This window comes from Chiloscyllium punctatum, chromosome 11, assembly GCF_047496795.1.
Source record: "Chiloscyllium punctatum isolate Juve2018m chromosome 11, sChiPun1.3, whole genome shotgun sequence".
Classification (NCBI taxonomy): domain Eukaryota; kingdom Metazoa; phylum Chordata; class Chondrichthyes; order Orectolobiformes; family Hemiscylliidae; genus Chiloscyllium; species Chiloscyllium punctatum.
In genome coordinates, this window is record NC_092749.1 from 34,754,066 (window position 1) to 34,819,286 (window position 65,221).

At 39.5% G+C, this 65,221-nt stretch overlaps 1 protein-coding gene and 1 long non-coding RNA gene across 2 annotated transcripts; one reads left to right on the forward strand and one right to left on the reverse strand.

Moving 5' to 3' along the window:
- Window positions 1-9,870: 9,870 nt before the first annotated feature.
- LOC140482885 (uncharacterized) lies at window positions 9,871-48,289 on the reverse strand. Its single transcript, XR_011961803.1, has 4 exons — window positions 48,185-48,289; window positions 40,168-40,258; window positions 28,077-28,150; window positions 9,871-10,612 (listed from the first exon to the last, which is right to left on the reverse strand). It is a non-coding gene; the product is annotated as an uncharacterized lncRNA (long non-coding RNA).
- A 6,223-nt stretch (window positions 48,290-54,512) lies between these two features.
- On the forward strand, window positions 54,513-60,691 carry calm2b (calmodulin 2b, (phosphorylase kinase, delta)). Its single transcript, XM_072580609.1, has 6 exons — window positions 54,513-54,663; window positions 56,575-56,605; window positions 57,556-57,699; window positions 57,781-57,887; window positions 58,698-58,833; window positions 60,032-60,691. Exons 1-6 carry the CDS (start codon window positions 54,661-54,663, stop codon window positions 60,058-60,060), a joined length of 450 nt encoding a protein of 149 aa, XP_072436710.1. The 5' UTR covers window positions 54,513-54,660; the 3' UTR covers window positions 60,061-60,691.
- Window positions 60,692-65,221: the final 4,530 nt, after the last annotated feature.

Sequence of the window (65,221 nt, forward strand, 5' to 3'; positions counted from 1 at the left end):
ATTCAGATGCAACCGGTCTTTTTATACAGGTCACTTCTACCCTAGAAGAGATTCCAATGATCCAAAAATGTGAATCCCTGCTGCTTGCGCCAGCTCCTCAGCCACACATTCATCTGCTCTATCCTGCTATTCCCACTCTCACCAGCACGTAGCACCAGGAGCAATCCAGCTGTGACTTTTTAACCTCCTGCCTTATTTTCCATATGCTGTCTTTAGAATCTCGTTCCTTTCTCTTTCTATGTTGTTGTTACCAAAATGTACAAGGATCTCCTGCTGGTCACGCTCCCCTTTGAGATTATTCTGCACCCTGTCCAAGACATTCTTGACACTGGCAAACACCATTCTGATGTTTTGCTGCTGGCAACAGAAATGTCTAGCTGGGCCCCTGACTAGAGAGTCCCCTATCAAAATCGATTCCTGGATCCTGACATAGCCTTCATTACAGTAGAACTAGTCTTGGTACCAGAAATCTGGCTGCCAGTGTTACATTCCAACATGTTGTACTTTGCCTAATTAACTAAGTAGCCTACTGCACTTACCGCTTCCCCTTTACCTATACTGCTTATTACCTCCTCAAAGAATTTTAATGCATTTGTCAGCCATGATTTTCCTTTCATGAAGCCATGCTAACTATGCTTGATCATATTATGCATTTCCAAATGCTCGGTTATTACATTGTTTCTAATTGACTCTAACATTTTCCCAATAACAGACATTAAGCTAACTACTTATAGTTAACTTTTTTTTATCTTCTTCCTTTTTAAATGATAGCGCTGTATTGGCAGTCTTTCAATCCTCTTGGACTTCTCAAAAATCTAGGGTGAGGAACTCACGTTGTATCTGCCAAATGCCTGTCCAACATCGACAAGGCAAAAGCCAAGAGGAGTGTGATGGAATACTCTTCACTTACTTAGATGAGAGCAGTTACTACAGTACTCAAGAAACTCAATACCATCCATTACTAAACAGTTCACTTCACTGGTAGTCCATCTAACACGTTTAATATTCATTCAACCCGCTACTTGCTCGTGGTGGCAGCAGTGCATGCAATCTCCAAGCACTGCCAGCGTCCTTCAATAACATCTTTCAACTCATGGCCTTGAAGACCAAAAGCAGCAGATGTCTGAGAACAGCAGACCATATAAGCCATGTACTATCCTGACTTGGAACAATATCAGCATTCTTTCACTCTCACTCACCTTTGTAATGGCAAACAATATTGACACATGGGTACATCAAAGATGATGTCAGAGTTCAAAAGTTTTTTTGAGGGTGGTCTCTGAGATTTCCCAGGGATAATTTTTTGATTATTAGGTTAGATTATGAGCTCCTTTGATCTAAAGATTTATGTTAGAAACCAAATTGTTCTCAAAGCAGGCATTTGCAAACTCATTCTAAGCATCCATCAAAGGATACAAGAAATCATAGACTTGCTGCTGGGCAGCGAGTCAAAGATCCAGCAATAATTAAACAGTTTTCCTTCATCCACCATCTTCTCCTGCCCACATATCCACCTGCTGCCCTTCTCCAGACAATTATATAATAGAAATCTCAAGGTCTTGAGGGTCAGGGCTGTTCTGCATCAACCGGATTCCAATGTTTTCCATGTATTGAAACTACTTTAAAAATATTCACACATTGACAATCAACAAAAACTTGCACACAGGCACATCTACACATTTAAAGAAAAATCTAAAGTTAAAAAAATGCACTTCCTCCACATTGTATTCATCCCCATACTTACGTTTTTTTCTATTTTAAACTTTACTTCCAAAACAATTTTTTGCCTTAATGGAAAATAAGAAGAAAATGGTCTGAAAAGGATTTACCATTTTTTCTTTTTGTTTGGTTATTGCCCTTCAGTAGTTTCTAAATTTGAATGCCAGCTTCAGGAGAAGGGTTTTAAAAGGCAATATAAAGATTTTCTATAGAATTAGTTGGAACATCATAGATTTCAATCAATAAACTAATCAGTAAATGTGAAAGATGAGAAAGATTGCCTTATATTCAAAATCTCCCCCTCTCTCTCTCTCTCTCGCATCCTAAGTTGCCTCCTCACCCTCAATTCCCTTCTATCTCTCTGTCTGTCATTCAGTTGCTTATGCTTTCACTGACACTTTACCTGGACAGGATTTACCATAGTTTTTGGCCCTTTTCTCTCTCTCTCTCCTGTTAATTCCATGCTGATACCCCATCTCCTCCAATCACAGGTTCTCCCCCCACCCCTGCGTTTGCTACTCCTCCAAGCTTCTGCCTGTAGAGGGGAAGCAGGAGAAGGAGAGTTGGAGCGTATGTTTGGAGCAGGTGGAGCAATACCATTAGAACTGATCTGTAATTAGAACAACAGATTCTGCCTCACAAGTTTGTTTGCTGCTCCTCCATTTTATTTGAATGTTGTTTTCTTGCTATTGCACCTTCAGTGCATCAGAATCATTGCGGGAGAACATTCTTAAGAATGGGCACAACACACTTAAGAAAGATTAGATTAAATTACTTACAGTGTGGAAACAGGCCCTTCAGCCCAACAAGTCCACACCGACCCGCCGAAGCACGACCCACCCATTCCCCTACATTTACCCCTTTACCTAACACTATGGGCAATTTAGCACAGCCAATTCACCTGACCTGTACATCTTTGGACTGTGGGAGGAAACCAGAGCACCCAGAGGAATCCCAGGCAGACACGGGGAGAATGTGCAAACTCCACACAGTCAGTCGCCTGAGTCGGGAATTGAACCCGGGTCTCTGGCACTGTGAGGCAGCAGTGCTAACCACTGTGCCACCATGCCACCCATTCCTGAACCCTGTATTTACTTTTCCTGGTACCATCACAGCAAACTTTCTACCTGCCCATGTTTATTTGGAGCTCTAGACTGGTCAACGGATCAATATCCACATGTTGAATCAGGCTGCTAAAGACTTTCAGACATTTACAAGTATTTTATTGTAAATCTGTAGTTTAGCACAAACATCAGTTTCCACCTTCTTCTACTAACCTTTTTCCTATCCAGGATGCCCACTTCCCACTGAGAAAGAATCCAGCTCTTTTTTTTGTTTTAAGTCCACCTGTTCAGCTGTGTTATGACACATCTTTGGTGCAGGTGGTACTTGAACCGAGACTTTTTGGCCCAAAGGTACTCTTATACCAACCTCAAGAACCCAGTTTTTAAAAAATTTTGGAAGACCTACCATCAAATCACTCAATTAACTAATTAACAAATAACACTTATTGCCCACCAGGGACAGTGACAAAGAATCTGGCTTGTGCTTTTTTATTCTAAACATTCATCAACAAATTACCTAATTAATTCATCACAAATAAAAAAAACACTGGTCACTTGGGGAAGTATCACGATAACAAAAAAACAAAAAGTGAAGGAAACAAGGGAGAGGACTAAATCAACATGGAATTGGTAGAGATATTATGCATCCCAATACCCTGGTGCTTTCCTCCATCTAACGTTCTTTAGGATATTGGTAAAGAACCCAGTTTCTTTTACGCTTTTTTCACACAATGCCACAGGGGTAGAATTACAATAATAAAAAAAACTCACAAAAGATGGGGGAAATGAAGGAGGGAACTGAATCGAACCATTGGTGGAGGGGGAGATAATGCACTCCAGACCCCACTGTGCTCACCTACGTTTAAAAGCTTGAGGGTATTGATGAACACTGCTTGCTCCCTCTCCAAGCATAGCCATTGAAGAGAGGTAGGCAGTTGGGAAATACCATCCTCTCCACAGTCTGCTTTTTAAAAATATGTCATCACCAAATCACCCATGATACCAATTAAAATACCAAGTTACAAGCATGGCTCACTAGGGGCAATGCAACAAAAACAAAAGGGAAGGGTAGGAAAAGAGGGAAGGACTAAATGAAAAAGGAGTTGGAGAAGGAAATAGTGCATCCATGCCCTCATGGTGTTCACCTTTCTCCAAAAGCCTCAAGGGTACTTGTGCACACCACATCTCTGACTCTAAGGACACTGGCACAAACATAGTCATGGAAGTGAGGCAGACAGTCAAGAACTATGGTTCCCCTACCTACTGTCTGCGATCAGGTGGTGTCTCCTTTAGTCATCTCAGGTGCAAGCACACAAGGAGGTCCACCAATGAAAAACCCACTTCTTTCTCTTATAGAATGTGGATATTGCAGGCAGGGCTAGCATTAATCACATATCCCTAATTTCCCCTGCACCTGGGTGTTTTGCTAGGGGATTTTCAGAGGGCAGTTAAAAGTCAACCACATCACTATGGGGAGTACCCAGTTCTTAAGTTCAAAGAACATCACCAGTTCACAGTCAACTGTGGAGCTATTTGACCCTTCAAAAAATCTACATATTGAACTCCGATATAGACCATCTCCAACAAGAGAGAAACTGACCATCTCCATTGATATTTCATGACACTACCATTGCTGAATTCTTCTTAACACCCATCACCATTGATAAGATATGGAACTGAAAACAGCCATATAAATGTTGTGGCTATAAAGGCTGGTCAAAGGTTGGCAATTCTACAGAAAGTAATTCACTTCCAACTATTTAACCATTTCCAACATCCAAAAGGCACAAGTCAGGAGTGTGATAGAATACTCTCCACTTGCCTGGATTAGAGCAGCTCCAATCACATTTAAGAAGTTCAACACTGCCCAGGATAGCACAGACTGCTAAATTAGCATTATATTTACTACCTGCAGTGTTCACTTCTTCAATAAAAAAAGTATCCTGCAAAATCCATAGATTACTTCATAAATGATTTCGACAGATGAGTGGATCGATGTGACTATTGGGGTCTTAGTCAGAATTCAGAAGACTGAATTATTGTAGGCATTGCTGATGTAATCTTTGTTAGATTAATTACAGTCCAAAGAAGACCTGACTCTAGAGAAAGCATTTCAGATGGTGAATAAAGCAGAGTTCTAGCAGAAACATGGATCAATCCTAAATGAAGAAGATCAAACTTGGTGCAGGTGATCTTCGGAATCATAGAACATAGAACATAGAACATTACAGCGCAGTACAGGCCCTTCGGCCCTCAATGATGCGTCGCCTTGTTATACTAATCTGAAACCCATCCCACCTACACTATTTCATGTACGTCCATATGCCTGTCCAATGACGACTTAAATGCACTTAAACTTAAAAGACCAAAGAATCACCCAGACCAAGAGGTAAATGAGGTAGAAGACAAACCCATGTGATTTGGGAAGGATTTAAACTAGTTTGGCAGGGGGGTGGAAATCAGAGCCACATGTCTGAGAGGGGGTCAGTTGCAGATGGGGCAGTGACAGGATGTATTAGAACATAGAACATAGAACAGCACAGTACAGGCCCTTTGGCCCTTTGGCCCTCAATATTGCGCCGCCCTGTCATCCTAATCTAAAGCCCATCCCACCTACACTATTCCATATATGTCCATATGCCTGTCCAATGACGACTTAAATGCATTTAAACTTGGCAAACCTACTACTGTTGCAGGCAAAGCATTCCATACCCTTACTACTCTCTGAGTAAAGAAACTACCTCTGACATTTGTCTTATACCTATCTCCCCTCACTTTATAGTTGTGTCCCCTCATGCTTGCCGTCCCCATACTTGGAAAAAGGCTCTCTCTGTCCACCCTATCTAACCCTCTGATTATCTTGTATGTCTCTATTAGGTCACCTCTCAACCTTCTTCTCTCTAACGAGAACAGCCTCAAGGCCCTCAGCCTTTCCTCGTAAGACATTCCTTCCATACCAGGTAACATCCTAGTAAATCTTCTCTGTACCCTTTCCAAAGCTTCCACATCCTTCTTATGATGCAGTGACCAGAACTGTACACAATACTCCAACTGTGGCTGTACCAGAGCTTTGTACAGCTGCAGCATAACCTTCTGGTTCCAGAACTCAATCCCTCTATTAATAAAGGCCAAAACACTGTATGCCTTCTTAACAATCCTGTCAATCTGGGTGGCAACTTTCAGGGATCTGTGTACATGGACACCGAGATCTCTTTGCTCATCTGCACTCCCAAGAATCTTACCATTAGCCCAGTACTTTGCATTCCGATTACTCCGTCCAAAGTGTATCACCTCACACTTGTCCACATTAAACTCCATTTGCCACCTCTCAGCCCAGCTCTGCATCCTATCTATGTCTCTCTGCAACCCACTACATCCTTTGTCACTATCCACAACTCCACCGACCTTAGTGTCGTCTGCAAATTTACTAACCCACCCTTCTAAGCCCTCTTCCAGGTCATTTATAAAAATGACAAACAGCAGTGGACCCAACACCGACCCTTGCGGTACGCCGTTAGTAACTGGACACCAAGATGAACATGTTCCATCAACTACAACCCTCTGTTTTCTTTCAGCAAGCCAATTACTTATCCAAACTGCTATGTCTCCCACAATCCCATTCCTCCACATTTTGTATAATAGCCTACCGCAGGGAACTTATCGAACGCCTTGCTGAAATCCATATACACCACATCAACCGGTTTACTCTCATCTACATATTCTCATACAATTCTCAAAGTTCACAAACCCCAAAGGACACACGTGATAAGCCAGAGCAGCAGGCAGGACAGACACCAGTTACTAAATGTCATGTTAATACCATGGAGCTAAGGAATCTCACAGACACAACAGGATCAAGGAACAGCAGTCGAAAACTTTGTAGGAATCTGTTCATTCGTGGCAGAGCATAAGCAAAAAGCAGAATACCCAGAGGTTAGAAATTGTGTTATATCACCATGGGATGGGATATTGTGATTATACTGGTGTGGTATGGTGAAAACGTATCAACACTGAAGATAGTTCAGATTCTAAGTGCCAACGAACTTCAAGAAGAAAGGCAAACAAAGAGGCAGCAACTGAATAATACACCATACATTAGGCAACAGAAGCATCCACAACTAAATTGAGTCAGATTGCAGTACAGCAAAGTGAAAAACTAGTCATTGCTAATCCAAGTCACACCAGTAGATACTGAGATAACTAAGAAGGAACAATTTCAAGTTGAATATCTAATCTCCCTACCTTTCAAAGAAGAATTCCAAACAGTTATAATGAATAACATGTCAAGTAAGAAGGAATTTTCAGCTAGCACAATTGAGGAAATGAACAAGTGATTTTACTTATAATTCAATCACTGAGCATGAATGAGAAAGTCTAAAGTAATCAACAAATTTAAGTAAAAATGTACCTACTTCAGCACCAATCTACAGGTGGGACACTACTTAAAGATTAGGTTAAAACAATTTTGTGGAAAACACCAAATAGAAAAGACAAGCAACGTCTAAAGGTTAAGGATATTATGAAGAAAACATGCCTGCACAATAGGCACAATGTCCTCTGTAAAAGAAATACAAAATATTAAAGTTCCTCTAGTTCAGAAGAGATCCTTAGACATCACACCATCAAGAAGTCAATCCAAGAAAACTATGAGTTAATTATCACTCTTCCTAGTTCCGGCGGGGGGGGAGTGGGGTGGTGGCAGGGTGGAGCGGCGGGGGGAAATGCAGAAACTTCTGGATAATCTGAATTTGTAATGTCAAAAACTTGTGGGACATTCGGCAGTGGCAAATGTAATAGATGTGTAACTTTTATTAGAGTCATAGAGATGTACAACATGGAAACAGACCCTTCAGTTCAAACCATCCATGCCAACCAGATATCCCAACCCAATCTAGTCCCACCTGCCAGCACTCGACCCATATCCCTCCAAACCCTTCCTATTCAAATACCCATCCAAATGCCTCTTAAATGTTGCAATTGTACCAGCCTCCACTGCTTCCTCTGGCAGATACATGAATTCAAAACAGCAAAGGCTGTAACTGTGCAGGTTCTCTCTCTCGCTCTCTCTCTCTCTCTCTCTCCTGCACTGTCCTCACCATATGCTTCTTCTCCCTTTTAAAATTGCAGCTGTTTTGACTTTTTTTTCAAACTTCCAAAACATAGAAAAAATGTTTGGGTGAGATGTTGTTTATAGGCTAGAAGAAACTGAAGTAGTTGACATTTGATTAAGTACAACAAACACCATCCATTGTGATGATGTCTTAAGGTGCATATGTACAATTTTATGGGAGATAGACGTAAGGCTAGGTCCACCAATAATCTTTGTCGTAATGCAGAAACTGTTCTTATAATTTATAAGTAGTTGTAGAAAAGCAATAAACTCCATTTTAGTTACTTTTTCTCATTAGACCAGGAGGTGGCTCTCTTTGCATACTCTACATTTTGTAAGTCCCTAAAGAACTCACAAGCCTACAAATATGGAGCACAACAGACACATCAACCTGTGAGAATGACACTCTGTCTATCACCCTAAATATACATTCCGTCTGCCACTGATGCACAGCAGCAACAATGTATACAATCTACAAGACAGATTGCTGCAACCCACCCAGGCGTGTATAAAAATTATCTGGGCTTGCATGCAGGAGAGAAAAAGAAAGATATCTGTGAAACTGTATTGGTTATGTTCTCATATGGGATTATATTTTGAAGATTGTGGCTGATACAAAATTTAGCAACATAATACATTATTTTATTATTCTTTCACAGGAAGAGGTGTTACTAGCCAGACTAAAATTTATTGCCTTTCTTATGGTCTAAATGTTGTAGCACATCCACAGTGCTGTTTGACAGGGTATTACAGGATTTCGATCCACCGAAAGTGCAAAAATAGCAACATGATACCAAATGGTGTGTGGCTTGAAGTGGATCTTGCAGGTGGTGGTGCTCCCATCCATTCATTGTATTCCAACACACTAAATTTGACGAACGACAAAGATCATTTGTGGGTCATGACCCCAAATGCTGACGTTAGAGTTTTGCCCATACCGTTTCCTTGAATTTTTGCAATAACACCCTACCTTTGGATCCCTATTTAAGGGTGGGATGGTGGTGGGGGGAGAAATAAGGCATTGATTCTGTTAAGGGAAAGATTTCTAATTAATGGCACATAACATAGTTCAGAGTGGCTCACTAGCGCTTTGATATTTGATACTGCTGCCCCAGAAATGCAGAAGAGACATGTTGAGTCTTCTCCTTGGTCTCTCACTTTACCAGGAGGTATAATGGGTGGATCAGACAGACTGCAGTGACATTACTATTGCCATGGATGAGAGGATGTGATAACCTCTCAAACCAAGCAAGCAAGGAAGGATGGAAATGAATGAGAAAGTGAGAAACAGAAGTGTGCTCTCTCCAATGAAATATTTACCAAGAGGGTGTAGGACTTTAGGAGGGCATGACAAATGAATAGCTTAAAAATTTCAGCCACCGAACTCTATACTGATAGCATTGGCCTCACATACCCATGACTCACAGTCAACCTCCACAAATATTATCCCCTGTCCTTTTCAATTCAAACCATTCCAAAAGAGCTCTTACATTATGCTTCTCTGCTTTTCATCCTTGCTAGAAGAGCACACACCTTGAAAAAAATGCAAACGTCCCTGGGGTTACCTTCTAGTAACAGGGACAATGTTTGACATTGACAATGTTGCTCTGGAAAGGAAATCTTGTTCTTGGAAGCTACAGCTTTTAGCAGCAACCTAATCTCTGAAAGCAGATTTAATCCCTTGAGGGAGGAAACATTAAAATATTGTTTACATCCAAAAAACTTGGCTGATGAACACAGTAAGGACTTCTGACAGTGAGTTCATAAAATTTTGAATTATCTTTTCAATGACAAAGTTGACCACAGTGAGTTAAGATAGTAGTTAAACACAGGCTTAAAGACGATTAAAAAAATCAGAAGTGAAAATTGTTACTGCAATTCAAGGTATCAAAGCCCTAACAATGAAGTTCATGAAATCTTTATTATTTTTATTTATGATTTATTATATATATTTATGATTTGATGACAAATTTGAAGTTTTATTCAACAGCTAAGCAGTTTTATTGATTTGATTCATTCAAATACATACAAATAAGAGAAAGAAAGAATGCAAATCTGATCAAGTGGTGTCAAATTCAGAGCACAAATACTTCAGACACGGAAATAGTCAACAATAATATAACAATGTTACAAAGATCAATGATACAGTCAAAATATCATTGAATGGAATTAACTGAAGCCATTCGCAGAAAGTTCATATCCACATCTTTGGAAAATTTTCTGCTGTCAGGATATCTTGTTTCGTCTCTATGAAGACACCCAAGTGATAAAGGAAAAACATAATTTACATTAAAGATAACAATTAAAATTGAAAAACTTTAATAATTTTCAGTTTTAGTACTACAAAAACCTTTCCATCAATACAGATTCAAAAATAACTTTAATTAACAAAGAATACAAGCAACAAAGTGATTGTACGACAAAGAGATCAAAAGCTTAACAATCATTATGCAAATCAAAAAGTTAATGAACAGCTTCAACTCCCTTTCAACAATTAAATAAAGCAACAAAATCCGCCTATACCAATCTTTCCACCTGGAAAATTTAAGCTTCTCAAATTCATCTGATAGATGAATACATATTGGCAAATGTAGAAAGTACAATTCCTAAGATTTTGAACATTCTCATCCCAATGTATGCATTCACGCCTTGGAACAGAACCTTGAAGAATACTCCAACGCTGGAAGGGAACATGCTTCTTCACACGAAGATCAGAGACCTAGGAAAACATATATTACCATTCCAAAGCAGATATTAATCAGTAACCTAATATTGATTTAACAGAAGTTCCTTATACAAAGGATTTTTTTAAACTAGATTTTAGCTAGATACTGGTGCCAGTGTTACAGTTATCTTGGATAATACTCCATGGTTAGTCAAAATGAACATTTTATCATGTAATCTAAAGCTGCATGCAGCTGGTGGTACCATAACTATAATTAAATGGATTTGCATATCAGACTGACTTTCAAAGTTCACACAAAGCATACATTGTTAGTAACAACCAATCTTCCCAATTGAATAAGAACATTTGCTTTGTCTCAAGCACCTACATAGACTACACAAGCACACTGGAAAAGCATCGAACAGCACAATTATCCCAAATTGTTAATGAAATTCAGCAGATTTGACAGCATCTGTGGAGGGAAGACCATAAGACCATAAGATATATGCGCTGAATTTGGCCATTTGGCCCATTGAGTCTGCTCTGCCATTCGATCATGGCTGATATGTTTCTTAACATCATTTTCCTGCCTTCTTTCCATAGCCCCTAATTCTCAGACTAATCAAGAACCTATGTAAATACATTCAATGAGTTGGCCTCTACAGCCTGCTGTGGAAATTAGTTCCACATATTAACCACCCTCTGGCTAAATAAATTCCTCTTCATTGCAGTTTTGAACGGTTGTCCATTCTGTCTAAGACTCTGCCCCGGGTCCTCCTCACTCATACCAGTAGAAACATCTTCTCCACATCCGCTCTATCTACATCTCTCGGTATTCTGAAAATTTCAGTCAGACCCTTCTGTCCAATTCATCCATGCCGACCAGATATCCAACCCAATCTAGTCCCCCCTGCCAGCAACCGGCCCATATCACTCCAAACCCTTCCTATTCATATACTCATCCAGATGCCTTTTAAATGTTGCAATCATGCTGGCCTTCACCACTTCCTCTGGCAGCTGATTCCACACACATCGTCACTCTCTGCGTGAAAACTTTGCCTCTTAGGACTGACTCTTTTATGTCTTTCCCCTCTCACCCTAACCCTATGTCCTCTAGTTCTGGACTCCCCACTCCAGGGAAGAGACTTTGTCTATTTATCCTATCCATACCCTTCATGATAGTTACCCCTTAGCCTCCGATTCTCCAGGGAAAATAGCCCTAGACTATTCAACCTCTCCCTATAGCTCAATTCCTCCAACCCTGGCAACATTCTTGTAAATCTTTTCTGAACCATAGTCAACATGGCTTTGTGTGTGGGAAATCATGTCTCACAAGCTTGATTGAATTTTTTGAAGAATTAACAAAGAGGATTGACGAGGGCAGAGCAGTGGACGTGATCTATATAGACTTCAGTAAGGCGTTCGACAAGGTTCCCCATGGGAGACTGATTAACAAGGTTAGATCTCACGGAATACAGGAAGAACTAGCCATTTAGATACAGAACCAGCTCAAAGGTAGAAGACAGAAGGTGGTGGTGGAGGGTTGTTTTTCAGACTGGAGGCCTGTGACCAGAGGAGTGCCACAAGGATTGCTGCTGGGTCCACTACTTTTCATCATTTATATAAATGATTTGGATGTGAGCGTAAGAGATATAGTTAGTAAGTTTGCAGACAACACCAAAATTGGAGGTGCAGTGGACAATGAAGAAGATTACCTCAGATTACAATGGGATCTAGATTAGATGGGCCAATGGGCTGAGAAGTGGATGAAGGAGTTTAATTCAGATAATTGCAAGGTGCTGCATTTTGGGAAAGCAAATCTTAGTAGGACCTTTACACTTAATGGTTAGGTCTGAGGGAGTGTTGCTGAACAAAGAGACTTTGGAGTGCAGGTTCATAGCTCCTTGAAAGTGGTGCCATGGGTAGATGGGATAATGAAGAAGGTGTTTGGTATGCCTTCCTTTATTGGCCAGAGTACTGAGTACAGGAGTTGGGAGGTCACATTGCGGCTATACAGGACACTGGTTAGGCCACTTTTGGAATATTGCGTGCAATTCTGGTCTCCTACCTATCGGAAAGATGTTGTGAAACTTCTTCAAAAGTTCCTCATATGCTAAGCCTTTTATTTATGGGATCATTCTTGTGAACCTCCTCTGGACCCACTCCAGGGCAAGTATATCCTTCCTGACATATGGGACCCAAAATTGTTCATAATATTCTAAGTATGGTCTGGCCTTATAATGCCTCAGAACAACATCTTTGCTTTGAATTTCTAGTCCTCTTGAAATAAATGCCAAAATTTGCCTTCCTAATTACCAACTCAACCTGCGAGTTAACCTTAAGACAACCCTGGACTAGGTCTCCCAAGTCCCTTTGTGTATGAGGAACTTTTGAGGACTCTGAGTCTATACTTGATGAAGTTTAGAATGATGGGGAGATCTAATTGAAACTTACAGAATACTGAAAAGACCTGGATAGAGTGGATGTTGGGAAGATATTTCCATTAGCAGGACAGATGAGAACCTGAGAGCACAGCCTTAGAGTAAAGGGAAGGCCCTTTAGAATGGAGATGAGGAGGAACGTCTTCAGCAGAGAGTGGTGAACTTGTGGAATTCATTGGCACAGAAGGCTGTGGAGGCCAGGTCATTCTGCATATTAAGACAGAGATAGGTTCTTGATTGTTAAGGGGATCAAAGGTTACAGCTGGAAGGCATGAGAAGGGGGCCATGATTGAATGGTGGAGCAGACTACATGGGCCAAATAGTTTAATTTCTGTTCCTAAGTCTTATAGTCTTAAGATCTTATGGATCGCTACTCCCTAACCATGCAAAGCTTACTGATCAAGCAAAGTACTAAGAAAGCAAAGTTAATGATTTGATTCCAGTGACCCTTCTTCAGAATTGATAATAACAAGGAAAAGGTGGAATATATGCTGATGATTGGGGCTGGAGGGAATGATCCCAGCGGGACAGAAAGAAAATTAGGCAGCGAAAGAAATGGTTGCTAATCCAGGGAAAGAGAAAAGATTATGATGGGGACTATGAGTACGTAAAGCAGCCCATGGCATGTCAGGGCCTGGGGTGTGGGGTTAGATGAAGAACTTGGAAGGACGTGTTTAGGATTTAACATTATTGAATTCAATATTGAGTTCTGAAAGCTGCAGGGTCCCTAAGTGGAAATTGTGATGCTGTTCTTCCAGGTTGCGTTGATCCTCAGTGAAGCATACAGCAGCCCGAGACTGAAATGTTGATTGCTTTATTTAACCTAATGAAATAAATAAACTGCGAAAGCTGGAAATTCCTTATAAAATCATTTTAATTGCTGATACCAAACCAGGATGTCTCTTTACACCTAGTAAGATCCTTCACCCAGTAACAGAAAATGTAAAAAGACAATTGGAGGACATGATCAATATGGTCATTATTTCCACAGTGACTCAACCTGCAGAATGGCGGTTAAATCATAGGTGCCAGGCCCAATGGCTCCATATGGATATGTGCGGATCTCATAAAGCAGTTATGAGAGAAATTCATCCTATGGCTACAGTTGGTGCCACTTTGTCTAAAATTTCCATGCATAGAATATTTGCAAATTGATATGAATGGTGGGCTTACACAAGTCCCGCTAAATGATATGTGTCAAATACTCAGCACCTCCACTACACCTTTCAGTCAACACTATTTCAATAGACTACCCTTTGGTTTTGCTTCTGCACCATAGATTTTCCAATGTATCGTTTCCAACATTTTTAGTTACTACAAGCATCATATGCCACATGGATGATACCCTCATAATGTTGAAACTACCCAGCTCCACAATAGAAAATTAAATGATGGTATTTACAGGCAGCAGGCCTTATGATGAATGACAAATTTGAATTTCCTAGGGATGTCATCTGTTTTCTAGATAACATCATCAGAAGGATTGAATACAATCTGATTCTCAGAAAACCGAGGCAATCAAAAACTTCCCAACACTAAAGTCAGTGCATGATCTGCAATGGTTTCTGTGTATGGTGAATCAATCAAACAAGCTTTTACCACACCACTTATTTCTGAATCCTTGGAAAATTTCTTGCAGAAGTCACAAACACAGTATTGGGATGCAGAGCAACAGATGGTCCTTCAGAAGATTCAAGACATGCTGACCTCCACTGATATCTTTGCCCACTACAATCATAGAAATATAGAATATAGAAGTGGGAATAGGCCATTCAGACCTTTGAGCTTGCTTAGATATTTATTATGATCTCAACATCATGTTCCCTTTGCTCGCAACATAAGTCATTTCCACTGAGCCATGTGTCTAGCTATTGAGGCATGTTGGTCTAAGAAGGAGAAGGTGGATGCAGGATGACCAAGGCTGAGCAGCAGCAGGCCTTCATGGATGATAAGGATCACTCAGTTCAGGGAAATATTGCAGCCACATGGCCCATCACAATATGTGGGATCTGCAAGAAGCCCAGAGATTTTCAGCCCCAACTCTATTTCCTGCAGATGAGTGAGATGCAGCACTGATGCAGACTCTATATGTCCCAAGACACTGTGATGGAATTATGCCAACTGCTAGAGTAAGACCTGAGGGCTTCAGGAATAGGAGGCCATCTTTCCCAGGTGGCTGTGAGAGGTAACAGTTGCATTCAACTCTTACATGACTAACTCCTTCCAAGGAATGATGGCTGACCTGTGTGGGATCTGTCTATAATGCTCCCATAAATGCATCAGGCAGTGACAATACCATCTGTACAAGGTCACAACTGTTCATTTTGAGCCCCCATAATAGAAGTCAGTGCTGCAGCCCAGGCAGTAGGATTTGGAAACATAGCTGCTTCCCTGATGTGCAGGATGCCATGATTGCACACACATGATGCTGAGACTGCTGTATCACAATGCTGAAGAGCTCATCACAGAATTTCATGAGTGTTTCCTGGAGGTCCTTGTCCATTACTCTGGCAATGACAACAGCTCCTAGATCCTGGAACACTCTCTTTACCTAGCGTGTTTGAGGATCTTGGAGCCTTACAGCCTGGTTACTGGCGACAAGGGTAATGGGTTCAGTAACTCAGTTCTGAAGAAGGCTCACTGAACTTGAAACACTGTCTTTGCTTTCCCTACTTAGTTGCTGTCAGATCTGCTAAATTTCTCCAGCAACTTTTTGTTCCATGAAAGCTATTATTGATTTGATTCTTGAATTATATTAAACTCTACCAGCAGTCTTTCACTATCAACATAGCACGTATTCTTTTTTGTACCTGCAGAGAATACTTTTGCTTACTTATGTTTTTGGCATTTGAATAAAACAGCCATAGTTATTTATGAAGAATTGTATTCTTTGGAATGTGTTCTTGACAATGCTTGTGAAGACATCTCATTCCTTGTTGTTCCTCACTTGTTCCTTGGATAATTTTCTAGCTCATATCATCAAATAGCCAGTTAAATGCTTGGAAGTGGGTCCCAGCCCAAAATGCATGAAAACATTCTAGTATGAACTAACAGGGAACAATGCTTTAAGGAGAGAAGGGTATCAGATAATATTCAAAAAAATTGGAATATTTTTGTTATATATCCCAATTAGTTACAGCTAAATACAGACCCTTCAATTTTAATATAATTCTTTGATGCGATTGGACAGATCGATGGATGACAGTTAGGAAAAAGACATTTCACATGGTTATTTTTATCATCTTTTCAGGTTTTAGCATCCACTTATTGCCACTATACACTTGATGCCATTGTCACTACCAACGGTTTGTGTTTTTGTAGTTTTCAATATGTAAGTCTGCATAACATATCTCAAAGAGAGTTGGGTTTGCATTACAACAGATGTCTCAAAATGTATTGACAAGACTAATTACTTACATGGCAAATGGTATCACAGACATATGACATTGCATGCACATAGCTGTGACGAAGCTGCTCCTTTAACAAGGTTATGCTGTCCTTGGCTTTTTTTCCCCAGAGATGTCGTAAATGACAGGCTCCGAAAAGTCTGGGGTTGAAGGGTTTTAGGGCCAAGTCGATAATAGCTAACAGATACTGCCTCAGGCTTTCAAGTTTTAAAAAGAAACTTGTACAATGAAAGAGGTGTGGCCAGTTATCCCAGTTTAGCTTTTCTCTGGTTTGGTTTGTTTTAGCAGAGTGTGAAAGAAGGCTGCTGGACCCACAGAAGGCATGTCCAGGCTGGTACTCTCTCACTAACTTCTATACTGTAAGACCCAGTGTTTGGTTTTACCGTTTGAACCAAGGGGGTTTATGGGGATTATTGCAATTGTTTGGAACAATATCATTAAGTTGGGATGATCTGTTGGGTTTTTGGAGAGGTTGGATTGTTCAGTATTCTGTTTTCTGTTGTTTGTGTTTCATTCAGTACTCTTGTAAATAAATTCTATTTTGTTTAAAACTAAATGGTTTGTCCAGCTGATTGTCTCCTGGAGTATATGCTTTACACCTGCTTAAACTGCTAGCAAAGTTAGGGTCTTCTTGAAATGTTTGAAGGGTCTGGACTGTCCATAACAGATTGGGGGCTCTTTGCAAGATTTGTTCAGTAGTTCCAAATTGGGATTAGAGTTGTCAGAGTCAAGTGCATCGAGCGGTAGGTGCTAGTGTCTGTTGATCCATGTGTTGATTTTGGTTGGTTTAAACATTGCTTGGGATAGCAATGGCTCTTTTAGTCAGCAAGAGTTTTCTGGGGGTGGAAGAAGTGACCTTGGGGGTTTTACGAAAGGTAATTATGGTCAAGCTGCTGGAATTAACAGACAAGCTGGCGTTGGAGCTGTCTCCTTCTGTGAGGGAAGGAGAGATAATTACAACAATAGCGCAGCATTTAAAAGACATTTCACGTGGTTATTTTTATCATCTTTTCAGCTTTTAGCATCCACTTATTGCCACTATACACCTGATGCCATTGTCATTGCCAATGGTTTGTGTTTTTGTGGTTTTCAATATGTAAGTCTGCATAACATATCTCAAAGAGAGTTGGGTTTGCATTACAACAGATGTCTTAAAATGTATTGACAAGACTAATTACTTACATGGCAAATGGTATCACAGACATATGACATTACATCATCAGAAACTTTAGAGACGGCTAAAATTCAATTGAAAATGAAGCAGCTTGAGTTAGAGGTAAAAGACAAGGAGTTACGATTAAAAGCAGAAGAGAAAGAAAAACAGGGACAGTTTGAACTTTGGAATTTGGCACTTAGACAGGAGGTCAAAAATTTACTTTCTGGAGTAGGGAGAATTCATGAGGAAGAGCAAAGAGTTAAAATGGCAAGATTAGCAGCTGAAATGGCTAATGATTATGAGTTGGTCCAGAAATCAAAGTTTGGCTTCCAGAATCAATTTCAATCCACGAGGGATAGAAATTGGGGAAAAGAGAAATCTTCATGTGGGAAGGGAAAGGTTGATCTCGGTGAAGGTCATAAGGATAACTTACCACAGGGGAAAAAGGAAACCCTTGAAGGGGACAGAGAAGTTAAAAAGCTCCGGTGTTTTCACTGCAGTAAAGTAGGCCACATGAAATCACAGTGTTGGTGGGTTAGGAGAAGCACTGGGAAGCCAGATGCAGAAAAACAGAATAAGCCAGTGAATATTGTTGGAGTGGTAATGGAAAGCACTGAGGAGGCTAGAAAGCTGCACCAGAATGTACAACCTGGTCAGAGGTTGGTTACGGAGGAAGTGCCAGATCTTGTTAAACCATATACCTGTGAAGATATAATTTATTCACATAGATCAGGAATGGCAGGTAAAGAGGTTATAATATTAAAACAAGGATCCTGTCAGTCTGTGATGCTGAAAAATGAGAAGATATACACTTCTGAAGGACTATTGCCAGAAAAGGTACTAGTAACAGGAATTCATGTTGAGACAAAAAGTGCTCAGTTGTGTAAAATGAGGTTAGTGTGTCTAGTGAGGAGTAGAGAATTCATGATAGGAGTACTGGACAAACTCTCAGCTCCAGGAATATGATTTGCCCTCGCTCATGATATAGTTGACTCACTGGTAGGAGTGATGCCTACTGTGATTGAAAAGCCAGTTGAAACTCAGGCAGCTGAACTATTGCAGGACACATATCCTGGAATTTTTCCTGACTGTGTGATAACGAGATCACAAAGTCATCAGTTGAAACAGGTGAGATCAAACAGTACAGGTAGGGAAGTTGAAGTGTAATTAGCAGAGACCCTGTTTGACCCTTCTTGACCAAATGTTTGGCACAAATCAGAAAAAGATAGTTGATAATCATTATCTCAGATACATTAACTGAGTTACAGAAAAAGATGAAAACTTAAAGCAATTGTACAAAAGGCATACACAGAAAACAAATCCGAATGCATCCCTGAATATTATTATCTTAAAAATAATGTTTTAATGAGGAAATGGAGACCATCACATATTTGGGCAGATGAGAAATGGGCAGAAGTTCATCAAATTGTATTGCCAGTGGGGTATAGAAAGGAAGTGTTGCAAGTGGCTCATGACCTACCAATTGGGGGTCATTTAGGAGTGAGGAAAACACAAGCTAAATTATAAAAAACATTTTTACTGGCTTGGACTGCACAAGTATGTAGTTGACTTTTGCAGGGCAAGTCATACATGTCAGGTAACTGGAAAACCACAGGCAGTAATAAAACCTGTACCTTTAATACCTATTCCTGTATTTGAGGAACCTTTTACAAGAGTCTTAATTGATTGTATAGGTCCCCTATGTCAAATAAAAAGTAGGAATCATCATTTGTTAACAATAACGGATGTATCAACTATATTTCCAGAGGCCATTCCATTATGCAATATCACGCTAAAAGAATTGTAGAGGAATTACTCAATTTTTTCACAAGATACAGACTACCAACAGAGATACAATCAGATAAAGGGTCAAACGTCACATCAAAGTGGTTCAAGGAACTTATGGACAGCTAAGGAATAAAACAATTCAAATCTACTGCATTCCATCCAGAGTCGCAGGGAGCATTAGAATGGTGGTATCAGACATGAAAGATCATGTTCAGGACATATAGTCAAGACTATCTGGATGGTTGAGATAAGTAATTCCACTTGTGCTTTTTGCGATCAGAGATGCACCAAATGATTGACCAAGTTCAGTGCATTTGAATTAGTTTTTGGGCATGAAGTGAGAGGACCATTCAAACTGATTACGAAGACTAGGTAAGTCAGAATTATTAGTGTTATTTCCAGTGGTAGGTGAACCTTTAAAAGCAAGGTTTAGTGGACCTTATCAAGTTGAAAGGAATTTAAATGAGGTGAACTACTTGATAGGGACTTCAGACAGAAAGACATCTCACAGAGTGTGTTATGTGAACATGCTCAAAAGGTATTTTGACAGGGAGGAAAAGCAAGAGGAGAATATGTTATTGATTACAACACAGAGGAAAGAAGCAAGTTCAGAGGATTCTGAATTGGACATTGATTTTACCTTTTGTGCCAAGGGGTGTTTATGGGGCTTGTTGCAAGTATTTGGAACAGCATCATTAAATTAGGATGATCTGTGGGTTTTTGGAGAGGTTAAATTATTTGGTATTCTGTTTTCTGTTGTTTGTGTTTCATTCAGTGATCTTGTAAATAAATTCTGTTTTGTTCAAAACTAAGTGGTTTGACCAGCTGATTCTCTCCCTGACTATCCACATTACACCTTCTTAAAACAACCAGCAAAGTTAGGGTCGGGGCTACCTTCTTGAAATGTTTGAGGGGTCTGACCTGGTCCATAACATAGCTGACTGACTAAAGATACTACACTGACTCCATTACACAGACAGCGTGACTACAGACGAGGCAGGTAGCTTTAACCAGGAGGTCACATATTGTGATGCCATGTAACTTAAGGGTACAGTGCCTGCACGGTCTGGAATCCAAGGCAAAATACAATACTCTTCAAACCATACTCTTCCCTTTCTTATGATAATTCACGTTTTAAGTCTCACTTAAAACAATCAGGAAGCAACCTTTTTTGTTGTTTCAATAGTGCAATTTTATAACTAACCACTAGGAGGTACATAAGCACCATATGGGATAAATTGTATTTCAGTTCCCTCTCTTTTCCTGAGGAAAAGTATCTGTATCCCTGTTGGAGCAAAAACAAAATTAGGAAATTGCAATATAGAAAATTATATTTTGATAAGTTGTGTTTTTCAATGTTTTAGAACATTGAATTGTGGCTCTGACATCTCATGTCAATGTTCAACTCTTAGACATGTACTAAATTATGAGCATGTACATATCAAACTATGCGGGAATTATAAAAATAGCAATTATTTTAGTATAAGAAATATACAGCTACTGCAGAAAAGTAAAAATATAATTTCCTGCATTCATGCACTGTGACAATCACTGAAATTAAATAATGGAATTATGCAAACATTTAAACTGAAAATGAACCACTTGACATTCAATTTTACCTTCATTTTTGCTGACATTCCCCCCAAATCATGATTCAGAAATTTTTTTTTACCATTTTTAACCTCAGTGGAAGAAGAAGAACTCCTTCAACAAATTGTCTGAAATTACAGGTTGAGATAAATATGCTAAAGGTAACAGATGCTAAGACTTTTTAAAAATAGCAGAAGTACTGAGGAGCACTAAATATGGACAATTAAAGGAACGTACACTGAAATATATAATCTCACCACTTAAAAGTGTTCATGTTTAAATAATTGAAATCAGGCAAATAGTGCGAAATAATACTATCATCATCACCACTTACAGTGAGTTAAGCGTGACACGTGTTTTGCCTCCAGCAAGATATATATTGTTACTTGATGCAGCAAAAGTGATGTCATCCCTTGAAACATAACAAGCTGGGTGTGGACAATATTACATTGAAAGATCTAACATATGTTTATTATAGCTGACTATAACAAACAGACACTACATTCATAGGCACGTTTGTGTGTGGGCTAACATTAATCCATGAAGTTGTACAGAACAACTACAAAGTTGTTCTGTGGTCTTTGTGCCCATATGCCAAGTGCTATGACATAGTGAGCATGTCATGAGCAGGTGTCTTGACATACTGACTAAGACACAACACAGCAAAGTATACAGGCTATTTCAGACAGAACAGGTGATCAGTAAACAGTATATCTTGTTGGTCTTTGAAATCGAATTGTTGTTGGGTTACTGATTTTTACGGTTGTCCTAAACTCAAAATAATGTAAATCAATTTTAAATTATAAACTTATACTAGGAAAGAGGTAACTTATTAAAGGATTCAAGCTTGCCTCATCCTTGACTGATTTCAAATTCATATAAAACATTGAAGGAACAAAATACAAGGATAAATATTTCCCACAAAATTTGATGGGAATAATTGCAAGGCAAAAATCAAAATATTGCATCAGACAAGGAGTAGGACAGTTAGCAATATCAGTGGAAATATAAATAAGTATTTAAAACTCATAACGATATGTCAAAGTAGTTTATGTGACTAAAAATATAGTGAGCAAATTGCTTTAGCATCAACATATTACTGTGATGATTGGGCCACCATTCCATAATAATGGGAAGGTAGAGATGTAGGAATGCAATCTGTGAAATGTTACCGAGTTTAAAGTTGGCCTACTGCTAACCAATGTCAAATGAAAAAAATATGTACTGACTTCTGGATTTCTGTTGTTTTACATTCTAAAAACAACTTAATAGAAATGTACAAGATGACGAAAGGCATAGATACAGTGGATAGCCAGAAATCTTTTCCAGGGCAGAAATGGCTATCATGAGGGGGCATAATTTTAAGGCAATTGGAGGAAGGTAGAGGGGAGATGTCAGAGATAGGTCCCTTACACAGAGAGTGGTGGGTACGTGGAATATACTGCCAGCAATAGTAGTAGAGTCAGATACATTAGGGTCATTTAAGTGACTCTTGGATAGGCACATGGAAGATAGTAAAATGAAGGATATGTAGGTTAGTTTGATCTTAGAGTTGGATAAAAGATCGGCACAACGTCGAGAGCTGAAGGGTACTGTACTGTACTATTCTATGTTTTATGTTCTATGTAAACCATTCAATGTATAAAATGTCAAATGCAACACGTTTCATTGATAGAGCCCATAAAAATAGAAAATATCTTATACTTTCTGCATTACACTGAAGGGAAAAATGCAATACAGCTTTTCAAGAGACATTAGATGGGGTAATTAAAAGTTCTGTTAAAAATTGACTTTGAAAAGATTTTTATGGGTGAGAGAAATGTAGAGAGGTAAAAGTTTTATGGAGGCAGTTTCAAATGGAAGAACTGAAATGATTTACAGTTTCACCAAGTGTATGCTGAAAGGGAAAAAAATATAGAAAAAGTCAGCATAAAATGATTAAGCAACAGAGAAGGAGTGAAAAATTACAGATGTAAAACAGAGAGGTTGGAGGAGAGTTTGAGAATTTTAAATATAACAAATGCTGGTGCATGAGGCTTAAGTTCTAATGCATTTGTTAACTGGGTGCAGACCAACCCATTGCTAATATTATGCATTTTATGTCAGAGAGTAAGTATAGAGAATACTGTTTTCTATCACGTAGTAGCAAGTGAATACAAACAAGTACTTTAGAAACCTCATGAGCAGCACCGTTTACTGATTACAATCCATTCTCCTTATTAGACAAATACTTCTAAATTTGGTAGGGAAGTAGTTCTTTCTATCACCATATACTTCACTTACTGAATAGGCATTCAAGTCCTTGTTAGTGATGAGGGTAGGAATGGTCTAGTAAAGGACAAGAATGTCTTGGTTTCCAAGGAAATACAAATAGTACTTCTGTAAACCTATACTCAGCAAATATACTTACTTAGTTACAAATATAATCAGTCTCCCCCCAACACCACATCCCATTCTTTTGAACTTTCTCATGTTAACCATGTACTATTAATAACCATTTTCAGCTAAGTGGCTTGTTTTACATTCCTGAGTATAATGAACAATCAATAAGCAGATTAATTACCAATTACAATGCTTTTCTGTGGTTTATGAACTTTGTATTACAACTTGTTTTTCCCAGATATCAGTTTATGGATCTCATACACACTATTTGCATAATGATATTTTTTTTTTCTTCAATTATATTATTACTTAATTAGATTGATGCACAAAAACATCAACTTATTCAAAAGGTTGAGTTGGAGCTCAGAAGAAATGTTTTGGAGTATCAGCTTACTTCCTATAACTGTAATGCTGTCATCAGGCTTAATTAGTTATTGATACTAGTATAAAAAAAATCACACTTGAGACCGTGCTATTATATGATACTTTTAATTCATCACTCAAGTCATCATAAACATTTAACCAATAGTCCCTTATAGTTCAAAATGCTCTCTGCTCACAACAGATGCGGAAGGACACAATCTAGAACACATTTGTACTACTGTTGATCTCAGTGGATTTAAGTACACAAAAAAAAACAGTTGGGGGATTGTGTGAGACTTCACATATCAATAAACCTTATGAAAATTTACTGCCAGCATTTTACCATTTAAACAAACATGTATATTGTAGCCCTTACTGTTTAAGTCGCAGTATTATTGCAAATGCCAGATTGAGATCACAAACTATAAATGGCAAACCAGAGTTATATTGCTAACAATGACAGACTTAGATGAGAACACAAATCTAATGTATTACTTCCTCAGAAGCTTTAATATTATAGTAGAATAGACAAGATATCTAGTGGATTATCAGAATTTTTAAAGACTAGTTCTACTCTAGCATGGAATAACAATAGATAGAGTTTGAGAAGAGAGGAAGTTGCACATGATCTCTAATTTCCTGATTTGGCAACTTTGAAAGTCTGGTTATTATATCAGAAATTATACTATCAATTAAATTATTAATAATAATGTAAATGGATGCATATTAATCTGCAATTGATTCATAAAGAGGCAATAGTAAGCTTATGGTATATCATTAAACTTTAACAACACAGTAGTTACTTAAAATTAGCAAGCCACAATTGGCCCTCTATTAGGAATCCCATAGTAAAAGCCTTTTTTAAATTATATGGAAGTCCCAACCTTGGAATGATAGGTGCTAAAATGGATCACATGGAGAGTGATTATATGAAACGGTGCACATATCTTCACGGATTAGAGTCTATCTCAATGGTTTATGGAATAGTAAGTCGTTTATGCTGAAGTTCTTCATTAAAAATTACTCAATCCTTTTTCAATTAGTTAAGTGAACAATGGCAGTGCACTCTTAAATTTCATATTAATTTCTGTTGTTCTTATATTACTTGGGAGATGTCTCTCAAATGTATTGTCAGCCTACAGATGTGGTAAATAGATTTGTCATTTGCCTAATCATTCATTCGCATCTACTCTCAGGAAGTAACTAGTGTTTCTTCAGAGTAGAATACACTGTAAGACAGCAGGGCCAAGAGTTAAAGCTTGATGACACATTGATCGTCTGTTTGATTACACCTCAACTAAGCAAGATCGACGGGACTCCACAGTTCTAACAATGACCAACTCAACTGTCTAATGTACTTAAAACACCTGAGGACATTATCTTAGAGCAAGGGAGTCACCTAGTTAAGATAGAGATGACAAGGGACAGTGAATCCGTGCAATCCTTTACTGCTGAAGGCTGTAGAGGATATCCATTCAAGGCTAAGCCAGACAGAAATTCAGTCAGAAAGGGACTCAAACATTATGAGGAAAATACAGGAAATGAAGTTGAGGATTGTCAATCAGCTATGATCTCATTGAATGGCTGAGGAGAATTCATGGGTGACATGACCTATTTCTGCTCCTACAGTTTATGGTCTACTGTGTGTGTCTTATTTTCATTTACCTCAGTCAGCTTTGAAATGTAATTTGTAAAATGTTAGGCTATTAGAAGTACCAAGATATTATTTTTCAGGGCAGTTAACTAAATGAATTCTTGATCCATAATTACACATGAGAGTTTCATAGAGACGTACAGCATGGAAACAGACCCTTCAGTCCAACCTGTCCATGCCAACCAGATATCCCAACCCAATCTAGTCCCTCCTGCCAGCACCTGGCCCATATCCCTCGAAACCCTTCCTATTCATATACCCATCCAAATGCCTCTTAAATGTTACAATTGTACCAGCCTCCACCACTGCCTCTGGCAGCTCATTCCATACATGTACCACCCTCTGCGTGAAAATGTTGCCCCTTAGGTCTCTTTTATATCTTTCCCCTCTCACCCTAAACCTATGCCCTCTAGTTCTGGACTCCCCAACCCCAGGGAAAATACTTTGCCTATTTATCCTATCCATGTCCCTTATAATTTTGTAAACCTCTATAAGGTCACCCCTCAGCCCCCGATGCTCCAGGGAAAACAGCCCCAGCCTGCTCAGCCTCTCCCTATAGGTCAAATCCTCCAACCCTGGCAACATCCTTGTAAATCTTTTCTGAACCCTTTCAAGTTTCACAACATCTTTCCGATAGGAAGGAGACCAGAATTGAACGCAATATTCCAACAGTGGCCTAACCAATGTTCTGTACAGCCGCAACATGACCTCCCAACTCCTGTACTCAATACTCTGACCAATAAAGGAAAGCATACCAAACGCCTTCTTCACTATCCTATCTACCTGCGATTCCACTTTCAAGGAGTTATGAACATGCACTCCAAGGTCTCTTTGTTCAGCAACACTCACGAGGACCTTACCATTAAGTATAAAGGTCCTGCTAAGACTTGCTTTCTCAAAATGCAGCACCTCGCATTTATCTGAATTAAACTCCATCTGCCACTTCTCAGCCCATTGGCCCATCTGGTCATAATCCTGTTGTAATCTGAGGTAACCCTCTTCGCTGTCCACTACACCTCCAATTTTGGTGTCGTCTGCAAACTTACTAACTGTACCTCTTATGCTCGCATCCAAATCATTTATGTAAATGACAATAAGTAGAGGACCCAGCACCGATCCTTGTGGCACTCCACTGGTCACAGGCCTCCAGTCTGAAAAACAACCCTCCACCAGCACCCTCTGTCTTCTACCTTTGAGCCAGTTCTGTATCCAAATGGCTAGTTCTCTTTGTATTCCATGAGATCTAACCTTGCTAATCATCTTGGAATGTTTACTGTGTAACATCAGGGATGCACTGTTTTTCGCTGGAGCCAAGAATGCACAGAAGAATTATAAAAAGAAAACAATTATGCAGGCAACTTACACTTGTGATAACAATGCTTAAGTTACAATTTTTTTGTCACAATGTTGATTTACCTAGCCAGCTTCCACCATGTTTTGATTGATCTGTATAACACACAATAATGCATTGTTCTTTAAAATTGAAACTCAGCAGAGAATCCAGTTCTTATAGAATCATAGTCATACAGCATGAAACAAACTCTTCAATCTAACTTGTCCATACCAACCAAGTTTTCCAAACTAAACTGTCCCAGTTGCCTACATTTGGCCAACATAGCCAGTACCTAAAATGCACCTATCCAAATGTCTTTTAATGTTGTAACTGTACCTGCATCTACCACTTCCTCTGGCAATTCATTCCACATACAAACCACCTTCTATGTGAAAACGTTACCCCTCAGGTCCCTTTTGAATTTTTTCTTCTCTGACCTTAAAAATATGCCTGCTTGTTTTGAACGCATCCAACCTCAAGAAAATACCTTTGCTATTCACCTTATCTGCGCCCCTCATGATGTTATAAAACTCTATAAGATTACCCCTCAACCTCCTACGCTCTAGTGAAAAATGTCCCAGCTTATCCAATCTCTTTTTATAACACAATTCTAGGAACATGCTAGCAAATCTTTTTTTAACCTTTTCCAATTTAGTAATATCCTTCCAAAGCAGAGGGACCAGAACTGTACACAGTACTCCCAAGGTGGCCTTACTAACATCCCTGTACAGCCTCAAAATGATGTCCCAACTTTCATACTTTAAATGTTTGGTTCTTTGGGTTCTTCTCAGTCCTTCATGATTTTTCTTTCCAATTCAATCAATCTCTTAAAGCTTAGTAATTTTATTTCTGGGGAAGAACGACTGTAATTCTTTGATCTTATTTTACTAGATCTCCTCTGATATCACTAATAGCTCAAGAACAATGATGTTCCAAGCATCAATTTTATCCTATTTTAAAAGTAAATACTTGTCTCAGTAGAAAGGATGGGAGAGAACATGTTATTTCTGTGTATACCAAAATATGATGTAATGAAAATAGATGAAGACTTGTGTTAAGTTTGTATAGATGTAGGCTGGTATACAGGTCTACACACTTGATCCCCATGTAATTGTAAATTGTTCAGTGTTTGATTATGTGTTCTTGTTGTCTTTTTCCTGTTCTGTGTACTGTTAGTCAAGCAAAGACACAAATGCTAAAAGCAAACATTAAAATTGTGACTGCTGCAGATGTTGTCTAAGCACATGTAAATAAAACTCCAATTTCATACAAAGAAATTAGTTGTGAGTCCTCTCTTCATATTTTTGAGGCACAAAATACAACACTAGCAAGAAGCATTGAGGAAAGGCTGGATACTTCATGACAAAAAGGGAATATCAAACAATCACTCAAGACAACACTCACACATTTTTCCATGACCAGCCGTAATAATTAATTCTCTAATCTTCTGTACTGTGGTTACGAGTAGTTTAGGGACACTGCAGCATAAAGAAAGAGAAATAAAATTTAGAATCAAAAACTAAGTTGTAGCCTTACAACTAGACTATTATCCAAGCCATATATTCTGTATTGTATTTGTTCCAAGTTTAAATTTTTTTCACAAGTTTTACATTTTCTTTTACCCACTACAGCTGGCAAATTTTACAATAGCAGTTTAAATTTTTCACAAACCTCTAGCCATTTTGGCACCACTCAAGACTGTCACGTGACACATGCCAGTTTATCTTTATAATTTAATACAGAAATATTCCCTGCCTTGCAAGCTCTTGATCATGTATTCAGTTCCACTTGCTTAATATGTTATTCATTTTACCAACTGCATTAACAATTAATCACTAAAGTGTCTACAAACTTGCTAAAAGAACTTATGTACATTTCATAACTAAATGGACAAAAATATTAATGAATAATTTAATCAGAACTGAATAATGCTGTACTATAATAAAAGACTTGGAGTAAAGGTTTGCACAAGATACAAAATATTAATAAAATTGTTAACACCAGTTATCTTTGATAGACAACATGTTTTTGAAAATGTTTTTGAATAATTTGCTTACAATCATTACTTTTACTTAAACCGCATAATTAAAATCATAAAACAATAGTGCAGATGTGGAAGGTCATTTGACTTATCTAGTTTATATTTCCAAAGAATTCTTTAGTTTCCCCTGTGACAGAATTTAAATGTGGATTGATTCCAAAAATTTGCTGTCCATTGCTCTACCTTGATGAGTCTTCCAAGAGCTCATCAGCTTTAGAATGAAGAAATGTTTTCTGAGATTTCTATTAAAGTTGACTAGAATCAGTTTTTACCAAACTCTGAAGCATGTGAGCTAAAAAGGAATCTGCCACTGAACTACATCGTGGAGTTGTTCCAGAATGTTTTAGATGAAAACCCACGTGGATTCCAGTGACAAATTTCCTTTAGAATCCCCATGAATCAGAGAACTCTGGTTTGAAGAGGTGTTTATGTTTCTGGATCATTCATTTCAAGGGTCCTAACAAAATGACAGAAGCACAAACCTTGATTGTAGCAGTGTGTTAAGAAGTGCACACCTATTTTCATCAAGCTACCACTCACTCACTTGAGGAAGGAATGAAAGTTAATCCTAGAATTGTCAAAGCATTTCTCAAACTGGACAAAATATTTGGGTAGCATTCCAGTTGCATTGAAACATACGAACATACAAACAAGGGAACAAGAGATCATGCGGTATTCAAACATTCTCTATCATTCAATAAGATCATAGCTGATCTGATTTTAACCTCAACTCCACATTCCTGCACATCCTTGGTAATCTTTCATCCTCTTGATAGTCAAGAATCTATCCATCTCTGATTTGAAAATGCTGAAAGTCTTTTCATCCATTGAAATCTGAGAAAGAGAATTCCAAAGACTCACAATACTCAGAAAGAAAGAAAAATGTCCTTATCTCTTTTTAAGAGGGTACCACCTTAATTTACAACTATGACCCATGGTCCAAAATTCTCCCTCAAGAGGTAATCTACTTTCAAAATCCACCTGGTCAAAACCGCTCAAGATCTTTTATGTTTCAATTAAGTCACGTCTGACACTTTTAAGCTCCAGAGGACACAATCTCACATTTCCTCTTAAGGAAATATTCGGCTAATATCCTCTTCACTATTCATTCTCTCATCTATCTTCATGTCATCAGCAAATTTAGCTACCATAACTTCAGTCCTGTTATCCAAATCATTGAAATAAATAGGAAAGAGTTGAGGCTCCACCACTGACTTCTATGGCATACCATTCATGACATCCTAGCAGCCTGAAAAGGATTCACTTATTCCTACTCTCTGCTTCCTGTTAGCAACCCTAATAACTGTGCATGCCAATATATTACCTCTTACACCATCAGCTTTTATTTTCACCTTTGACGTGGTGCCTTTTCAAATGCCTTCTGGAAATCTAAATACTGAGTCCTCTGGTTCCCCTTAATCTACACCACAAGTTACTTCCTCAAAGAACTCCATTAAATTAGGTTAAACATGATTTCCATTTGACTAAATCATGTCAACTGTGCCCAATTACCTTGAACTTACTCAAGTGCCCTGTCATAATATCCTTAAGAATAATTTCTAACATTTTCCCCATGACAGGTATCAAATTTGATGTCTCCTTGATATGGCTTATTTTTGATGGATGAAATATCATTGCTAGTGAATTCCATTGATCAAAATAAAGTTTAAAGTTATCAGAACTCCTGACAGACAGCTCCCTAACCTCAGCCCTCCAGGCCTTGGTCTCAATACCCTCAACAAAAGATGTCTCTGGCAGTTCACACAATTACTTTGCTTTCTCCCTTTCTTACTTACCCTGCTGACTGCTCCTCCAAGTATGGCTAGATCTCTCCAATTTTAGAGGCAATAGGCTTAGAGTGAAATTACCAGCAGCAATCATGAGAGAGAACAGATTAGAGCAGCAGCTCCTCATCAATTTCATTTATTGTAGTTACAGGGACTCCCATTGATCGCGCCCCCATGCTCTATGGATTTCAAGGGTGAATTCATCCACTATTCTTACGTGTTTTGAGTGCTGGGTCAGTGATTTGTTTTTAACTTTTACTATTGTTCAAGAAGACAACTCACCAGCACATTCTCAAATCAGAATGTGTGGTGCTGGAAAAGCACAGCAGGTCAGGCAACATCTAAGGAGCAGGAGAGTCGATGTTTCGGGCATAAGCCCTTCATCGGGAATGTGAGGCAATAAATGAATAAATGCTGGTTCAGCCAGTGAAGCCCATATCCCATGGATGAAGAAAATGAATTGTTCTCACATAATTTCTACTAATGACTACAGCTGTAAGTTATACAGCAGCAGAGCTTTAACGCATAGCCCACTTCTTCCTTGGATGTGTTCATACATCAGAAGGAGGCTGCCATTTATTACAAATTTAAATAATTCAAATTCCACAGAAATGCAACTTCACATCAATGTTGAAATTTGGTGTTTCACCAGCATAAAAATGACCCGCACCATGTTATAACATTGCTTATATATTTTACAGCTAATCTTACTATGGGCAGAGCCAATAACTCCCAGTAGGTTTTCAGAAACAGAACTTATTTCAGTGAGAGTAGGTACAAGAAAGGGAATTCAAGCTTAATTACGTAGTGTTACATTTGCTTGCTAAAGCAAAAAATGTGTTTCCCACCTACTCTGTAATTCATGTACAGCTGCGTGAATGTATCTGTCACAATGTCTGCTCTCTCACACATTTGACATTTATAAGAATACAGCTAAGTAAAACGTGTGAATATTTGTTATGTGTGCAAAAACATAATTAAACATTTCATGTGTACATTTATATAACTTTCTTACAAAAGGTTGAGTGCCAATCTGCCACAAATCTAATATTATTCACAAACATCACACACGGCATTGGTTTAGAAGGTCTATTGGTGCAGGGTACAAATAGAAGCATGTGTTGTTGTTCAATGCAAACAGGTTCTTTCTGTGGGTGGTTTCCTGTTAATGTTTGCTTTTGTAAAATGTATAATACTTAGAATCATTTCCAATTTTATTTAAACATCTTGACTAATTTGCAGTGATTGGCGTGTTTTAAGGTAAAAGTTATGTTGTTTACAATTTGTAACTGCTGCTTGTTCTCATCTGATGGAAAGTGAGTTCCCACAACAATCTTTGCATTATGCCCTGCTCCCTATTTCCTGGGACCTGCTTTTCCTTAGAACCTGTTCATGGCTTGCCTCTGGTTTTTTGTGACACTACTTCTGACAATATCTCCCAGAATATGTCCAATCAGAGTTGGCAATGCTACCTGCAGACCAATTTACTACATGTCAGTTCCTATGTAACAAGTGTATATAGAATCGGTATTCTATCATTCCTTTCCATGATGTGGTGTAGAGGTGGTTAGGCTGAGGGGCAGTAAATACACCTACACCAGCCCTGCCAACTTCTCAGTGGTAATTAGGGATTAGCAATAACTACTGACCTTGTCAATATGCGTACATCCCATGAACAAGTGAAAAAAATGTTAATTACTGCATGGATCACACTTTGCTTTATGATCTAAAACAAACTATGTTGTAGCCAATAGTATTGGCTCCAAATTTACTGATCACCAAAGAAACACTACATTGTGTCATGTTATGATCACGGATCATAATCCCAGATCACCTATGAACATATTGAACTCTTAACTGCAATAAATAGTCACGGACAAAAAAATGAATGTGAATTTAGACTCAGCGGGTTTTTGGAGAAGATTCCTGGAATTTCATTCTTGAAGGTGTCAATGCTCTGACACAGAATCAAAGGGAGAAGAAGTGCGCTATAAACTGAACTGTAATTGCCTGTGAGTATCTCTGACTATGAACATATTGGGAGAAAATACATCAGACTGACTGAAATACATATTTGCATTTTCCATTTTCATAAATACAGAGACGGGGGTTAAAAATGAAATTCAACTCTGACCTATTGTGTACTGGTGGGTTGGGTTCAAATATTAGTGTGCTGTGAATGTTACAGTCAAAGAACCATCCTTCTCCTGCATTGCAGGCAAATGTTTCTCTTACTCTGTATGCTGGAAGCCAGTCAAAAAGGAAACAGGATAAAAGAAGGACTCTCTTAATCTGAATTCTGGAAGCTGGTTAGCAAGTCAGCTAAAAGGCAAATAGCACAAATGATTTTCAGTTAAACTGTGAAGTCAACTGTTCAACATTCAACATTTCACTATCTACATCTACACGAATGATTCTGAGATTGATCCAAATGTCTCTTAACTTTTATCTTTTTGTGGACTAATTTCTCGTTTCGAGATTGTACATCTGTCTGTATTATTATTTCTTCTCACATTTGATAACTAACACATTCATTCTTTCATTACTGTCAGAAATCTGTTAAATTGGCTCCTTTTAAAACATAGAGAAAGGTACCTCACAAAAGGAGGGATCTTTTTGAATTAACTCTGTTATGGGCATTTCAGGAGGGGTTCACGCTAACCCAAACAGAGAATATGAGCAGGGAGGTCAGAGATCCTTTAGGAGGAGTTACCTGACACTTAAGGATCTGAATTGGCTCACTGAATGTTACCCAGTGGTGTTGTAGGTAGTGATAGCCATGCTGCTACTGCTATGTTGCTCAACTTTATGCTCCATCTACGGCCCAATCCTGGATATTTATAAAATTTCACTCATCAGGTTCAAATATTGTTGATGTTTTGCAGATGGAAATCTTGTTTTGTAGGTTGGAGGCCTGTGACCAGCAGTGTTCCAGAGGGATCTATGCTGGGTCCACTATTATTCGTCATTTACATAAATGATTTGGATGAGAATTTAGGTAGTATGGGTCGTAAGTTTGTGGATGACACTAAGATTGGCGATATAATGGACAGTGAAGAATGTTATCTGGGAATACAGTGAGAACTTGATCAACCAGGCTAGTAGGCAGAGGAATGGAAGATGGAGTTTAATTTAGATGAATGCAAGGCGCTGCATTTTGGGAAAGCAAACCAGGGTAGGACTTACATAGCCACTGGTAGGGCCCTGGGGAGTGTTTTAGAATAAAGAGATCTAGTGATACAGATTCACAGCTCCTTGAAAAAATTGAGTCATAGATAGACTGCATGCTAGCTTTGATTGGTCAGAGCATTGAGTATTGGAGATGGGACATTTGGTTTCAACTGTACAAGATGTTGGTGAGGCCACGTATGGAGTACTGTGTGTAGTTCTCATCACCCTACCATAGAAAGGATATTATTAAACTAGAAATATTGCCGAAACTATTTACTAGAATGCTACCTGGACTAGAAGGTTTGTGTTATAAGAGGAGGTTAGATAGGCTGGGACTCTTCCCTGGAGTGTGGGAAACTGAGAGGTGACCTTATAGAGTTATATAAAACCATAAGAGGCATAGATAAGTTAGATAGCGGTCAGCTTTTCCCTATGGGACAGTAGACAAAAGTAGACAGCATAGATTTATGATGAGAGGGCAGAGATACAAAAGAGTCCAGTGGGGCAATTTTTTCACACAGAGTATGGTGAGTGTCTGGAATAGAACATAGAACATTACAGCACAGTATACAGGGCCTTCGGCCCTCGATGTTGCGCCGATCTATCAAACCAATCTGAAGCCCATCTAACCTACACTATTCCATGTACATCCATATGCTTGTCCAATGACGACTTAAATGTACTTAAAGTTTGCGAATCTACTACCATTGCAGACAAAGCATTCCAGACCCTTACTACTCTCTGAGTAAAGAAACTATCTCTGACATCTGTCCTATATCTATCACCCCTCAATTTAAAGCTATGCCCCCTTGTTCTCGCCGTCACCATACTTGGAAAAAGGCTCTCCCTGTCCACCCTATCTAACCCTCTGATTATGTCTCTATTAAGTTCACCTTTCAACCTTCTTCTAACGAAAACAGCCTCAAGTCCCCCAGCCTTTCCACATAAGACATTACCTCCATACCAGGCAACATCCTTGTAAATCTTCTCTGCACCCTTTCCAAAGCTTCCACATCCTTCGTATAATGCGGTGACCAGAACTGTACACAATACTCCAAGTGCGGCCACACTAGAGTTTTGTACAGCTGCAGCATAACCTCATGGTTCCGGAACTCGATCCCTCTATTAATAAAAGCTAAAACACTGTATGCCTTCTTAACAACCCTGTCAACCTGGGTGGCAACTTTCAAGGATCTGTGTACCTGGACATCGAGATCTCTCTGCTCATAGAGTCATAGAGATGTACAGCACAGAAACAGAGCCTTCGGTCCAACCTGTCCACGCCGACCAGATATCCCAATTACCAAGAATCTTACTATTAGTCCAGTACTTTGCATTCCAGTTACTCCGACCAAAGTGAATCATCTCACACTTGTCCGCATTAAACTCCATTTGCCACCTCTCAGCCCAGCTCTGCAGCTGATCTATGTCTCTCTGTAACCTACAACATCCTTTGTCACTATCCACAACTCCACTGACCTTAGTGTTGTCGGCAAATTTACTAACCCACCCTTCTACTCCCTCATCCAGATCGTTCATAAAAATGACGAACAGCAGTGGACCCAACACCGACCCTTGTGGAACACCACTAGTAACTGGACTCCAGGATGAACATTTCCCATCAACCACCACCCTCTGTCTTCTTTCAGCAAGCCAATTACTGATCCAAACTGCTATGTCTCCCACAATCCCATTCCTCCGCATTTTGTACAATAGTCTACAGTGGGGAACCTTATCGAACACCTTGCTGAAATCCATATACACCAAATCAACCAGTTTACTCTCATCTGGGCTAACAGAGGTAATAGTGGAAACAAGTATAATTTTGTCATTTAAGAAACATTTAGAGAGGTACATTGATGAGATAGGTATGGAAGGATATGGACCAAACACAGGCAAATGAGACTATTTTAAATTGTTCAAACTGGGCAGCTTGGGCAAGTTGAGCCGAAGAGCCTATTGTCATGCTCTATGACTGTAAATAAGCAACTTAGTGGGGCTCCAAATAAGAGATCAGGAGTTCAACTTGGGATCCAATATGACATTAAAATGAGAGAAGAGTGGTTTAATCTTAAAGAGTTGTCAGAGAAATAGAGTCACTGTCTAGGGAATGAATTTTGGATTGATTAAAAACAATGGCTTTGATTCATTCAATAGTCAACTGGAGGAAATTTCTGTTCATGCAGTGCAGGATGTCAGATATAGTTTGCTATTCAGCAACAGTGGAGTGGTAAAGAAAGATAATAGAAACATAGAAACATAAAAGATAGGAGCATGAGGAGGCCATTCAGCCCTTTGAGCCTACTCTGCCATTCATCACGATCATGGTTGATCGTCCAACTCAATAGCCTAATCCTGCTTTCTCCCCACTTGATCCCATTCGCCCCAAGTGTTATATCTAACTGCCTCTTGAATACATTCAATGTTTTGGCATCAACTACTTCATGTGGTAATGAATTCCATAGGTTCACCACTCTTTAGGTGAAGAAATGTTTCCTCATCTCCATCCTAAATGGTCTACCCCAAATCCTCAGACTGTGACTCCTGATTCTGGACAAACCCACCGTTGGGAACATCCTCTCTGCATATCCCATATTTAGTCCTGTTAGAATTTTATAAGCCTCTAGAGATCCCCCAATTCATTTGAACTCCAGCCAAAAACAATCATAACCTAATCAATCTCACTTCAAACATCAGTCCCACCATCCCTGAAATCAGTCAGGTTAACCTTCGCTGCACTCCCTCGAGAGCAAGAGCATCCTTCCTCAGAAAAGGAGATCAAAACTGTACACAATATTCTAGGTGTGGCCTCACCAAGGCCCTGTATAACTGCAACAAGACATTCCTGCTCTTGTACTAAATAGGACTGGGTGTCATCAGTGTGTGTGTAAAAACTGTGGCTATGCTTTGGATTTGTGTACAATAAGACTGAGGGTCAGATTTTAGATGAAAAATAGAAAGGGACCAAGGATAGATCCTTTGGGAACACCAAAGACAGTGATGCAAAACTGGGAAAGGGAACACCCCAAGTGATTCATGGGCTATAATTAGATAAATGAGAATGGAACCACGTAGGCACAAACTTGTACAGCTGGAAAACAATGGAGAGAAATTGGATGTGGACGATGTGTTTCAATTATATTAAAGGTTTCACAGAAGTCAAGAAGGACAAGGAGAGAAAGGTTACCTTTTTCATTGTCACACAGTATAACATTTGTGACCTCAGAAAGAGCTGTTTTGGTATTGTTTCTCAAATTGATCAAAGATTTTGGACCTACTGCACATGAAAAAATTAAATTTGTTCAAGGAAAACATACTTTTGTCTTTCTCCTTTCTCTCCTTGTCCTTCTTGACTTCTGTGAAACCTTTAATATGATTGAAACACATTGTCCACATCCAACTTCTCTCCATCATTTCCAGCTGTACAAGATTGTGCCTACATGCTTCCATTCTCATTTATCTAATTATAGCCCATGAATCACTTGGGGTGTTCCTTTTCCTACTTCTGCATCACTGTCTTTGGTGTTCCCAAAGGATCAATCCTTGGTCCCTTTCTATTTTTCATCTAAAACCTGACCCTCAGTCTTTTGTACACAAATCCAAAGCATAGCTACAGTTTTCATTTTACTATCATGTCCTTGAGACCCCACAAAGCATTAGCAACACGAGCATTTAGCAAACTAAGAGTTGGAAGGTTTGTCTTGGCACATATGCCTAGTATTATTTAGATTACATCACCATTTATCAGTGGTTAAGCCAAAGGAATTCAGAAGTGTGGTTTGTAGGCAATGACAGTTAGTTATTTCATGGATTGAGATTAATGATGAAAAATGCCACCTGCTTTTCAGCATGTCAATTTCCTCAATGCCTTACCAATTCAGAAACTGATCTGACAAAACTGCAGTTGCAGAAAACTGGCAAACAGCACTATTGACACTAGAGGTATTCTGTGATTATGTTCAGATCATCAATGACTCATACAAGGTGTCACTGATGTAACAACAAATCTCCATCAATTGATGGCAAACAGCTGTCAATTTAATTCAATGGGAAAGTTGAAGCAAAACTGTGTACAATTCCAGAGGTGGCCTCACCATTGTAGTAAGACTTCCTCACTCTTTACAACAAGTCCTCTTGTTATAATAGCTAACATACCATTTTCTTTCCAATGCTGGTGTGTTAACTCTTCTTATTTGAGTACAAGAACACAAGGAAAGGAGGGGGTGTAATTTACTCAGGACAGAGTGTACTGCATCATCCTGGCATGCTGTTCACTGATCAGTTGGAGCAGGCAATGAAATGATGTGCTGGGTGATAAGGAACTGTAAAAATGGGAGCAGTCTTCTGAGGAGAAGGAGGAGGATCATGACATTGAAGAGGAGGAAGTTATCCTTGTGCATGACAGCACATGGTACCACGGTACTAAGAATTTGGTACTAAGCCAGACGGAACTCAATTGACACCTGGTTCTAACAGATGAGAGCTGAAAATTCTCCCCAAGCTGCTTGAGAAAAGTGCACAAGATGCAGTGGAGTAATCTCAAGGTTGAGATGGGACTTAGTGAACATTTTGCCTAGCTCTACTACTTATCTTGCCACAATGCATTTCACTCAAAGCCTGGCAAGAGTCCACCATGGTGCTATTAAAATACATAACATATAATTTGAATTTTTTTGGAACTTGGATTTTAAAAATGATAGATAGGTTTTAGTTAGCTCTGTGAAGGTAATTTTTTTAAATGATTAGAAAGCAATTTCATCTAAATACACCATTTCTAAGAAGACATTTGACTTCAGTCAACTGCCGAGCGAGCCCTTGTGATGTTAATGGATAAAATGTTTACACTGTTTATCTCTGTACGAGTTCCTCAGGGCATTGCTCTAGGCCCAGCCACCTTCAGTTATTTCATTAACAACCTTTTCTCCATCCTAAGGTCAGAAGTGGGGATGTTCCCTGATGATTGCACACTATTCAGCACTATTCACCTCTCCTCAGATACTGAGCAATCTATGTTCAAATGCAATAAGATCTGGACAATATCCAAACTTGGATTGACAAGTGGCAAATAATATTCACACCAGAGAAATGCCACAAAATGACCATCTCCAATAAGAAACAATCCAACCACTACCACCTGACATTAGATACTGTTACCATTATTAATCCTCCACTATCAATATCCTGGGAGCTACTATTGACCAGAAACTTAACTGGACTTGCCACATAAACACAATAGCTACAAGAACAGGTCAGAGACTAGGAAGTAAGTAAATCACCTCCTGACTCCCCAAAGCCTGTTCACCATCTACAAGGCACAAGTCAGGAATGTGATGAAATGCTCCCGATTTGCCTGGATGGGTGTAGCCCAAAATAAATGCAAGAAGCTTGACACCATCTAGGATAAAGCAGCCCACCTGATTGACACTACATCCACAAGCATCCACTTCCTCCTTACCAATGCTCAGTAGAAGCAATATGTACTATCTACAAGATGCACTGCAGAAATTCACCAAAGATCCTCAGATACCACCTTCTAAACCCACAAAAACTTCCATCTAGAAGGTCAAGGGCAATGGTTGCATGGGAACACCATCATCTGCAAGATGCATTTCAAGCCACTCACCATCCCTCAACTTGACTTGGAAATATAATGCTGTTCCTTCACTGTCCTGGAATTCCCTTCCTAATAGCATTACAGGTCTACTTACAACACATGAACTGCAGCAGTTCAAGAAGGCAGCTCACCACACCTTCTCAAGGGCAACTAAGGACAGGCAATGAATGCTGGCTTGCCAGAGATGTCTTACAAATGAATAAATAATAATTCCTCTCGGGACTCTGCTACATTGGATCTTTGGTGACTGCCATAAGCTTCTATTTTTTGACTTAAACCTAACCTTTCAACACATGACATTCAGGGTTGTCCAATCATGGTCCCATGATTTTCTTTATGGGAACATATTTACCTTGTACTCTCCCTATTTCCTCCTTGAATGTTTTTCACTGATCTTCCAGTTTTCTCTGCAAATAGCCACTCCCAGGCTACTTTGGCCAAAGCATATCTTCATAAATTTGGCTTTTCTCCAGCTTAAAACTTTTATTTTCAGACCATTTTTATCCTTTTCCATAACTATCCTAAATCTAATTGAGTTTTGGTCACTATCTCCAAAGTGGTCCCTGTTACAATGTAGAGGTCGAACACCGCTGCTAATTAAAACCAAAGCACCCAGAAAAGCTCACTTTGCCTCGTAATCTGTTAAAAGTATGAGTGAGTGAAAGAAAACCCCTGATTTTCACTGTTTAAAGGAAAAAAATAACAATTTATTTTCCTAAATCTAACAGTGAACACGAAATAAAAATTAGTAATAAATCCAAGCGTCCTTTTTGTTAAATAATCAGCATCTGACCCCAACTTACTCTATAAAATACTGCTCCAATAACACAATTATTCAACATTAAATCAATTTAATCTCTCAAAGTCCATATAGTCTCTTACGTTGTCTTCCTTCCAGTCTTCTGAATCTGTTTTTTCCTTCCATCCTTCGAATTCTGCTGTCTTCTTCCTGGGTTGTCTTCTTACTTCTTTACTGTTTTTATTGGAAAAAGTACTAATGATAGATAGTGCCTTCTGATATTTCTCTGAGAGTGAAATGTTTATTTCTTCTGATGACAGTTGCTCTCTGGCCCGATGGGCAGTTAGCTCTCATCAATTTTCACAATGCTCTTCCTTTTTACACTCCCAAGACTTGTATCCTCTCCTTGATCTGATGTTGTCAATACAATCAAAATGCAAATTCAATTGGTTTTTGGTGTTCTGGGCATAATTTAAATTAGTTGGTTAAATTAAAATTCGGTGTCTCAACATCAAACTACAATCCCAACTTGCTTATTACATATTATTAATTCTCAATATTCTCTGCACCTGTCAGCGAGACACAGACAATGTGCTGTCAAAACTCACTCAGCTCAGAAAAAACACTTTGTTTCGTAAAGGGCCTTGCATTCTTTTCAATATCGTAATAGTCCCCTACTGACCATTACACCCAAAACTGCACTCTACCTTCTTTGGTTTTCTACCTACAAGCTAAAATGGTTCTCCTCGATTTAATTTCAGAGTTATGTTGCCTCCTTACCTTGCACACTGAAACTATCCAGTTAATATTTAGATAGTTAAAAATCTTCTTGGAGATTTTTACTGCCTGATTATTCTTGGAGCTGTCTGAAGTTTGATTACATATTTGTTCCTCAATCTCTCCCTTACTGGAGGCCTAGTATGCACATTCAACAGTGTTTTGTGTGCTTCATTTCCATCCATATGGCTTCCTCATTCAGTAATCCTTCCAAGATATTATCCTTCCTCACTGAATCAATTCCTTCATAAATATTGGAAACCCAACTTCTTTTTCTATCACTTTCTATCTTGTCTGAATACCATATACCACAAATTCCGAGCTGCTAATTCTTCTCAACTTTTAACCAAGTCTTGTCCGTAGCTACTGTAGGACTGTCATGGACCTCATCTCCTGAGGAGAGCTCCCCTCCATAATTTCCCACTGCATAGTCCTCCAACTCCACAACAATCTGCTTCTACCTCCTTCCCAAATGCCAAAACAGGACTGCCCTGGTAGACCCATAGTTTCAGCTATTCCTGTCCCACTAAACTTATTTCTTACAATTTTGATGCTATTTCCCTCCCTCATTCAGACTCTTCTTACTTACATTCACTTCCTACACTCTATGTTAGTTTCATAATTTCCAGTTTTGTGGTCCTAGCTGCCTCCTTTTTGCCATGGATATTCAATCCCTCTGCACATCCATCCGCCATCAGGATGGTGTGAAGGCTCTCTGCTTCTTCCTTGAAAAGAGGTCTGTACAATGTACATCCACCACCATGCTCTTTGCCTGATTGGGCTTCTTCTTACTTTGAACAACTACTCCTTTAACTCATTTTATTTTCTCCAAGTCAAAGGAGTGCCCACGGGTACCCATTTGACTCCCAGCTATGTATGTCTGTGTGTGAGATATGTGGAACATTTCTTGTTCTAGTCCTACTTGGGCTCCTGTCCACAACTCTTTCACCAATACATCAATGATGTCTTCAGTTGAGCTTCCAGCTCTCTTTCGGAACTGGAAAAATTAATCAGTTTTACTTCCAATTTCTATCCTTTTTTCACCTTCACCTGGTCCACGTCTAACTTTTCCCTTCCATTCCTTAACTGAAAATTTCCATTTCTGAGGATAGGCTGTCGATCAATATCCATTATGAGTCCTTCGACTCCCACAGTTACCTCGACTACATCTCCTCACACCGTCCTTCGTGCGAGAATTCTACTGCAGCCTCCCAGATTCTCAGTCTCCATTGTATCTGTTCTGATGATAAAGCCAGGATGCTTCTGACATATCATCCTTTTTTCTTAACTGAGGACTCCACCCCCCATTGTGGTTGACGGGGCCTTCTGACCCAACTCCTGCACTTCTGCCCTACCCTTTCCCCTCCTTCCCAGTTCCGATTTTCCTTACTTTCTGCCTCACTAGTCTCCACATTGAAAAGATCATCCACCAGTATTTCCGCCGCCTCCAACAGAATGACACTACCAACCACATTGTCATTTCACCACTAAGGTCAGTGTTCCACAGGGACTGTTCTCTCCGTGACACTATGGCCCACTCCTCCACCACTTATAGAGTTTCCTCACTCCACTATGGCACCTTCCCATGCAATCACAGAATGTGTAACACTTGCACATTCACTTCCTCTCTCCTCATTTCCCAAACGCACTTTCCAGGTGAAATAGGGCTGTACTTAAATTTCTTTCAATTTAGACTATTCACTGTTCACAATGCAGTCTCCTTTACATTGACAAGACCAAATGCAAACCAGGTGGCCATTTTGCAGAAACACCTCTCTGTCTTCAGGAATGACCCTGACTTTCTAGTTGCTTGCCATGTCAATAAACTATCCTCCACTCATGCTAATACTTCTGATCAGCATTTGCTGCTAAGTTCCAATGAAGCACAAAGCAGCTTGAGAAACAACATAATATTTTCCATTTAGCCACTTGACAACCTTGCGGTCCCTATATTGACTTTAATTACTTCTGAAACTGATAACAGTATGTTGGTTCTGCATTCTCCTGATATTCTCCACACTGTCACACCACACCTGCCCCACCCACCACAGCCTTGACTTGCGTCTTGTTCAGTTTGCACATAGTGGAGAGGACTAATTCTCTCCTGTCATATCTTAATGGGGGTTAAAAACTGGTCCCATTTTATAGAATTTCATTAAAAGAGTGACTTGGAATCATTGAGATATACAGCACGGAAACAGACCCTTCGGTCTAACTCATCCATGCCGACTAGATATCCCAACCCAATCTAGTCCAACCAGCCAGTTCCTGGCCCATATCCCTCCAAACACTTCCTATTTATATATCCATCAGATGCCTTTTAAATATTGCAATCATACCAGCCTCCACCACTTTCTCTGGCAGCTCATTCCATACATGTACCACCCTCTGCGTGAAAAGGTTGCCCCTTTTGGTTCCCTTTTATATCTTTCCCCTCTCACCCTAAACCTATGCCCTCTAGTTCTGGACTCCCCCACCCCAGGGAAGACACTTTGTCTATTTATCCTATTCTTGTCCCTCATGATTTTGTAAACCTCTACAAGATCACCCCTCAGCCTCCCACATTCCAGCTTGTTCAACCTCTCCCTACAGCTCAAATCCTCCACCTGGCAACATGCTTGTAAATCTTTTCTGAACCCTTTCAATTTTCATAACATCTTTCCGATAGGAAGGAAACCAGAATTGCACACAATATTCCAAAAGTGACCTAACCAATGTCCAGCTGCAACATGACCTCCCAACTCCTGTACTCAGTACTCTGACCAATAAAGGAAGGCATACCAAACATCTTCTTCACTATCCTATCTACCCTCGATTCCACTTTCAAGGAGCACTCCAAGGTCTCTTTGTTCAGCAACACTCCCCAGGACCTTACCATTAAGTATATAAGTCACGCTAAGATTTGCTTTTCCAAAATGCAGCACCTCACATTTATCTAAATTAAAGTCTGTCTGCCACTTCTCACCCCATTGGCCAATCTGGTCCAGATCCCATTTTACTCTGAGGTTACCTTCTTCACTGTCCACTAAAACTCCAATTTTGGTGTCATCTGCAAACTTACTAACAATACCTCTTATGCTCACATCCAAACCATTTACATAAATGACGAAAAAAAGTGGACCCAGCACCAATCCTTGTGGCGCTCCACTGGTCACAGGCCTCCAGTCTGAAAAACAACCCTCCACAACCATCCTCTGTCTTCTACCTTTGAGCCAGTTCTGTATCCAAATGGCTAGTTCTCCCTGTATTCCATGAGATCTAACCTTGCTAACCAGTCTCCCATAGGGAACCTTGTCAAACACCTTACTGAAGTCCATATAGATCACATCCACCGTTCTGTCCTCATCAATCCTCTTTGTTACTTCTTCAAAAAACTCAATCAAGTTTGTGAGACATGATTTCCCAGGCACAAAACCATGTTGATTATCCCTAACCAGTCCTTGCCTTTCCAAATATGTACATCCTGCCCCTCAGGATTCCTTCCAATAACTTGCCCACCACCAACGTCAGGGTCACCAGTCTATAGGTCCCTGGCTTGTCCTTACCATCCTTCTTAAACAGTGGCACCATGTTAGCCAACCTCCAGGCTTCCTGCATCTCACCTGTGACTATCAATATTACAAATATCTCAGCAAGGGGCCCAGCAATCACTTCCCTAGTAGTCAGTGGAGATGCTCAAGTTGCAGTAGTGCAACAAATTCCTGAGAAGGAATTGATTTTGGCCTGGGGAGTGACCTGGCTGGTTCAAAACTATTGGCCTCACTGAGAGAGGTTGAAAAACTAGTAGAAGTAATTATGGATATTTCAACAATTTTTCCCAAAACAGTGCACTTGGGAGAAAAAATGGTGTTGGAAATGTTGGATCAATTTTTTTTTACAAGATAAGCATTACCCAAAGGAATAACATTTAAACCTTATTGTAAGTCATAAATATTTAAGGAAGTTATGAATAGTTAGAGTAAAAAATAATTCATATCTTCAGCTTTTCATCCACAATCTCAAAGAGGTGATGACATCAAATTTTGAAGACCATGATTAGAGTTTATTGTCAGGAAAGTCACAATAATTGAGTAAAAGAGATTCCCTTGATAACGTTTGCTGTTAGGGATGTCCCTTATGGGTCAACCAAATTCAGTCCTTTTGAACTAATATGTAGATATGAGGTGGGAGGACCATTTAAATTGATTACAGAAAAAATTCATAAACCAAAGCTCAATGACCATATTTCTGACACATGTTTCAAGTTTCAAACATAAACTAACCAAAATGTGAGAGTTGGCCAACAGTATTTGAAGTGTTGAATATATAATGAAAACTACAGCAGATTAAAAGATGAAATTCTGAATTTTTTTGCAGGGGACAGACGTTAATAATATTACCTGTCTCTAGGGAACCATTAAAAGTAAGGTTTGCTGAAACAGCAAATTAAAAGGAGACTCAATAATGTGAATTACCTTGTTAGTACTGTAAATGGAAGGAAAATCAGTGAGTGTGTCATGGTGACCAGTTAAAGAGATATTACGACAGGTAGAGCAGTCAGGTAAAAATTGTACTTACAGTAGTCCTAGAAATGAAAATATTAGAACAAATATCAGCCAATATCTTAGTGGGTCAAAGGGTCTACTTCCAATTGCTTTTGCATATTTGTAATTGGAAAATGATTCAGAATTTTTTAACTGAGAGCTTGATTCTCTGGCAATCAAATTGGGTAATAGGTGAGCATAAAATGTTAAATAGAATATAATGCCATCTTCCAGAAAGCTATCAAAATGACGTACAAAAACTACAAAAGCAGTTCTGACAAACAGTCACTGGACTCAAAACATTAACTCTGTTTCCTCCCACAGATGCTGCAGACCTGCTGAGTTTCTCCAACAATTTATGTTTATGTTTCAGATCTCCAGCATCCACAGAGTTTTGTTCTACAAAAGCTATTGCAGACTCATAAATTGATTTATGTGAATAGGCCAGCAAAAGCATCTTTGGCTATATGATGTTACCCATTAAACAAACATCCTTATAAATTTAACCCAAAGAAATTTGCTTAACATAGAAGCCTGGAAAATAGGAGCAAAAGTAGATCTTTCAGCCCTTTGACCCTGCTCTTCCATTCAGTCTAATCATTGTGGATAATTCAACTCAGTAACCCTTTTCCACTTTCTCCCTATACCCTTCAGGCCATCAGATTTGTGTGAGGTTCGTACCACAGACTCAGATAGGAATGACAAAATTTTCTCCAAGACAAAGAAACTAGGGAAAGTCAGTTAAGTAAATATTTTAAAAGCTGTGATAGGAGTGAAAATTCTGTGGGATTTGGTCTTTGTAATGAATGATACTGGGAAACAGATTGAAACTTGTTCTGGTGTTTGCATTGAAATATTTTAACTGTCTTTTATGTACATATAGCTCTGTGTTTTTATTTTTGGTGTAAAAAGAATGTTCTGTTGTTAAAGAATGTCTGCAGCCTTGTGTGACTGTGTCTCATGATTAACCAAATGCAAAAAAAAACTGTTTGAAACAGTTCAAATGAAAGGGGTGGTCAGAAAACTGAATGCAAAATACTGTGGATACTGGTAATCCAATAGACATACAGAATGCTGGAGAAACTCAGCAGGTCTGGCAGCATCCTTGCAGAGAAAAACAGGTGTTCAAGTCTGATATAGCTCCCCTCTGGAAGTTCAGAAAAAGAACTACATTAGACTCAAAACATTAACCCTAGTTTCTCTCTCCCACGATGTTGCCACATTTGTTGAGTTTCTCCAGCATTTTCTGCAGTTGGTGTCTATAAACTACTGCTTTCCTTTGATGACTATTAGGCTTGGAAGACGTGTTCTCCAAACACAAATCTTAATGTTCCAAAATAAGCAGTCCATCTTGCTATTGAAAATACCTTTGATTGACATCTGCCTAATGGATGGTGTTTATATCTTGTTGGTAAATATATTTGATACATGACAAATATTAACTGGTATTCAAGGTTAAAAAGTTCATTTCAATTAAGCAATCTGATTAGTTGCTATTCGCAATTTTGTTATTCAATGAAATTGAATGTCTCATAAAACATGTTTTATTCTAATGAAAAAGTAAGGCTAAATGGATGTGATGAATATGTAAGAGTCAGTATGCACTCAGGCAGTTTTTGAAAATGTCCGTCATTTCTTATTTAATGTGTATTGAGCTGAAATGAACAAATGATTGCTATTGTTTCCTCTTCATATGTTTTAACGTTAGATGAGCACATTTCCCCACACGTCTTATGTTCATTGTAATACTGCCTACCTCTGCAGTTGGAATACATAGTGTTAATTAGCCGCTGCAGTCTCCAGCTCCTGCAGTCATAGTCTCCCATCTTAATAGAATGGATGGTACACTAATAAACTAATAGAAAAAGTCACATATGAGGCTACGATGTGCTAGCTTGCAGTACAGGGTGCATGACAATTGATTGGACGTGCTCCAGTATCGCAGGTGAGGCTTAAAACCATAACGTCTGATTTGCAGATGTCTCCACCGAGCTAAAATGTAGCCAGTATTTTGATCCCTTCAATCCTCTGTATTGAGCTAAATATTAATTTACAGAGTCTAATACTATGTTAGTCACCTAATCTCGTGAAATCAGTATCCTTAAGGACTTAACTTTTCCCTCAAGCTTATTGACCTGCAGTTTTCGCATCTGCTTAGTTTTTGCTGTATCAGGTTTTCTAGCTTGTAAACATTCCTCAGCAAACACGTCGCAGCCTCCATTTTAAATTTCACTTTTGCCTTTTTAAATCTTGTTTCTTGCATTTGACTTATTTTAGTTTTGTCCCACCACGTGGGGCGCATCCTTACGGATTTTGTTATTTAGAGGCATCCCTTTTAATAGTTCCCTTTTCGGGAGGAAGGTACCCTTTTAAACACTGGCTTGCCTCAGTTGCAGCGTCCGTGACACAAAGTCTTTTTGTACAAACGCTGTCCTGTCTGCTGTCTGGCAGTTCAAACCTTTAGTTCACTAGGTCTGCTTACAGTTTCTCCTCCTGGAGCAGACATAGAGAGTCCGTTCTTCCTGGTAGGAGTAGTTAGAATACGTTATGGGCTGTCCTGATTGGACTTTATATGCATGGTGTAGAAATACAGTGAAACTCATCAGCTTGCTAATTATGTTCTCTCCACTTCCCTACTTTCCTAACTGGAAGTCCTGATCCATGAAGCTGCCCACTGTTTACACGGCAGACACTTTCCACTGCCACTGCGCATGCGTGACGTTTCCACCCTAGTTACTGCATTGCACCACTGACTCACGGTAACAAACACCTCCCCCCTCCCCCGAAACTGAACACATGTGGGCAAGTTCGCCTCTAGTTCAATAATATATTGTAAAGCGAGTAGATAAGTAATAAATACCTCAGTGAAATATTTGCTGTTATTGTTAGTCTTACGTTCTTCATTTGCCGGAAGAATTTCACTTCTTGGGTTTGGATTCAATGTCGCATTTTATTAGAATTTTACAAGTTTACAACATTTTCAGCACTTTCGACAAAGTAGTATGCATATTACTGAGATAGCATTTCACTTAATTATTTCGAATTGCTCGTTTTAAAAATATATATGTTCAAAGTATAATGATGTTTGAAATGATACACCAATCCATCTTATAAGATGCATTTACTTATTCAAAACCAGCACTTCCCCAAATCTAAAAAAAAGTAGCACTCAGCAACTTAAATAAATGTTTCATAATGTTTCAACTTAAATACAACTGAATGATATTTATAAATACTATAAAACATCCAGCTTTTGAATCAGAAGATATTTGTTGTAGATTTAATTTGGTTTGACATTAACGTAACTAAATATTGTCATTTCTGCAAACCTGTTTGATTGGTGTGGTACAGGACTTGAGTCTCTCAATGCCTGCCTTTGATGAAATGCAGAATTGAATAATCAGAAATGTTCTGCAAGATGTAACTGTCAAAAAAAAAACTGAATGGTTTAAGTCACCTCAGTCGTGATGAATGTACATTTTCATTTATTTGAAATATTCATAAAGTTATCCATAATACTGCACTTTATTCTTTTGAAAGTAAGAGTAAATTAGTTGGTTATATAAACCTATGCCTCTGAAAACAAGAATTAGGAACAGTTGGCCATTTGAGCCTGCTCTGCTATTTGGTGGCTGATCTTGCTTGTGGCCTCCACTCCACGTTCCTGCCTGGTCCCCATAACCATTGATGCTACCTTTGGTCAAATATCTACCTAATTCAACCTTGAGCATAGTCAATGACTCAGCCTCCACTATATTCTGCAGAAGAGAATTCTACACATTAATGACCCCAAAAGAGAAAAAAAACCTCAAATCTGAAAAGGTGATTCCTTGTGCATACCCAAAAAACTATCGGTTGTTGGAGCAGAAGTAGGCCATTCAGGCTCTGTTCCACCATTCATCAAGATTATGGTTGATCTGACGATCCTTAACTCTAATTTGTCTTTTCCTCATACCTTTGGTTTCTTTACTAATTAAGGATTTATCTACCTCAGCCTTGGATATACCTAATATCAGCCTCCAGAGTCTTGGCAGTAAGTAATTCCTCAAAATCTATTATCCTCTGACACAAAAAATCTTCTTCATCTGTTTTAACTGACTGACACTTTAGTCTTTGGACTTGCCAATAATTGATACAGTTGGGTCAATCATGTAAAGAAGACTTTTAGTATGGTACTCCAAATGGAGGGGCACCTCTGGCACAGTACCTTGACTAGCTACTGTGATATTAAAGTTTAATTATTTTATCAGTTACAGACTTATTATATAATGGCAGTAGAACTTCAATTTAATGTCCAGATAGTACAGCAATTGGAAGGTCATGTTGCAGCTATACATGACATTGGTTAGGCCACTTTTAGAATATTCCATGCAATTCTGGTCTCCTTCCTATTGGAAGAATCTTGTGAAACTTGGAAAGGTTCAGAAAAGATTTACAAGGATGTTGTCAGGGTTGGAGGATTTGAGCTATAGCAAGAGGCTGAATAGGCTGGGGCTGTTTTCCCTGGAGCATCAGAAGCTGAGGGGTGACCTTGTAGAGGTTTATAAAATCATGGAGGGCATGGATACGATAAATAGGCAAGGTCTTTTCCCTGGGGATGGGGGAGTCCAGGACTAGAGGGCATAGATTTAGGGTGAGAGGGGAAAGATTTAAAAGGGACCCAAGGGGCAACATTTTCAGGCAGAGGGTAGTGAGTGTATGGAATGAGCTGCCACAGGAAGTGGTGGAGGCTGGTACAATTACAACATTTAAAAGGCATCTGGATGGGTAATATAATTTAGACAGATATGGGGCCAAGTGCTGGAAAATGGGACTAGATTAGGTTAGGATATCTGGCATGAACAACTTGGACTGAAGGGTCTGTTTCCATGCTGTACATCTCTCTGACTATGTGGAAAGTGTCATCAACAGTACTATCAAGCAGCACCTGCTCAGCAATAACCTGCTCAGTGACACCCACTTTGGGTTCTACCAGTGCCACTCAACTCTTGACCTCATTACAGCCTTGGTTCAAACATGGACAAAAGAGTTGAATTCCACAGATGAGTTACAGCCTTTGACAACAAGGCTGCATTCGACCAAATGTGGCATCATGGAACCCTAGCAAAACTGGAACCAATGGGTATTGGGGAAACCTCTGACTGTGGTTAGAATCATAACTGTCAATTAGGAAGATGGTCATAGTTGCTGGAGGTCGGTCATCCCAAGTCCAGGACATCTCTGCAGGAGTTCCTCAGGATAGTGCCCTAGGCCCAACCATCTTCAGCTGCTTCATCAGTGACCTTCCTTCCATCATGAGGTCAGAAGTGGGAATATTTGGTTGTGATTGCATAATGTTTAATATCATTCATGACTCCTCAGACACTGAAGCAGTCTGTGTCCAAATGCATCAAGATCTGGATATTACCCAGGTTTGGACTGACAAGTGGGAAGTAACATTCGCGCCACACAAATGCCAGGTTACGGCCATCACCACCCCTTGACATTCAAAGGTGTTTTCATCATAGAATCCCCCACTATCATCATTCTAGGAGTTATCATTGATCAGAAACTCAACTGGATTCACCACATAAATGCAGTAGCAAGAAGAGCCAGTCAGAGTCTACAAATAATACACCAAGTAACCCACCTTTTGACTTGCCAAAGCCTGTCCACCACCTACAAGGCACAAATCAGTAGTGTGATGAAATACTCCCCACTTGCCTGGATGAGTGCAGCCCCAACAACACTCAAGAAGCTTGACACCATCAGGATAAAGAAGCCCACTTAATTGTCACTGCATCCACAAGCATCCACCCCCTACACCACCAAAACTCAGTAGCAGCAGTGTGTACTATCTACAAAATGCACTGCAGAAATTGACCAAAGCTCCTCAGATAGCACCTTCTAAATCCACAACCACTTCCATCTAGAAGGGCAATAAATATATGGGGACACCATCACCTTCAAGTTCCCCTCCAAGCCACTCACCATGCTGACTTGGAAATACATCGCTGTTCCTTCACTGTCGCTAGGTCAAGATCCTGGAAATCCCTCCCTAATGGCATAGTGGGTCAACCCACAGCAGGTGCACTGCAGCAGTACAAGAAGGCAGCTCATCACCACCTTCTCAAGGGTAACTAGGGATGGGCAATCATGTTGCCCAGCCAGCGATGCCCACATCCCACAAAATGAATAAACTAAACCAATATGCAAATTTCTTCTGACATCTAGTTTATGTTATTACTCCAAACTAGTGTAAAACTAGTCTTTAAAAGTTCTGACAATCTACTGGATATCTAACACATTCTCTTAAAACATGAAATCATCTGACAAAGTGCATGCTTAAAGATGCGAGCATTGTATTTATTCTTAGTTAGGTTAAGACTGTTACTGTTAGCACTGTAACTCTGGTTTGCCATTTATAGATATTGATCAAAGACTAGCATTTGCACCAAAACTGGAACTTAAACACTGATGACATAATTATATGTTTGTTTAAATGATGAAAAGCTGACCAATGCTAGCATTGGATTTTTAATAAAACCTTAATCAATGCAATTATATAATACAGCACAGGAGTAAGTCCTTTAACTCACCAATCCTGTGCCAATTCCTGGTCCTTATTTAGAGCTACTACTTATTGCCCAAAGTTGATGTGAAGTTTCATATTCTGGATTAGTGGTGCTGGAAGAGCACAGCAGTTCAGGCAGCATCCGAGGAGCAGTAAAATCGACGTTTCGGGCAAAAGCCCTTCATCAGGAATACAGGCAGAGAGCCTGAAGGGTGGAGAGATAAGTGAGAGGAGGGTGGGGGTGGGGAGAAAGTAGCATAGAGTACAATAGGTGAGTGGGGGAGGGGATGAAGGTGATAGATCGGGGGGGGTGGGGGGGGGGTGGCGGGGGGGGAAAGGGAGAAAAGAGGGTGGAGTGGATAGGTGGAAAAGAAGATAGGCAGGTAGGACAAGTCATGGGGACAGTGCTGAGTTGGAAGTTTGGAACTGGGGTGAGGTGGGGGAAGGGGAAATGAGGAAACTGTTGAAGTCCACATTGATGCCCTGGGGTTGAAGTGTTCGGAGGCGGAAGATGGGGTGTTCTTCCTCCAGGCGTCTGGTGGTGAGGGAGCAGCGGTGAAGAAGGCCCAGGACCTCCATGTCCTTGGCAGAGCGGGAGGGGGAGTTGAAATGTTGGGCCACAGGGCGGTGTGGTTGATTGGTGCGGGTGCCCCAGAGATGATCTCTAAAGCGCTCTGCTAGGAGGAATCCAGTCTCCCCAATGTAGAGGAGACCGCATCGGGAGCTACGGCTACAGTTTCATATAATCACCCAACTGATTTTTGTGCACTTAGTTCTTCTGCAACTGTGACAAACACTAGTACAAATAAGTTATAAATTGTATTCTGCAAGTGAGTGGAGACCATTTTGAACTACAAGGAACTACTTGGGTTATATTTGTTATGATTTAAGTAATGAATTAAGAGCATCACACAACAATGTAGTCTCAAGTGTGATTTTTTTTCCCTGTACTAATACCAGTAGCTAATTAAGTCTGATGACATTATAATTATAGGAAGTAAGCTGATACCCTAACACATTTCTTCTTTCTTCTATCCCATTATTTTAATAAGTTAATGATTTTGTGCAGTTGTCTAATAAAGTAACAACATAACTGAAGGAAAATAGGAAAAATTAAGGTAAATATTGCATATGCAGTTTTAATTGTGCCAAAAATATTTTGTTCCCATGTCTGCCACCCAAAAATAATTCCATACTTGGGCCTTAAGCTATTAAAAAAAATGTTCTGTTGCCAGAGCTGTATATTTCTCACAGACATATTTCTCCACCTCACAAGAAATGCAATCTGTGGATAATCATGTTCTGAAATATATAACATATGTATGTAAAAAATGTGTATACTGTAGATACACAGTGAGAAATAGTGCAAAATTAAAAGATTAAATGGCACCACAAACTTGGATACCCTTAGGACGCTATATACGCACACAAAAATAGAGAAATCTTGAAATTTTGGAATTCTATTAACTGCAGTATTGCATAACTTGCATGCTGCAATATTAAAATAAACTCAAAATGCTCAAAAATTAAATGTGAAGCTTGCAATGTTAAAAGTTAACTTTCATTGGATACTAAATAGTAAAATAATTTAAAGCAATGCAGGAGACCTTTTATATTAAAATATACTTGTATTTGTGAAGGAATGACAAAGCTAACAAGCATAGTCTGACAATAATTGGTCATAGTAGATTCATATATTCAGTAAGGCACACGTGCGCCAAACAACCTAAAGTCACAATCCAAAGTAACGACCATTAGAAAATAACCATCGATAGCAGTTTTCTACGAAAATGTGCTGTTCGATTGGGGTGTCCAACCAAACCCTTGACAGAAACAGCCAACGCATAAGTTAAAACTCACTCAAGGAATAACTAGAAACTTTGACACACAGGTGGGAGATTAATAACAAATGCTCGGTTCAACAACTGGATGCGAAGTGTGTGCGAGAAACGGAAATCAGAACAATTGCAGAGAACTACAAAGATAATGGGAACAAGAAGCTTTGTCCTGATGCATGAAAGATGACAAGCAAGCAGGAAGCTGGGGCCAGCAGAAGTCGAGCGCCTATCTGATGCGCTATTGCTGTAGACTGCTTGTAAAGATCAGCTATTCTGTCCCGTCCGTCGTTTCTCCCCCCCCTACCTAGGCTTGCTAGATCAAGCGCCGTAATGCGCTGAACCGCAGCGTGCTGCGCTAAGCAGCCAACCACCTCCCCACTTCTATTCCCACCTCCCCCACCCAGTTTATGTATGCGCACCGCCGATTGAAGCGATCCGAATAACGGAGAAACTGGGAGCGCACGCCCGTCAGGCAGCAGCGCGACGCCGCCTTGTACTGACGCATTGCAGGTACGGCCCAACCAATCAGCGCTGCCACAGAGGGACCCGAGCTGCCACCGCCACGCGGGCTGCATCTGCCTCCGCGGGGGCAGAAGAAAATAATCCCCTCCCAAAGCGGGGACAACTCGGGGTGGAGAATGAGGGCGGCTGGCGTTAGTAAATCACCGGTTCATTCTAAAGGTTGGGGGATGGGGAAATTTGCTTTTAAGCCTCCCGGAGATGGGATGGGGGTGGGGCCAAGGACCTTTTTCAAGCTGGATGGGGTGAGAAAGGGAGGGGCGATCCGCGGAGAGCGCGGTGGGCGTGGCCAAGCGGAGGGATACAGTAGCACAGCGGTGTTAAGCAGTCGCTGTGAGCGGGGTGTTTATAGTCAGTGGTGGCCAGGGAGGAGAGGACTTCAGCCTTGATTCAGGCGATCGGCAGCCAGTTCAAAACGGTGCAAAAATGGTGAGTGCCGTTTCGCCTTCCACTGGATCTTCCTAAGGAGTCGACTGGATTTATTCTTTGCTCTTCTGGCACGTTTATTTTCCGCCACCCCACATACACACACACTGCTCTCCGCTGGATGAGACGGCAGGTGGAATTTTGGATTGGCTTTATTCCCCCGCTATCGGGAGAATGGAACAGGGTGGGCGAGAGCCGGTGCAGCGTGGCCCATTTAGCCGTTGCGCCGCCCTCAAACACCCGATTAAGGCTTTTATTTTAGGGTTTTTCCTCTCGGTTTTGGTCTGTTCGGGGGTGTGGGTGGGAGAAGCCGTAGTATATCCGGCAGTGGTAGTGGTTTCTTTTCCTCGCCCCGTTCTCTCGCTCTAGGGTGTTGAAGGAGAAGGTTGTCACTTTTTTTTTTTCTATCGCCCCTTCTTTCTCCGTCCTCCCGAAATATTTTCAATCATTCCCACCCGCTCAGTCTTTTGTCTGGCGGTGACCTCACCTGATTCCGCGTTGCCCTTTTTTTTTCTCTCTCTCTCTCTCCCTCTGAGCCCGGATTCCTCTCGCCGCCTCCGCCCCTTTTGGCGTTTGAAGCCGCTGATTTGAAACGGCGGCGGCGGTTTGGACCGTTAGCGTCTCGTGGGGGGGTCGGAGGGGGGAGGGGGCGTGTGGGCAGGTAGCGCGCGAGCCCGCGCGGTAACCGCTACCGAGGAGGAGGAGTGGGGGGGGGGGTGCACGTGAGGAGATGGGGTCACTTCCCCCCCCCCCAAACCCCACCGATCCCCGGGTCGAAGGCTGAATAGCTGCCAGCTCTGGCGGGTGGGGGTGTGGGGGGAGGTGGAAGGGAGCGTTGCCTGCCTCCCTGGCCGGGGATGGCCGGTTTTAAATTATCGGCACTTCCGGCTAGAGGCGCGCAGTGCAGTAAGAGGAGAGTAAACGGTGCAGGCTCAAGGATGGGGAGAGTCTCTCCTCAACGAGTGCCACTTGGCCGATGGCGCTCTCTACCCGTTGGCGACAACTGGGATTTGAAAGCCGTCGCCGTCTTCAACTTGCTCTTCCACGTTTTTTTTCTCCTTGGTTTCTTTTTAAACTGTATCGGGGGAGGTACTGTGCCTGTGTCTGACTTGTGCTGAAAGGCGTTGTTCACCCTGTGACATCTTTCCGCTCCCGATTTAATTTTTTTTGCTGAAGAAATGCCGTTTTTTTTCCCATTGGAGCGGAAGGCTGTGGTTTTACGGTGGGGTCGCCCGCATTGAGGTTTTGTGGAATTAGAGCCCTTCCCCTGCTACTGCTGCTTTGGTTTATCGTTTCTTAATCCCTCACCCAATTATTGGCTGCTTGTCCTTTTGGATTTTTGACTTGTGTGAAAGAACCGCCTTTCATTCAATATTACTGAGTTAGGCGGCATCTCAACTGAGGTTTTAAATCAATGTCGATATTGCCCATAGCTTGGTCGAATCAGTTCATTTTTAAATAAAATGCTGTTTGTCTTTACATGTAGCCAGTAAATCTTCAGTTTCATTACAAACATTTCTTAACCACTTTTAAATAGGTGAGGGCCAATAATGGGTTTTACTTGGAATATAGTGTTCACTAGTAATACTAGCTACAGCTTGCAGTAAACTTGGTGTCCCAGAAATTTAATAATGTTGCTGGAAAGGCGTTGCCATTTAAGATGGTTTGCTTGGTGTGAAACTGGAGTGCTTTTAAGGCAGTGTAATTTGTCTTGAGACTTATGCAAGCCCTCTGGTAAGATTACTTCAGCATTAATGATCCTTATAAATGTGATACTCTTTTTAAAAAAATTGAATGAAATTTTAGTCCAGTTCTGAAATTGAATCATTTTGGCCTGGTTGTGACTTCATGCCAATTGATTTTTATGGCCTGATGTATGAATGGTGCCTAATCTGTAACTGTCTACATTTTTAGGCTGATCAACTAACAGAAGAGCAAATTGCTGGTAAGTGTATTAAATATTAACACTAATTATGCAGTTTTGTTTGAAGATCCCTTTTATTTAAGGAAAGCATACCAGAGCACGCGGGTGATGAAAGCCCTAGCAGTTTAAATACTAAGGGAGTTTGTACATTAATTCCTTGTGGTCTGAAAATTACAGTATGCAGAAATCTAGTGGAGGGAGTGCACGAAAGTTGTGGAGCTGGACCTTGATTTAAGTTAAATTGATAAGCAGGTTACTTGAAGAAGGTCGTGGTGGATTAATTGCAAATTGCAAGCTCTCAATTAAATTGAACCACTTTATGTATTGTGCACTTTTGAACTTTGCTATCACCTATGACTTTGTGCAGCTAAGTACAGTAGAAGGGAGATGAATTATTGAAGCATGCTTTACACTTCTGATAACATACAGTTGCTATCTTTAAAGTTCAAGTACAACCAGAATTCTTAATGTATTGGTATTATCTGAGCTGATTTTTTTTCTCTCTGGTAGAACTCTCATCCTCTAAGGAAAGAGCATTGAGATGGTGCTGCACTTAACTTCTGACTTGTATTGCCATTTTAATTAGCAGAAACTTTTTTGTACTTATTACGATTCAGTGTGCTACAGGGTTATACTCTGGTCATTTGATTTGGCACAACTGTCAAAATTGTGTAGTTGCCAAAGTTAGATTTAGATTGGCAGTACTAATTTTTTTTGAAGCTGGGATTTTGATATTTTTTTACATTCAAATGATTTTAAGATCTGGGAAATGTCCACTTTATTGACTCATCAACTAGTGATGTTTATCTCCAATCCTGTCCTTGTGCCATTGGTTAAAGTGACACTTGAAGCTCTAGGGTAACTAACTTTGGGCTAAATGCTTTAACATGACAATCCAAGTATGTTTGGCGCTTACTACGTAAGCATGCCTCTTCACAAAGCTAAGTTTTTCCTTTTTCCTCTCGCTGTAGAGTTCAAAGAGGCCTTTTCACTCTTCGACAAAGATGGGGATGGCACCATAACAACAAAGGAGCTTGGAACAGTGATGAGATCTCTAGGCCAGAATCCAACTGAGGCAGAACTACAGGATATGATTAATGAGGTCGATGCTGATGGTAAGGAGTAAAAACTTTGTGTAACAGATGTTTTCATATTGTTGTGCATCTGTTTTTACTAACTCCTGATTTTTTTGGCAGGAAATGGAACAATTGACTTTCCAGAATTTCTGACAATGATGGCAAGAAAAATGAAAGATACAGATAGTGAGGAAGAAATCAGAGAAGCATTCAGAGTGTTTGATAAGGTATGGTGAACGTACTATTTCTGATTTAAATACTTTACACTGTTTGGGATACAAATTTTCCTCCATTCGATAGTGAAATGCAATATTCTATTCACTATCTGGACCAGTTCAATGCAATTTGTACCAGGAACCTTGGCAAGTCCAGTGTTTCTCAGCCTCAGTGTGACTTCCATATAACTTGGTCTCATTCATAACAGTATCAAATCGGAATCATTTTACTGCAGTCCTAGGGTCAGTATAAACTGGATTGGATTGCTTCATATCAGATCACTGAAGCTAGTAAATATAGACTGTTAATGGAGACTAAATTTACATTCCTACTTTTGAATGGAAAACTTTTCCATCACCTGAGGATATTCCAAAACACTGTACCCAATGGCTACAATGAAGAGAGTGTAGTAGCCAATTTTTCATCAGCAATTGCATTTCATAGCCAGTGATAAGATAACCAGAAACTTGGAATTTTGGAGGATAATATTGGCCAGTGGGGCAAGCTCCGAATCATACTGAATGATCTCTACGTCTTTTGTGGACAAGACTTTCACTTCAGCTCACAGCTGAAAGTGCTGCCTCAAGTATATTGCTATCGTAGTGTTATTTGGTGCAGGTCAGTCTACGTTGCATTGGCCCAGTCCAGATGAGAATGCACTCTGTTCTAACTTTGAGGCATGTTGCCACTATCATGATTTAAATATTGTCTACCCTGTGAGCTACTTCATTTCATCGTGTGACTCTTTGGTTGTCATGTTAACTTTTTTATTGTCTTGAGTTGAGCTTGAAAGTTAAAATCTTGTCACTTTTGACCTGCAGGATGGTAATGGTTACATCAGTGCTGCAGAACTTCGTCATGTAATGACAAACCTTGGAGAAAAATTGACAGATGAAGAAGTTGATGAAATGATCAGAGAAGCAGATATTGATGGTGATGGTCAAGTGAACTATGAAGGTAGGCTTCCTGCTATTTGAAAAGGTTGCCATTTTTACATCTATTTGTACAAAAGTTTGTTTTATCCCCAGCTCTACAGCTCTATTCCATCTTAAACTTTGACTGGAGAGGCTTCTAAATTTAAGCTTTCAATTCTTCCTGAATTTGTGGGTATTTAAAGACTTGGGGCAAGTTGTCAATGACACATTCCTGTATGTTTTTGTTGAATGTCCTTGCTGATGGAATGTCTGCTGTTTTTAGTGTTAACAGGTTTGCTAGAAGTCTACAACTTCATGTAACCATTGCTGGGTGTCCTGACCCAAAGAACATTTTTGACATCCATACGTTTTAACATAGATTTAAGAATGTAATATTACTAATTTCAACTAAATATGAAGCTCATTTGGAGTGATCATAGATTTTTAGTGTTAGGCAAATTTTGATCTGAGGGCTTGACTACATGGGTTATGACTAATGTTTATGTTCCTTTGGCATGGATATAGAATTCGAATGTCATTCATTTGTGATTTTAACTCTACAAATGAACACTGAAAAGATTTGCATTTTATAAATGGCCCATGTTTGTAATATTAATCAAAACTTTCATGTTTTAAAAACATGCTTATGAATTAAGTTGAGAATCAAACTAAATTTTAGAATGGGTCTTTTCAGGTAGTAGTGATAAATTTACAAGGGTGTTACTGAGGTTTGGATTTTAAAAATGAACTAGCCATAATTTAGGGGCAGTGCATCTTGTTTCTTAGTCCACCATTTTAAACTATCTAAAATTTACTGAGTGGACTGTTTCTTGATAAGCCTCAACTTCTAGTACAGTCTTATCACCACCTTTAATGGTTGACTAGTTTCTCCTCTGAATTTATTGAACCCTTACATTTCATGTAATGGTCTTGATGTTTTGGCTTGCTTTATTTGGTATATAGCTCAAATGTCAAAATCTTGACGACCAAGTTGGATGGCTCCCCATGTCTAAAAGATAAACTGTAATTTGAATCTGAAATAGCTTGTGGTTTTAAGATGGGCTATAAATGGGAGGGGGAACATTGATATTCAAAGGCTGTGGGTTTAGCATAAATATCCAATCTAATAAGCATAGTTTACTCCAACGTGAAGCCTTGTCTAGTGACAGTTGTCTAATGTACTGCTTTCAGGAAACGAAGGTAGGGTGCCAGTTTAACAGTTTCTTTTCTTTTTATTCCAGAGTTCGTACAAATGATGACTGCAAAGTGAAGATCTTGTACAGAAAACCTTTTAATTTTCTTGTAAAAAAAACATTGTTTATTTGCCTTTCCTTTGTTTGTAATTTCTGTAATGTTTCTCTCCTGCCCCAACTGTCTAAAACATGCATGTATAGTGGGTAGAGTTACAGTCCATGTTTTCCTTCAATATCTTGTCATTGTTTCTTTTTGCATTTGAGACAAGACTTTGGTGTAACAAAAGTTGCATGTGGCTTTATCTTGAAGTGCATCCAAGCTCTTCTACACATTCAAAGCTACATAAGGACTTGTGGTTTAACGAGGGATCATCTGGGTATGCTGCTGTGAGGAAATGGCTGACTATCAGCATGTGTTGCATTGCTGTTTAAAGGCAGAGTTTTCACACTGCCTGGAGTAAGGACAGAGCCTAAAATTTCTCAGCATTGCACTATAGCAAAACGGGTGTATCATCCAGGTACTCGTACACTAAAACTTTTTTTGTATTTGCTGTTCCATTTCAAGGAAGCATTCTTGTTTTCTTACTGTGCTCTTTCAAAATTTTGTTTAGCCACTTAGTTCTTTCTGAAATCTGCTTTGGCACTGACATGCCTGAAATCCATTCCAAGTTGTATATTTTTTTCCAATAAAACAATTTACCCAAAATAGCTGTTCTGTTTTGTAGTTGATATTTGTTTCTGTAGCAGACAATAGACTTGGAGACTATAAATTTTGTACCAGATCTTCAGACAAATGTGATCCGTTCTTGTGTCCGATCAGTCAATCAAATCCTTTAATGTTTTGGCTCCTAACATTTAGCTCATCTTGGTTCAGTTTTATGCTAATACTCATGTTCTTGTGGATATCAATGCTCCAGTGCATCTTAAATACTGAAAGAACTGCAGTTAATCAAACAGGCAGAAAAGCTCAGCAGGTCTGGCAGCATCTGGAGAGATCAGTGTTCTCAGGTGACCCTTCCTCAGAACTGCAGAATCCCTCAAAGGGTCACCTGATCCAAATATTAACTGATTTCTCTCATCCATTTTGGGAAACTGAATAAAGCAATCTTTTTGGTTGCTTATTTGCTTGCATTCACCCTTTCATGAAACTGGAGCAATCTCATTTTGAATGAAGTGGCAATATGCACAGTTGCAGAATCTTTGGGTAAAAGCTGACTTTTTTTGCATCTAGTATTGCTAAATTATTACTTGAAATAGGTTGCGTTTGTAATTTTTTTTTTACAGTTTGAATCATTCCTTGTGATTGCTTTCATGCTGGTCTGCCTTAAGCTTTTGCTGGAATGCTCAGGTAAATTTTGTATATTGACCATTCTCTCATGCAAAATGTAGAACTGCTGCTTGATGAAACATTTCAATCTTGCAATACATCTTCAGAGTAAATAGTATCCCTGCTACATGATTCTAGGGCCTTGCCCATTATAAGGATGAAGTGCTGTATAAAGGATTTGGTAGATGGAGGCCCATATGACCTGGGAAAGTACTCCGTATTCTGCTTTTGGATCTTTGGAAAAAAGTCTTTTAAAACAAAAACTAAAGGACTGTTTTTGTCATACAAAAAATTGCTTCAACACCATTTCAGGCTGCTACATAGTATCAGCTTCGTTCAAACTGTTTACCACAAGCTTTCTAGAAAGCACCTTTCTCCAAACACTGGCTTTGTCTGTATGCCTTATCTCCTTTTTTTTAATTAAAAAACCAAACATTTTAAAAGCTACAGTACTCATTCCTATCTTCAACTCCCAAGTCAGTATAAGTTGGTCTTTCCTTATTGCTGGAGACTTCAAATGTTAAATTTTTCCAAGATGAAAGATGGTCCAAATGCAAAATCCACACTTATAAAGCGGTTTGGGAAATCTAATATGCAAGAAGATTGAGTGGCAATATTGCTAATTCTTGCCCAAGAGAATGAAGTTAGTTTACCTGAGCATTTCTACATAATACAGAACTTGTCTTGCCTCAAGATTGACAAGCTTGAGTGATCACAATCTGAAATAGTGTACTGTAAAGGCATTGCCTCTTCAATTAAATTTGAAGAATCCATTTTTAAGCAAATGACTAAATGCTTATCAAATTTTGCAATAGCCCTGGTCATAACCTTTTTTGTGCCTCCATTTTCTAGAATGAATTGGTCACTTTATTCTCATCCCAGTTTTTTGATTTCAATTCTCATTTGGTAGCCTTTTCCAGTAGAGCTCCAAACTTGCTCAAAGTTTGTGAGAAGATTTGTAGCTCGGGTGCTCATTGTTGTGGTTCTGTTCACCAAGCTGGGAATTTGTGTTGCTTGGGAGCCTCCTGTGAAGTGCTTCTGTGATCGTTCCGGATGAAGCTCCCAAGCACTGAGGATGTCACCTAGACGGGACTAAACATCTGCAACGCAAATTCCCAGCTCGACGCACTGAAACATGCTATTTATCTCTCTATTGTATTAACTGTCTGGTCTGTTCTGTTCTGTTTAAAACCCCTCCATTTGAATACTAAATTTTCTTCCTTTTCCCTTCTAAGGCACTTCTACACTCTGATGCCCCTCTGAGGTATAGCTACAGATAAAGACACTAACTGGTGTCCTAAGATGTCCAGAAGTGGCTACTGCTCTCTAGCTGAGAACTAACCACTGCTTTTATGACTATGTAGTATAATATATGTTGGTACTCTCTGACTCTTTGTAGACTCAGGCAGTGCTTTTGTTTCATCAACAAATTGCTGGGAAGGTTCAACAGGTTTGGCAGCATTTTAAGGAGAAGCCATTTAACACTTCTGGTCTAGTGACCCTTGAACTCCATTGTACCCAAGACATTAACTCTGATTTCTCAACAGATGTTGCCAGTCCTGCTGAGCTTTCCAGCAATTTTTGTTTGACTTCCAGCATCTGTAGTTCTTCCAATTTTCATATGATTCATCAGCCTGTTATTCAGGTTTTTATGAAGCCCTAGGTTTGTTCTTGGAGTCCTCCTCATACATGACCTTTGTATTTTTGCTTCCCTTTCAAATGCACTTTCCTGTTTCTACTTAATATTTTAAAGTCCATTCATTGGAGTTCTGCTACTGTGCAAAAGCATTCTGTAGTTGGTATAAGTTTGTAAGCCACTGCATGTGAAATTTGTACTGTTTGATGCATTTGGGAACTTTACCAACTTCAATCTGGACAAAGTAACTTTTGTAATATACTCCAATGATTAGCAAATGAATGTTTTAGGATATATAAATAATACTGCTTATGGACTTGTTCAGTACAATTTCAGTGGGTGAATTTGTCTACTTCATTTGGGTTGTGCTCGTTTTGTATTTTTTTTTACCTTGCTGTTTTATTAAAAAGTGCCTGGTCTCCCAGGAGCCAATCACTGGGAATAGCATTTGTGCTAGTTTTAAGGTTTAATTATAGCCATTCTTGGATCATAAGGTTTTTAAAATAAAATCCCTGGTTACAAGTGCTGTTCTGGTGACTGGAGTGCAAATTTTGGGAACTGTTTTCTTTCCATTAGAGCGCACTAACATTTGTGGTCAAGTAATTATAGAGCACCTCCTGCTGTACCTCTCCTTCTGTCCACTTTTCTCTTTCCCTACCTTCTCTTTCTGTCTCTGTCTGTCTGTCATGTGCGCACGCGCACACCCATCCCTTGTGCAAGGTAACTATTAGCCTTCCCTCAACTAATTTTAATTTAGTTGATCAAATTTGTTGACTATCCAAAACTCAATAGAGTATTGCTTATGCTAATAAGTACTGAGGTTATTGTATCAAATGTAACATTATTATTGGCATAATCTTACAAGGCAGTGAAACATTGAGTTGATTCATTGTTAAATTACATCATTTTATTTGAAATGTTTTAAAACACTATTAAATACATTGTAGATGCTGGAAGTCTGAAGTTAGTGGAAATACTAAAATATTAAGCAATTAGGCCTAATATAGTAATCATGCCTTCCCCTATACAGTTACAGCATTGCATTTTCTGTGATTTTAAGGATAATGACTGGCTGACTGGAAACTTAAACTTGGTTGTTTTGTGGTTGTGAAGCTTGTTTCACCGTCATGTGGTCCAGCTGTCTCTTCCTTCCAATATCTCTCTCCCATGATGAATTGCTGTGGGAAACACTGGGTATTCATAAATGGAAATTACTTATGTAACATTAGCCTTTTACCTGTTCTTGACCAAATCCTTTGTAGGTAGTATATGGAGCTTGTTTTGGAAAATAGCTGGTGACTTTCCAGCTAGAACTTTTTTGTAGTAATCTACGTCCCAAAATAGCGATCACGTTGGTAGAGTTTTTGGTCGATTACTGAGCAAAACCCATTCCAAGCTGTGTTAAATCAATGATGGTCCTAGATTCTTCACCTGCATGTGAATTATTTCTCTTTCCAAAATTGGCTTCTCTGGTACTTTAGCAGTCCTATAACGTTGTTCTTGAAATGTGCTTTGTCTTGAGCTACAAGCTGTTGGCTCGACAGAATTGTCCCATGTTTAGAATGAGCAACATTTGATGGAAGGAAACCGCCTTTTCAATGTTTTGGTGACTTTTTTCTTCTGACCGAGACCACCTCTTGGGTGCTTAAATTGGAGGTGTGTTTTTATATCAGTTTGCCTGCATAAATTAATTCCAGAAGTACCACGCATATCGTGTGATGAAATTTAGAAAATTGACTGCTAGCTTATTCCTGAATTCATTTCAGCGAGAAGAATGCAGTTTCAGAAGAGCTGGAATGGCAACATGATCTTTGGACCCGAACTCTCCAAGTTACTGATAAACTTACATTTGTTCCACGTGAAGCAAATAAGGAAACACCAAAGCATCGCAATTTTAAGTTTTTCGATATTTTGGACGTATTTGAAATTTGTTGACTAAATATCCTCGGGGGAAAAAAAAACTTGCGTAAACCTTAACAGGAAGAAGCGATGCCAGTGCATTTTACTGGTGACTGAGTACAGATTGTCACAAGGATCTGGAGTTTTATCTGGTTCACAGGGCAAGGGACTGCGAGCAGAAGTAATTGTGGCGACGAAAAAAAAATCTGCAAACCTACGTCACAGTGGCTTATCACTGAACGCAATAAGTTAATTTTGGTCATGTTAAAGGCCATACTTCATTTCAAACGTTTTTTGCCACGATTTTAAAGGCTGTGTTCACTTTCTCTTTGAGACCAATTTTAATTTTGATCGACAGTATCCCTTACAATGGTTT

Coding starts and splice junctions, on each gene's coding strand:
- calm2b (XM_072580609.1), top strand. Junction 56,606..57,555: donor AACAGAAGAGCAAATTGCTG/GTAAGTGTATTA, acceptor CTCTCGCTGTAG/AGTTCAAAGAGGCCTTTTCA. Junction 57,888..58,697: donor CATTCAGAGTGTTTGATAAG/GTATGGTGAACG, acceptor TTTGACCTGCAG/GATGGTAATGGTTACATCAG.